Genomic DNA, 66,715 nt, shown 5'->3' on the forward strand with positions numbered 1-66,715 from the left:
TAAGTCCTCGAAGGAACTAGAAAATTAAAGCTAATACTGTACATGAATTAAAGCTCTTGAATGGCCAAGATACAATAGCAGCCTTCTCTGAAGGTAGATATCTCTGCATTAAGTTACATCTCTGACCTAGCTTGTTCCATTCAGACACTGCAAGTAGCAGAGTGGTCTCTGTGCCACATGTAATTTGATAATTAAGTAATTCCTCACAGAGAGACAATGCAGAAGTGCCCACTGAGGAGCCTCACCATTGTATCTCTGTATGAGCCAGAATGCTGACTCATGCAGAAAATTAGAAGGGGTGGTGTTCCATTTAGGGTAGATAAATTAATACCCTTGCAGGCATGAGTAAAGCTGCCTTCAGTTTTAATTCAGAAAAAAAGATGTCTCAGCTATCAGATGTTTGGGAAGCACTGCTCTGAAAGCTGCTTCCCATGTTAATTGCTCATCGTAGGTGAACTGAGAAACGTTGGCTGTAAAAATGGCCCCAACAACTACACAGCACACCTTTAGGTTAATAAGCAACATGCAATGCCCCCCTCAAAGCAAAACACTGAGATTTTAGCCTTTGGCTGCCTTAATCTATTTGGCATTGGGTGAGGAATGACTGAAACCTGGCACTGCAGACAGCCACCTGTATGAAATACAATGGGCAGAGTTAATCCATTGCCTAGTGGGCAGCTGCATCCATGAGAACATTTACACTGTGCATCTGGTGTCATTGAAAGCTGCTTTGGAGGCTTAACTGCCCTTCTCTCTCCACATGCTTTAAAGTTACAAAACATCCATGTATACTCAGGATCTCATGTATATCTTATCTGTGTTATGTACTCCAGTATGTACTTGAGCATGTACAAAAAATGAGAAGTGCCTTCCAGCATCAGACCAAGGAACCAGGTAGGAGACCACAGCCTAACATCTGCACAGCTGTTTCTGCTGCTGTCTGGTAAGTTTCGATGGAAAAGAGAAGTGAATGGGATGGGGTGGTTTTGGCAACAGCAGAGAGAGATGTCACCAGATAATAGCACCAGATTATCCCATTTTGAATCAAAACCTCATTTCAAGGCAGGGAACTGGACAAGGTTCAAAACGAGCCTTAGAGAACAGAATAAAGTTGTGTTCCAAGCCCCCGGCCTCAATAAGTCAGCATTGCACATACAGTTTAAATAGAAATCTGTTGTTTGTGTAGGACATCTCTCTCTTACCAGTGAAAACTCCCCCACTTTCCTTACAGTAAGATTATTTACCACACCTTGATCCAAATATAGATATAGCCAGATAAAGTATAATTATGGGCCAGAGAAAATTGCTCCAGTGACCACACAGTGCCAGTTGGTTATCCCTGCTGAATAATAAAAGCAACATGCTCATCAGCTATAGTCTTATCTTTCATGTTAATGAAAATTGCTTTCAGACATTCTTCCAACAACTCAGGTTAAAAGCAATCCTGCCATCTTGTCATCATTTACAGATTTATCTTTCTTATTTCCCACTAATGGAGTTGCAAAGGCTCACTTGCTTATATGCTTCAGTTGCTTCTTCTCACCTCACTGCAGTCCACAAGCTGTTTCACAATATTCACTCTGTTTCAGTTTGAAGTTTTTGCAAGTCATCCCTTTTTATTTATTTTTACTTAACGAGATTTATATACTGCTTAATCAAAAAAATCAACAGAATTTAAAAAGAAGTAGACATAATAAAATTCAGATTCAAAGACCAATATACACAATAAGATTAAATGAGCTTAGATGTGTAAATCAAAGGGGTTTGTGACTTTGACATGCATAGGAAGTACACAATCTCATTTTAATTATTTATAATAATATTGATGTGTGTCAAAGAGTGAGCCAGCAGTAAATCACACTGTTCAAAGTTGGAGTTAACTATTAGCAAAAACACAATCTTCACAGACTTGGCTGAGTATCAGGCCTAATGAGCACAGCAGCTCATCTCTGGTGGGTCTTACCCCATGAATCAGTTGCCGAGACTGAAAATCCCCTCCTCTCCAGGACTTTTTCCAAGCAATCAGAGACTGAGCCTGCATGCAGCCAGCTGCTGCTCTCCCCATTTCATCCCTCTTCTGGTTCTGGGAGACAAGGAGGGAAGAAAGCTTGTCACAGCAGGAGGGGAAGATACCTGTGACTCTTCACCAGCCTGACTCATCTCTGCCTCTTGGCCTCCCTCATCTCCTGCTACAGCTTCTGCCTCTGATTCTCAACTCCTCTCTGGCACAGACTCTCCCTGCTCACAAAGCCCCGTTAACTCTTCAGCTTCTGACATCTTCTCTTCCCAATCTTCTCCCTCTTCACACTCATCATTGTTCCACCACTACTCCCTGGGCTCTCAGCCTTCTTCCTTTGGTGGTTCCCCAACTGGTTCCTCTCCTCACCATTCCTCTATGCCAAACCAGTCCATGGCAATGTGGTGTGTAGAACCTGTGTCTGTGTTGGCCAGAGTTCAGGGGTGGAGAACCTCAAGCCTGGGCCCCAGATGTGACTATGTATCTCTGTCTGACACTTGGGACATCCCCAGCCCATGCTCCTCACCATCTCTGACTTCTACCCTCCTTGAATGTTTTTGCCTGGTTCAAACCTGTTCTGATAATGCCCCTGGCTCCCCTCAGCCTAAAAAAGTTGCCTACCCCTGATACAGGTCATTTTGAGGCATCTTTACATGTGGTGTGAAAATGAGAAGCTCTGCCAGGAAACCAGGATGACCTTGTAAAATAGGTTAATATTATTGTTCTCATAGGGACGTGGGTGGCACTGTGGGTTAAACCACAGAGCCTAGGGCTTGCTGATCAGAAAGTTGGTGGTTCGAATCCCTGCAATGGGGTGAGCTCCCATTGCTTGGTCCCTGCTCCTGCCAACCTAGCAGTTCGAAAGCACGTCAAAGTGCAAGTAGATAAATAGGTATCGCTCCGGCAGGAAGGTAAACGGCATTTCCGTGCGCTGCTCTGGTTGCCAGAAGCAGCTTAGTCATGCTGGTCACATGACCCAGAAGCTGTACGCCGGCCAATAAAGCGAGATGAGTGCCGCAACCGCAGAGTCGGCCACGACTGGACCTGATGGGCAGGGGTCCCTTTACCTATTGTTCTCATATGAGGTCTACTCCACGCACAGCACACAGGCAAGATATGAACTGAGGATTTGCAGGTTAACAGCTCAAGTATTTTGTGCTAGCCTTATTGCATTCTTGGTTTCATTTTTCTATATTGCCCTTCCTATAGGAGCCCAGAGCAGTGAACAAGGAGAAAAGTGCAATCCCGTGCATCTCATTTGTGCCAGAACCAGAATACACTCTGCTTGAGGGCTTCCCAAGAGACCCCTGGTGAATAGGATGCTGAACTAGGGGGGCTTTTTTGCTCTGATCCAGCAACTGTTACATGGGTAAGAAACCCCCCCCCCCACAAAAAGCAACAATGTAATGAACGGTTTAGGGACGTGGGTGGTGCTGTGGGTTAAACCACTGTGCCGCTTGGGCTTGCCAATCAAATGGTCGGTGGGTGAACTCCTGTTGTTCGGTCCCTGCTCCTGCCAACCTAGCAGTTCGAAAGCACGCAGTGCAAGTAGATAAATAGGTACCACACCAGTGGGAAGGTAAACAGCAGTTCCGTGCACTGCTCTGGTTTTGCCAGAAGCGTCTTAAGTCATGCTGGCCGCATGGCCCGGAAAAAAATGAGCCCTCAAATCATTGCCTTTGTCATTGTCATTGCCTTTGAAACGGTGTGCATGTGCCTTATCTTATGATCGATTATGCAGGATGGGGCTTACCTCCCCCCCCCAAAAAAAATATTTTATTGAAGTTGGCAGCCCAGTGAGGGACAAAGGCCTGGCGTGGTGCCCACAGTACTCCTTTTCTACTTGCAGGGAGGGCTAAGGAGATGGCTCTGAAGCGGGAGGCTATTCCAAAACACACCCTGCGCCTTTCGTCTAAAGCGCTACAGTGCATTCTAGCAACGCCTTAATCTGCCCATTTCCATTTCTGAAGTTGTAGCCTCCCAGCCATTGCAGAAACGCAACCCGGCGGAATTTAGGGCCTGGGAAAGGCGTCCCTAAGAAACCCCACCCTTGGCGGAAGTGTCGCCAACTGCTGCGGCGGCTGCGCCTCTCGGCTCCCCCTCCCCTCTCCGGACCAGCTTCGCCTGCCTTTCGCTTTCACGGTTGTCCCTTTGCGCCGCGCGGAGAGAAGGCTGGGGCGGTGTTGGGGTGGGGCGGGGGGTGTCCCAAGCTTCTCCCGTGCCTTTTCAATCCCTTCCCATTCGTTTGCAAACCCTCCCAGCCACATCTTTATTTTTTTATTTTTTTTAATGCAATACCAACATCTCCAAAAAAAAAAAAAAAATCAGAACTGAATGTCCACGAAAGCATATACATTCTTCTGGTTCACTTTGGAGAGCAGTGTTTGGAAACAGACGCGCGGTAGGAAGGTGCAGGTAACGTCAGATCGGTGCCTAGGAGTGGGGGGTGGCGGGGCAACGGACGGCGCGGCAGCGGCAGGATCTTAAGGGACGATTTGTTGCTGGGGCCTCGCTTGTCGTCTGTGTTTTGCAGAGCAAGGGATGTGGCTCCGGCGCTCCGGCTGTTCACTCCGTTTGTTGCGGTGGGGTGCCTGCGCTGAGAATCCAGGTGGCGGGGTGGGAGAGGAGTGGCTGGCCCTCTTCAGACTCCCGAAAAAAGCTCCTTATGCAAGGTCTTCTATTTAGCAAGATTCAGATCTTTTTTATTTTACGTTATTAAAATGTGACTGGCCAACTGATCTCCCTCTTGGATCTCTGAAGATCTGCCTGAAGCGGAGGGATGAGGGAAGCGGGCGTCAGAGGGGAAATAAACAGATGCGCATAAAGTGAAACGCTGCTCAACATTGAGGGGGAAACGCTGAACTGGTTTGCAAACACATAATGCAGCAACCGTGGGCAAGTAGAGATGTTTGTCCCTTGCACGCCAGACGATATACCTTTTTTCACCCTCTTCTTTCTTCCCCATTTATAAAGCACCTAAATAAATAAAGCGGATGTGTTTTAACTACGATTTATAAAAGAGTCCTTTGTATATTTCCCCCCTGGTAGGTCAAGAGGTTGAGGCGAAACTAGGAACCTACATTTTGCAGGACAATATATGTACTCCGTAAGCAACAAACGCCTAGCTTGGTTGGTTCTTATTTCCTTTTTTTTTAATATAGGGAAGCAAGGCATCTGGGACAAAGATTAGTGTATCTTTCATTAACCTAATAGTAACTTGGCTCAGAAGTCTCCTTTTTGTCAGATCTACCTAATCAAGCCAGAATCTCATTCTCTCTCCGAGACAAAATTAGCAAAAACTTTACCTTTGACTTTATTAACAGGTAGCCAGTCCTCTCCCCTTCCCGCTCCCCACCTCTCTTCCCCTAGCCAGGCTATTCAATTTAGAGGATTAAAAAAAAGTCACTCCACTAACAGCATTTGGTCCATTGCTAACCCATATGTCAGCCTCGGTGCTTTAAATAATTATATTTGCATGCAGGGAGTGATTCATAAATATGTCAGGCCCGTGAAATATAGGCAAGCATTTCAAACTTTCTATTTAAAAAACATGAATTATGGCCGCGAAAAATGTGTTCCCATTTAAGGGTGATACGAAGTATTTGGTGTCTAGTACGGAGGCCCATCCATCATACAGACAATAAAGAGAGTTTTTGCCTGACGCTGGAAATTTATGGTTGCCCTTCTCTGCCCTAATAATTCAAGCATTGTGTCAGCCCGTGACAGCCCTTGCAGAAAAACAGCAACCCCTGTTATCAATCAAAAAGCCCTTTTACATTTTTAGCAAAACTCTGATCATCCAGACACCCTTTTAATGTATATATTACATCATTATAGATCATTCCGCACTCTCCTTCCATTCCACCCCCCCTTACTGCAACTCAACAAAATGATCCATCATTCCTGGGACAGTCCTGATGAACGCGGATGTAAATTATTCTGCACGTCACTAAAGTACAGTCCCAAGTGACAAATGTACTTTAGGTGGAATTAATTTTTAGGGTGCACGATGAAAGCACACGGGATCTGGGGTGAGAGGAGAGAGAGGAGCAGGTAGATGTATCATCTTGGAGGAGGACTGCAAAACTGGATAAATCCCCCAGTCTAAATTATTTTCGCAAGATAAGATCAAGGAGCTGTTTTGGACCCTCACACGCGCGCAATAATTTTTATGTGTGCGTATGTATATGCATATGTGTATCAGCTCCCTGAGCAATATGCCTCATTTAGCATTTTAACCTTGGAAACAACTTTTCTCCAAGGGAAGTATCTTGTCCGGCTCTCGAGTTTCAAACATCGGGGAGAACTGCGGAGTTTCCATAGCAAACATATTCATGAGGCCAGGCACGCAGCCCAGGGCGCAGTTCTTCTGATCCCATCCTGCGGTCCTGACCGGGAACGGGGCAAGGAGCGCGTCACCCTGCGGAGCCCGCGTTCATGTCCGCGGGGCTTGCGCCGGAGAGCTTCCCGCTAGATTGTGCGCCTTATGTGGATCTGCAAGATCATCTCCCTTGCGTGCGGCATAATCGTAGGACATGCTCCCCTCTCTGTAACCAAATATGCGTTTAGCCGTCTTTTGCCTCACTCTGCCCTTAGGCTTGGAGCGGAAAATACACAGTGCTCCTTTGGAGAGATGTGCGCCATTAGCTCAAACGCTCCCTGAAACCGATAAGTCTTCCCTTGCCTTCCCTGGCTTCAACTCTCTGGGCAGAAATTCTTCATTTGTGTGTCTGAGAGCAGGCGTTGGGCATGCTTTAATTACAAATCAGCCTTCCCGACGAATATTTTTGGTGCGAACGTTAAACGCCACTTGGGTTAGCAAACTGAGAGGCGTCACATACAGCTCTGAACTCACTTTCCTCCTGCTGCCAATAAGGTGCCTACTTTTTTTTTTTTAGGTAGCAACCCAAGATCTCCCCAAAATGACGTTCTGCGCCTAAAGGAACAGGGTGCTGTTGGGGTGGGAGACGCACAGCCGGGTCCGATTAGTGAAAGGTTTCCAAAACATTGGCGCATAAATCCCGCGCTCAGGCCACCAAAGAAAAGGGACGGATATTAGCTGAATAAGCAGCTCGTCGAGTGGATTTTAAACAGAAAAGTTTCATTTTGTTAAGCGGCGCTACTAAGGGGCTTTCGGATTCCACCCCACCCCCACCTCGCGGGAAACAAAGCGAAAGGAGATTAAGCAAACCACCTTGGAACAGATTTCGACAAGAACGAAGAACGCGCCCTTGAAAGAGGGGAACCAAAGACGTGGTTCTCAGTTGCTCGGTTCAAAAGACCACAGCCGAGGATGCAATTTACCTTGCACACTGATTACTATCTAGCTGATAGGTCTCTAAAAAATAAAAAATAAAAAGTGGGGGGAATCGTGCAATGTTATCCTGTAGGTCTTTGCGTCTACGTGCATTTTAAATGCCCCTGTAAACCTTTACACTTTTTTTTTTTTTGGTCCCTCAGAGAAACTAGTTTGCATATCTAGCACGACGGCTGTGCACATGATTTCGCGATCAACGCGCGCCGCTTTAAAAACCAGAAAAGCAAAAGAAAGAGGCGGCGGCGGCGCAGGAGTGATCCAGCTCTCTTTTGAACGCACGGCCAGGCTGCGGTGGCTCCGTGTGTGTCTGCCTGCGCGTCCCCCCCCCCCGCGCGCCCCCGCCCCCGTTCGGTGGGGAGTTTCTTCCTCTTACTGTAGTACTGTATTGCATTCCTCCCGGATCTCAGATATGCTGAAGTTTTATTCCCCCCTCTCTCCCCACCCCACCCCCGCCACCATGCCAATATATTTATGCATTTCCGCATGTACTGAATATAGAACATTTGTGAAAGTCACAGCAACGCGGGCATATTTGATGGTCGATAGAGAAGAAGCGAGACATAACCATAATAAACGCCGTTAAACACAAGCAGGTAGGGAATGTTTGTTACATCTGGCTACTCCAGTGAGACCAGCCGCCTTTCCCCCTTTCCCTCTCGGTTTAAAAAGGTCTAGGAAATCAGAGAGATGCAGAGGCCCGGTGTGATGCTGGTCTATAATGATTCGAGCTTTTACTCAAAGACTGCCTACAAAATCTGACACTTAAGTGTCAAGATAGGGGAAAGCAAGACTGGAGGCAGGGAAACCAGAATCGAAGGGTTTGCACTGTCTTTTCCCGAAGGGTGGAAAAACCAGAAGTCAGTCCGGGTTGGGCTGGGGTACATATATTATTTTGTTTTTTGGGTGGTGGCGATCCTGGCCAGGTTTTGCAGCTCACCAGCCTGACCTGTCAAGCGGATTATTTTAGAAGGAGATTAATAGGGGAGGCGGGCCGCAATAATAATCGTTTTGTTTGATGTGACAACTTTGATAGGCGTTGATTTACTTACAAACTGATAGGGTTTTAATTGAGCGCCTCCATCCAGCTTGAGATGAAAGGAAAACCGCATTGAAAAGCTGCCCGATTGCCCTCCAGCCTCAATACTGATTAGCCATCTCGACAGTGAATAGTTCAAGGCATTTTCAAACTTTTCCACCACCTCCTCCTCCTCTCCTCTCCGCCCCACTCTCTCTCTCTCTCTCTCTCCTTCTCCTCCTCAAATATCTGCCAGCCCACTCCCTCCCCCCCTTCTTCTTCAGTGAAAATAAATCATTTCCATTGTGTGCAAATAAAATCGACTTGACATCTTTGCCAATAGCTGGTAGGTAAACGAAAGTGTGGACTGGCACTTGCTAATTAATCCCTTCACTCTCCCCCCCCCCGTAAAAGAATAGCAGCTCCCCCCTTCCCTTTTGTCGAAGGTTTAGCTGCTGCCCCCAACTCTTAAACTGGGGGGGGGGAGAGAACAAAAAACAAAAAGCATCCCGCGAAAAAAAAACCCACCCCAAAACGCCCCCACTCCAACAGCGACCGAAAGAAACATTAACTTTGAGCAAGACTGTACAAGTAATAATTGCCAAACAGCAAACAGGCTATCTGAGTTTTTGTCAGCGTTTTTTGCCAGTGTTTCGGTGGTGGTGTTGGGAACTGGCGCTCCAGGATTCTTTTTTTATTTTTATTAATTTTGAAAGCCGTCTTGGATGCGATCCTGTGAGGAGGAGCAGAATTTAAGGATCTGAGATTGACCCTTCCGGAGCTTATGCTTTAAATTTATTTATTTATTTATTTATTTACGCAATCTTTTTTAAAAAAAAACAAGAACAACATCAGCAACAAACTGGCTTTTGCAGACTGGGGTGTGGTTTGAAATCGCACATCAAAGGCTCTCTGCCCTTCTGAAGTTATTAATTGTCCTCGTGGAGCTGGGAATCGTCCTCCCTACAAATCCAAGGCAGCCTACCGATATTCTCTCTCTCTCTCTCTCTCTCTCTCTCTCTCTCTCTCTCTCTCTCTCTCTCTCACACACACACACACACACACACACACACACGTGTCAATACGCCGCTTGTTTTACACATGTCCGGAGAATCACCTTTGATTCCCCCGGTTTAGAACTGTAACAAGGCCCCTTTTCCCGACCCCCACCTCCACTCCCAGCTCCCGAGGGGGAGGAGAGAGGGGAGGGAAAAAACCCCTTTCCCACATCTAACTCTACCTTAAGACAATTAATCTTTTAGTCTTTTCACCCTGGGAGGCCGGACAAATAACAACGAGAAAACAGATAGAAGTCTCTCCGGTTTTGTAAGGAAAACAGCTGTTCCAAGCACTTTAATGCAAATGAACACACATGAAGAAGCGGTTGGACGGGGCTTTCTGCTTCCCTTTCTTCCCTTCCTTTCTCAATTTTACTGCTCTCCATCCATTTATCAATTGGTCTCGACAACAAAAGAAAGGACAGGGTGTGTGGGGGCTGGGGGCACCCCCTAGGACTCATTTTCAAGGCATTTCCACGCGATCCACAAATGGAAATATCCACGGAGGGAGGGTGTCCTTGGGATCAAGTGATGGACTCTTGCCCTGACTCCTTACGTTTTTCTAGATCGTGTTGTATTATATCTGCCTATCCTTTTCAAAGGCATCTAAGTTCCCCCTCCCTGCAGCACTTTACGTCTCCCAAGAGATCAGACTACTGATTTCAATAGTGGACAATGAGTACGAACGAGGTCGTTCTCGAATATTTTACTCCCGGACACACCCAGAGGGGAAAATACCCGTGTTGTTGTTGGTTTTTTTCTTTTTAAACCTGAGGAGGCGGGGATCCTGAGCGCAATTCCCTGGGAATTCCTGCGCAAGCCACATTGAAGGCATGCTCCCAGTAGGAACTCCCTGTGCCCCAAAGGAGCCTGAGATCTTAGGAACACTTATTTGGAAGTCAAGTCAGTTGAACAAAGTCGGCTTACTTCCAAGTATACGCGGATAGCCCTAGATTCCATAGTGGTCCTTGCCCAGAATCCTATAGGTGGTCTTTCTCCCATCTGAAATTTTGGGAATAGTAGTAAGTCAGTGCTGTTGTAGCGGTAGTTGAGACAAGGCATATGAAGAGCTTGAGCAACAATAAGATATGCACTGTGTTATTATTGTTGTTTATTATTATTTCAATTTTCAAAAGGAAAACACACAAGACCGGCAAGTCTGAACAGAAATCAGAAAGGGGGAACATTCCCGGGTGAAGGCGCTGGATCCCTGATGCCTCCCCCAAAATACTCCAAGCTTGCTTTCTTGGCTGCCAGCCCGCCCTGGCAAGTGAGCCAAGGGAAGGGCGCCTTTCCGGCCTCGGCCTCTGGATCTAAGGAGGATTCCAGCTCAGAAATTGGCCGCGACCCCTGAAAGCCCTCCTGCCTTGTTCTTCCCTTGTCAAACGTGTTTTATATCTCCCACTGACCTTTTTTCCCTATCGTTGCAATGTGCGCAAGGCCACCCGGGCAGACCCGGAAACAAAAGGAGACACATTTCTCTTTCGATCTTTTTATTTGGGGCCTGTGGAGATACATACTTATTTACATTATTCCTTCGAAGGACAGCTTAAGGTAAATGAGGAAGTTTGAGAATAAAATCAGAGCAGCTATTTTATTATGATGATTTTACTGCAAACTGGGAAAAAGCACGAGGAAATAGTCGACAAGAAATCTTTGAAGACAGAGAGAAAGTGGGAGACTCTTTTGATGTTCAGTCGCCTGGGCATCATCCTTAAAGCTAGCCGAGGGTAAAACGGCCAAGAAAGAAGCGCTGCTTTGCCTACAAGCGCGCAACTGACGTCTCCCCAAACGTCTGGTTTTGCAGCCCAGCCAGACTAACATTTTACTCCGAAGTAAGCGCGCGGGGGGATCGCGCTGGTTGGACTCTGTTGCAAATGAACGGCTCTTGGCTATTTATTTCGCTAGGGTGGTTTTTTTTTGCCGCAGGAGAACTTCCCCGCTGGACCTGCGCCGATTATTATTTCTGTTTTAAGAAATCTTCTTGGTGCGAGCAAGGCGTCGAGATACACACACCGCTCACGGAACCACGTGGTAGATCAATAGGGCAGCGCGGGGGCAAAACGTGAGGGGTTAGCGGGGTGTGTGAGAGTGGTGAATCCAGTAACTGTGGACAAATACTTCCAAGGCTGCAATGAATCGCCTCCGCCGAGCCTTTGATCCCGGGCCTTTCCGCCTCTCTTCCCCCGCCCCTGGCTCCTTCGTCTTCTTCTCCTTCTCCCTGCGAGCTCTTGTCAGTATTGGCATTCCGCGGGCTGCTCAAGATGTCAATCTTAATCTCATTTTAAACATTCCGCCGTGCCAGCCGATTGAGAGACGGATTGGCGATAAAATTTCAATAATGCGCCTGCCTTCTCTCTCTCTCTCTCCCGCCTCCAAATCCGGCACCAACTCGCATCTCCCTCCCTCCCGCGCCACCAGGGTCAGTCAAAGTCACCTCTCCACAACCTGAGCTCGGTACGTTTACTCGGAAGTAAACCCCGCACAGTTCCGCAAGGCTTACTCCCAAGTAAGTGCGCGCCGGGTCGGGGCCGAAGTCGTTTGGCGAGCGCGCTTACTCCAAAGTAAGCCCCACGGAGTCCAGTAGGGACTTCAAACGGGACTCGCGCCAGGGCGAGTGGATTGCCTCTGCAACGTGACGGCCTCATCCTGTTCGTGTTTACTAGGAGGTAAGTGCCCCTGAGTTCAAGGGGACTGAGTCCCAGGGTTGCAATCTTGATTAGTCAAGTGAAAATATGAAACAACAACAACAATAATAGTGACGCAGCGATCGCCGTGGGGGAAAAAAATCTGCCCGGTCACTCGGCTCTTTCTCCCCAAGGTGCGTCCGCCAAAAGAGAAGTGAGAGTCGCTCCTTGTTTTGTTGGCATACAAATTGCATTTACTCGGAGAGCGATTTACTCTTTAAATTGAATGGCTCTTTTTTCCAGGGAGCTCGTCTGCCTGTCTGCCTGTCTCTCCTTGCTCCCCTCTCCCTCTCTTCCTTCCTTCAAGTCGCACTAGGCTTGTAATCAGCAACAAAACCTGACATAAATCAAGGGAGGATTGACAGGGGCTGACAAATAACTGATTGATTGCGGTTGGGGAGCATTGACAACTGATGAAGGGGAAGAGAGAGAGAGAGAGAGAGAGAGAGGGAGGGAGGGAGGCTCCCCACCCCAAAAAAGCGGGGAGAAAGGGAGACGAGAGCGGCTTAAGGAAGGGCGGAGTGTTGCGAGCATGTGACGCTCGCCTCTCCCAATCTCCGTCCAGAGCCTCCAAGAGTCACCGAAGACCCGATTGGGCGGTTTTTGACTCGTACTTCAGGAGGCAAGAAGCCTATTAGTTCTTTAGTTTCGCGCTCCAGAAAAAGAACAAAAATGCTGCGCGATGGGCAAAGATTTAGAAAAAGGAAAGAAACCCACGAAATAATATTCCGGTGTGCGGAAGAAGGGGGCCATGGGAAGTGCGCCGTCATTAATAAGAGGGGATCAGTGTGGGGTGGGCGTAGTGGGGGGACCCTAAGAATAATTTCCCTGCCTTTTTTTTTTACGGAAGGCGAGCGCACTGCGGAGGCCTCTAAGGCACGGCACAAAGCGCGCAATTGCGCAAACCTACCTCGGGAACTTGACCACCTTGTCGTTTTTCTAGAGGTATTTACAAGCCTCTTACCCCCCCCCTCCAAAAAAAAAAAAGATCTAGCGCGGTGCGGAGGAAATACTGGAGGGGAGCGAGTGAGAAAATCAATAGCGAGTGGCTTACGTGAAACACAAAATTGATGCCCATCCATCCTGTCCTCAGGAGCAAAAACAAGAGAGGCGGGGAAGGCGAAGGGGAGGAAGGAAGAAAGAGACCATTAGAAAAAAAGCCAAAGAAAAGCGATCGCGGAAGGGGGGGGGCGAGTGGTGGAAAAGCCCCTGAAGAGGGAAGGTGACGTCACATCCCCTTGACCCTCCAATCACCTCGGGGTCCCATTTGATTGGAAGGCGGCAAAGGCTTTAATCTCCGACTAATTCAGCTGCTTTTGAAGTGAGTTCCTCTGCCAGATCCGACGCTGGATGGGCAGCGGCTCGCATCGCAGCTGAACAGGGAGGCGGAGGAAAAAAAGGAGGCGGCCGGCCGGGGAAGAGCCCGCAGCCAGCCAGCCAAGCAGCCCAGGGAAAGAAGAGAGACTGGGACAGACAGGGGGAAGCAGAGCTCCAGATTTCCCCCCCATACCTCTCCACCCCCGTCGTCGTCAGCAGCAGCAGCAAAAAAACACACACGAGGATTATTTCTGTTTTGTAGCATTCTTCCGTTTTGAATTCTCACGCACCCCTCCATCAAAGGACTTTCTTTTTAAAAAATATTATTATTATTATTGTTTTGGACGAGTCTTCCATTATTATTTTTTTAATTAAATAAAGTGCGCGCACCTATGTGTGATCCCTCCTTCCCGTAGAGATTGGAAGCAGACGCCCTGCTGGGGCTCCTGATCCGCGCGCCGGGCGCCCCCCCACCCCGCCAGTTTTCATGCGAGGCTTTGGGTCATGATTACATCCCCCTTGCTTTCTGCCGTAAGAAGTAGTCAGCACGGAGGAGGAGGAGGTGGTGGTGGTGGAGCAGCGGCGGCGGCGGCGGGAGGAGGAGGCGCGAGAGATCTCGGAAGCAGCAACAGCAGCAGCAGCAGCTCCGGCTCTGATCTTCCCTGGCAAAGCGGACACACTGGGATTTCTACCAGCGGCGGCAACTGCAACAGCAGCAGCAACAGCAGCAAACCTTTCTTCCACTCTGTCCCACCCTCGGACCCTTTGCGCCAGGCGAACCGACTCCCCATCAAAGTCCTGAAAATGCTTACGGCACGGACTGGACACATTTTGCACCCCGAATACCTTCAGCCTTTGCCTTCCACCCCAGTCAGCCCCATCGAGGTAAGGGCGCCGCGATCTTGGGCGGACGGGTGCCTGTGTTGAGTGAGCGTGTGTGTGTGTGTGTGTGTGAGAGAGAGAGAGAGACAGAGACAGAGACAGAGACAGAGACAGAGAGACAGAGGAGCACCGCGAGAGACTGACCACCTTCCCGGACGGGAATCCTTTGTAAAAAGGCGCTTTCCGATTTCCAACCAGCGCACCAGCCCAGCCCCCACCCCAACCGCGGGCTTCCCCCGCGTCCGGGCAGCGGAATTCTGCGCGCGTTTACTCGGAAGTAAGCCCCGCTTCATGTTTAATGGAGGTTTGCTAATTTAAACAACCCTCGTAATGGTTATGTGCCCATTGCTTTGGTGGCCTCCCCCATAAAGGTGAATCTGCTGCAATTATTGGGCTCCACTTTTCTCCAGCGGAACGTGCAGTGTAATGCAGAGTCGCGCCCACTCTCGGGTCTTGTCTCATGGCCCCCCCACATCAACTGCCCTCGTCTCCCCGCTTCATTTCGTGTGCCTTATCTTTGGAGCAAAAAGCGTCTGTAATGTAGATCTAGCGAGCATTTCGCTGGTTCACAACGCGCTGCAGTTTGAAAGAAGCAGTTTACCGATCATTTATTTGTGTGTGTGTGTGAAAAAAGGGGGGAAAAACAAGACATGTTGGCGTGACTTGTAGGTTGGGAGGAGAATTGCAAGGGAAGCAGATCAGATCTTCGGGATGATAACGTTGTGGGGTGATACTGAGAAGCACTGCAGTGGGGCGGCGGCAAAGGGAAGCGGGTGGAAAGCGGAATGTACGGAAGGAATAGGATTTCTTGGCTATTTCACCGAAACGGCTTGAATCTCTTTGACTTGGGATCTGTTTATAAATAGTATCACTGAGGGATCCACTCAGCTGGGACAAGCATTGCTTGGGGAGAGCTAAAAAGCTTGACTTCTTACCAACAACGGCGCGGGGAGGGGGTTGCAGCGTTGGGGGAAGGACTGTGGGGAAGCGGGGGGCAAAGTTACTCCCGGGTGACCCGCCGGAAAGCGAGTCTGCTTCCTCATAAAGACGCCGAAGACTTTCACATTTTTAAAAAATGCAAAAGTATTGCCATAAGTACTATGTAATTATAAAGTAATTTGCCTTGATAAAACAAAGAAAGCATGCTTGTGTAAGCCCAGAAAAAGTGTCCGGGCTGCTGATTGCGCCTCTCGGTAATTGCCAGGGGCTTCCGGATACTTTTGCAACTTTTTTTTGTTTCCTTTAAACTGGCACTCCGCCTTTTATCTCTCTCCCCTCACCCCACCTCCCAGCAAGACCCCCATACTAAACGTTTGCGTTTCTCCCTCTTTCTCCCCTCGCCCCCACCCCTGGCCTTCTGCAGTTAGACGCGAAGAAGAGCCCGCTGGCTCTCCTGGCTCAGACTTGCTCGCAGATCGGCAAGCCCGACCCGTCGCCGTCGTCCAAGCTTTCGTCTGTCACGTCGAACGGCAGTGACAAGGACTCTTCCAAGTCGGGCCCGCTGAAGCTCAGCGACATCGGCGTAGAGGACAAGTCCAGCTTCAAGCCTTACTCCAAGCCCGGCGCGGACAAAAAAGAGGGGTCGGCGGGCGTCGGGGGCTCGGCGGCCGCCTCGGGGGGAGGCTCGGGCGGCGGCGGCGGCGGCGGCAACGAGAAGTCGGGCTTCCGTGTGCCGAGCGCCACCTGCCAGCCGTTCACGCCAAGGACAGGCAGCCCCACGTCCAGCGCCTCGGCCTGCTCGCCCGGCCTGCTGCCCGGCGCCGACGGCAAGGGCGGCGACGCGGACAAGAAGGACTCTTCCGACGGCTGCGGCGCCAAGGCGGGCTCGGAGCCGTCCGGGGGCCACGGCCGGCTGGGCGCAGGCTGTGGCGGGATTACGGCGGAGCTGAGCCAAGCGGCCCACGAGAGCGCCAAGGGCCTCCTGGCGTCGTCGTCGTCCTCCTCCTCGTCGTCGTCCGCGTCGTCGGACTCATCCTCCTGCGGCGGCAGCAACACGGTCACGTCCTCGTCGTCGGCCGCGGCGGTGCTGAGTTCGGGCCTGGTGGCCCCGGTGTCTCCCTACAAGCCCGGCCAGACGGTGTTTCCGCTGCCGCCGGCCGGCATGAGCTACCCGGGCTCCCTCGCTGGCGCGTACGCGGGCTACCCGCCGCAGTTCCTGCCGCACGGCGTGGCGCTCGACCCCACCAAGTCCGGCAGCCTGCAGCTGGCCGGTAGTCTGGGCTGCAGCAAAGCGGGCTCCAGCCCGCTGGCCGGCGCGTCCCCGCCGTCGGTGATGACGGCCAGCCTGTGCCGAGACCCCTATTGCCTGAGCTACCACTGCGCCAGCCACTTGGCCGGCGCCGCCAGCGCTTCGTGCGCGCACGACCAGGCGCTCAAGTCCGGCTACCCGCTGATGTACCCGACGCACCCGCTGCACACGGTGCACTCGTCGCTGAGCGGAGCCACGCCGCCCTCGCTGGCCGGCCACCCCTTGTACCCTTACGGCTTCATGCTCCCCAACGACCCCCAGCCGCACATCTGCAACTGGGTGTCGGCCAACGGACCGTGCGACAAGCGCTTCGCCACCTCGGAAGAGCTGCTCAGCCACTTGCGGACTCACACGGCCTTCCCGGGCACGGACAAGCTGCTGTCCAGCTACCCGAGCTCCACCTCCTTAGCCAGCGCGGCGGCAGCGGCCATGGCTTGCCACATGCACATCCCCACCACCGTTGCCCCCGGGAGCCCCGGCACCCTGGCTTTGCGCAGCCCGCACCACGCCTTGGGACTCAGCAGCCGCTACCACCCTTATTCAAAGAGCCCCTTGCCCACCCCGGGAGCCCCCGTGCCTGTCCCGGCGGCCACGGGACCGTATTACTCCCCTTACGCACTCTATGGGCAAAGACTGACGACAGCGTCCGCTTTGGGATATCAGTGAGTTTTTTGGGGGCTTCTTTTGAATTTTTTTTGTTTTTGTTTTGGTGGTCGAAAGGGTGTGGGGTGGGGCGCGAGGAATTTCAAGCAACGGTTCTCGTTGGGCGGGGGAGAGACGGGGAGAAGAACACAAAGCAACCCTTCAAAACTTTCTTTTAAAAAATCCCACAAAAGAACAGAAAATTGAAATTTGACTTTTTTATATATATATAAAGATAGTGTTCATCTTGAGGACTGGATCCATGGGCACTGTATTTATTTATGTTAGCTTCAAGCGGGACAATGAATCAATAAAAGTGCATTACATAACTTCAGCTCGATAGGCTTAAAGGAGGAAAAAAAGAGAAAAAATTAAAGTGGAAACACCCGTTGTAGAATATAAATAAATAAAACGAAAACGAAAATAGAGGTCTTCTCTTTAATGTTACTTTAAAATTGCTATGATTGTATTGTACCTTCTTATTTAATGTCTCATTGGGGGTGGGTGGGGGGAAAACCCTAAATGCATGTCTCTTTTTAAAAATCAAAATCAAACAAACAGAAAACCCCTTTACCACTTAACTTGCAATTTGTCGACTCGAATTTCAAATTGCATTTATTTTTTAAGATGTATGCCATCGCAGAAAGAGAATTGGTATTTTTTTGTACTTATTCTGGAAGAAAGGAAACCCAACAACGATTCCAAAAACCTCCATTTGCCTTATTTTTGTTCTTTAAAAGGAACACTGGACTATTTTTTAATTTTTAAGTCCACCCTGTAGAAGGGGCAGAAGCAAGGATGACGTCATGTATTTAAAATAATAGACAATGTATCGCTTTAAAAGATTAAAATTCCGTATATTTGATGTATTAAAAAGGTTTTACTTTTCTTTTGCAATTACCTTCTGGAGTCTGTTATAAATACACCTAAGTGTGCGGTGGACGGAAAGTAACTAGGGGAGAAAAACTAACAAACCCCTAAGCGTTGATTTAATTTAATAATTATTATATAAAGTTTTATTTGTTAACTAACGTTTTTCCTCTTCTAACTCAGAACAGCGTGTTCCTAAGAGTTCCCCCCTGCAATACCACAACTGGCAATTAAATTAGAAAACCCAGGAGTCAATTTAAACCGCTCCCCGCTTCTTCCCAAGGAAAAGCAAGGCTTTTGATTCTAACTAGGGAACTGCTATCCAGGTTTACCAAGGGGGGGGGGAGCGAACCTCTGTGGCTGGGAAGAGGGAGAAGGAGAACGGCAGTTTCTCGTCTGTAGTAACTTTCTGTGACTTTACCAAAAAGTTTAAACCAATAAATGGAGCGCGCGGTGGGGGGAATATCCAGGAAAACTTCGGGCACAATTCGAGGAGGAGTTCTCCTGTGGAAGCCCAGTAAAAGTCGGGGGAATTGCGTAAAGGCGCATAATGCTCCTGCGTTTCAGTAGGGCTGGCGGAGGAGAAACACCCGCTGGACTGTTTCCTTTACGACTTAGACCTCAATCCACCATTCGGCGATTGGGACAATTCTCTATGGAAGAACCCCTGTTTCAGGTCGCTTCTCAAGCCTCCTAAAGGGGTCCGTGTTATTTCTTTCTCGGTTTTCCGAACTAACACTCTGTCCCCCAACTGGCTTACGGCAGTTAAAAAAATCAGCGCCATTCAGTCGACTTCAGCTGGAATGGCGCAGACTTCTCCCTTCCCTTTCTAAACCCCCGTTTAGTTTTGGGGGGTGGGGGCACTATTTATGGATTTCAGTTGTCTGAAACGCAAGCATTTTGGTTTCTCCGGGCTCCGTCGCCGGAACCCAGCTGTGAATGTGTCTCCTCTACCCACTCTTTCCGCGTTTCCTCGACGGCATAGATAGCAAAAGGGCGACAAACGGGCTTTTAGCTTAAGGAAACAGCCTGCACTCATCGCTGTTTACCTGTGCCTCTGAAGGGTCCTGCTTCCTGCATTGAGTTCAATGGGACTTACTCTCGGGGAAGGTTGCATAGGACTGCAGACCTCCTCCGGATCTGCAAGGGACGGACTTCGCTTCCATTTAAGGGGCGTCTAAAAACAAAAAACAAAATTGCCACATACAAGGAAACAGTGTATTGTATTCAGCTGCCTCTTACCCCCAAGTTCCCGTGGGGAGGGTGGCCAAACCAGGCGCGCTCTCATCCAAGCAGGCGGTGCAGAGGATGGCTGTTCAAGGGTGCGATCCTAAGAACATTGGCTATGGAAAGCGGGGGGACTTTGTGTGAGTAAAAATGGGCTGTCAGTGTTTGGAAACAGCTATTCCACCCCAAGAGGGTGGTGTGGAGGCGTGAAGTCTTATCCCCTTTATCTCCTTTTAAGCAGGGGGGGGGGGTGAGAGCCGAGAGCCACATAGGCCGAAAACCAGCCCAATGGCAGCTACGGCGGAGGGGGAAAAGCAACTTCATAACGCGATGGCCTCTAGGTAGCCTGTTTGGCGTTCTTCTGAATATGCTAACGCATAGATTGCCTCCAGTAATTAGAAGTTAGCTTCGCCGTAACCCCCCCCCCAAAAAAAAAAGGAGGGAGAGAGAAAAAGAGAGAGGAGCTATGTCAAAGAAGCGACGCCAGCAAACGCCCAGTTCTTGCCCAGGCATTTATGCCAAGCGATTAGGAGCAGTAAATGTGCAGAGGGTAGCAAACGAGAGACCCCGTGGTTGGAGTTTCCGGCGCTGCAGAACGTCAGGCTGTTTTTCCTGCTGCGGGGGAGGGGGGATGACAGTGACTTGACTCTACGCGGTGCCTTGAGACGCACCGACGGGCAAGGGCGATCTCCCTCTTTCTCGACATTTGCTGTTGCTTATATTTATCCGTTTTATTTTACCACCAAGGAATTTTAACTGGGCTCTTTTGGTAATGGGAGGCAAGGAAGGAACTGGAGGTCTTTTTCAAGCCAAGAACAATTACCAAACGCAGGAGTAGGAGATCCAGAGATGTGTACAAGTAACTAGAAGTACGTGCACATTTGGAAACGAGGAGTCGTGTTTCTCTAACTATGGAGGAACCCAAACTGTTCGTTGCGTGTTGCAATTTATTTGTAGTGTAATGGGGCTGGGGTTTGTTTTGGGTTTTTTTGCCTTTGTTTTGGTTTTAGAAAACGGAATGAACCCAAATCTCCCTGGTGTGGCGATTTCCTATTTTCAGGGAGGGGAAAATCCTCCTTGGAAGAATTAAAAGGGAGCGTTAAGTTAAAAGCAGCAACAGTCAAGCAAACAGGGGCGCATGAGATGAAAGGTGACCTTTCTTACAAAAGAAGCGCCTGCCCTGCCCTCAACAAAGGACCCGCTCCGGCGGAAAGTTCTCCTGCGCAAGCCTTACTGAAATGAATGGGAGCCAGGAAAGACTGTCTGATTGAGGGCGCCCCATTCATTTCAATGGAGCTGGCGCAGAATAACTTTCCGCCGGAGAGGTTCCTTTGTTATTGCTGCGTTATATAAATATAAATATATATACACATTCACCCGGCAATAGGCTCCATTGTACTTAAAAGAATGCATGGGCATATATAGGATTCCGGAGTGTGATCCTAGAGCGTGTATTTTATTTTATTTATTTATTTACGGCTATTAGCCCATAAAATATGTAGAGCGTGTTTACTCAGCAGTCTGTCCCATTGTGCGCCATTGGGCTCAGCCTCTGCTAAGCCTGCGTGAAAATGGCAAGAAAGCTGGAAGTTAGTGATCTGTCTCTCACAGCTCGGCTAAGCCCAAATACCTTGGCTAAAGCCAATTAAACAGAATGTTAATTTCTCGATGCAGCGTCTTTGAAGTCAATGGCTCTCCTAATCGCGTCTAAATCTAAGTAAATCGGCTTAACAGAGTTGTGGATGAGGCTGGAGTCCGAGCAAGCGACTCTGCCGGCGCTGTTCACGCTAGCCTGTATAACTCAAACTTTCAGTAGCTTTTTAAAAACTTCCTGAGCTGTTCAAACATTTGCTCTGGCCCAGTGTCGCCTACATTATTATTTTTTAAATATTAAAAGCCAATAAATGGGCGGAGGAGACGAGTGGGCGACAGAGCTGACACACTCACACACAAGCAATATGCGGATAAGGTCCCGAGTCCATTTCTGTCTTGCTAAACTGGCTGTATTGTGGAGTTGATAGCAAGCCGCTAGTCCCTACGACGTCCGTCGGAGAATTTCCACGTCAAAACCGCCTTCAAGAGGACAGGCAACAGAAGGGCAGCCTCCTAGCCCTCCCCAAATCAAGAGCTCTGCCTCGTCTGCATCAGACAAACGCTCAAGTCTCTCGGCTTCTCTCTGGGTGTGGAGCGCGGGGAGAACACGGACCTACCTCTTTGTATTTATTTCCGTATATATTTTGTATTTGCATTGCCATCTAAAAAAGATCCGCCTAAAACCATTATTTTGTACCTTTCTATGGCAAAGGTGCACAGACGGCAATGCCTTTATTAGGCCCAGCAAAACATGTCGCGAAAATAGAGAGGGAGCTTTGGAGGGAACTGTGTATCCGGCCATTTGTGAACTAAAGTTAGGGTGCGCTCGGAGAGAGAAAAAGGTGGTTTGATATTGGTTAGCTTCTTCTCTAAGCTCTTCGGGCAGAGAATTTGCCTTCCTCTGTAAACTGTGCGCTGGTTCCTGTAGCAGTCCTAACAGCATGACTACTACTAATTATTTAGTTGTCCTTTCTGGTTTGCAAGGGGTTGGTCTGGATGACCCTGGGGTCCCTTTCAGCTCAACAATGCTATGGTTCTGATTCGAATACTGAGTGCACAGAATGGCTGGGGGAAAAATGTGCATAGGTATCTTCCCCACTGTTTATTTTCTCCACGGGGAAACGTAATGGAACCTGGTTTTGGTGAAGCACAGCAACCCATAGAGAGGCCAAGACTGCGCGCTGCCTTTTGCGCGCTGCCTTCTTTCAGGAGAATGAGGTCAACCCGCTTACCAGTGCACGGCGCGGAGAGCAAATGGGCAGGTGAGGTCCGGAGAGGAGAGGAGGACTTGGGTGCTGGTGGTGAGGATGACCGCATGTGTGTGCAGGATGTCGTCGAAAGCCTGGTGTGGACACCGGGATTGGAGGTCTTCAGCTTGGACTGTGTTTCCTGACTCTGGGGGAACGTGGAAGATTGGGAGAAGGTCCGACGAAACGCGCACGGGATCGGTTGCGTGTCGTTCATAAGCCCCAAATGAGACCCAAGGAACAGATGTGTTGCGTGTTGGGTGGGGCAGCGTGGGAGCAGAGGGCTGGACAAAGGGCACGAATGGTCGCCTGGAGAAATGCATGTAGTTTCATACAAAAGCGGTTTTTAAAATTTCCCTTCAATATGGGAAGCCGGGGAGCATTCTATTTAATAATAATAAACGACCCAACGTGGGTTTCCCCCTCGCCAATGTCACGAGTCTGGAATTTAAAATTCCCTTCCCACACAGTGGAGAGAAAGAAAAAAACGTTAATTATATATAAAGGGTAGTAGTCGTAGTACTAGGTGTGGGGTGTCGCAATAATGCCTTTTATTCGACGCCTGGCGTGCAACCTGTTAACTCAGTAACGTCCCAGTCTTCACCGCGTGTGCTGCGTTTTCCAGTCCGAAGCAACTTTAAGTGGTCCTTAGTGATTAGATCCTGACTGCATTATTATTATTGTTATTGTTATTATTATTATTATTATTATTATTATTATTATTATTATTATTATTATTATTATTATTATTATTATTATTATTCTGCCACATCCCTCCAGGGCATGGCGGTCTCTCCCTCCGCGCCTTTTGATGGATAAAGAGACAAGTGGCGCTGATGGGAAGCTCTTTAATCCCTGTGAAAGCAGGTATTTGCAGTTTATGTCCCAGAAAGGTAAGCTTACATGGTCCAGGAGGAGCAGTCTATTCCTCCTGAAATGGCGAATTAAGGGACGGTGATCAAGGAACAGGCACAAATTCATCAGGAAACCCCACCACCCCAAGTTGACAGACCGTGGGGGGGGGGGTGGACTGAGAGACTTTATGGTTTAGAATATTACATAGCCCAGCATATTTTCCAGAATTTCCAGGGTCCTCGCTACAAAGCTGTAGCGGAGCCGAAGAAAGGTCTCGTTTCTAGAGTTAAATACTAGGTGAGTTGCATGTGTCTTGGTGCTTAAAATGCAGCTATTTTTGCTTGTCTTCAGTTATGTTCAGCTCTTTCTGCGTATCTTCAGCCGCTCTTGTGGAAAAAGAAAAAGGGTAAATCCATTTTGGCTGGCTGGGAGATCACCCTGAAAACCTGATGTGTACCCCCCTTCCCCCCTTCCCCAAATGAATTAAAGACAACCAGACAATACTGGCCTCTGCCTTCAGCGTCACGTCGAGGCACGCAAGAATGGTAACCCAGCAGCAGGAAGACGCCCATTGGGACCTGGAAGATCGCGAAGGTTGGGCTGGAGGAACGGCTGGAGAGGTCGCACGTCGAGGCCAAGCCTTCTAGGCCTGCGCACCACCAGCCTTGGCAGGTTTGCTCAGAAATCAGTCCCACTGAGTCCAAATGGGGCTTCCTTTTAGATAAGAGGTCACAGGAGCTCTCTCCTTCCTTGTCCTGTCCTCCTGGATTGCACCGCAACCGTGGTCCCTCACCCCCACCGCCCTTGTTTCTTTGCCGCAAACTTTTCGAAGGACGAGGAAGAAGCCAATGATTTGGCCAAATAAAATACAATTAAAAACTATTAAACGCAGTGACTCCGCTTAGATGCTATCCTGTGCGTCCCAATCGGTTCATGTTCGACTTTTATGCCGTACTGGGATGCTATACAAGGGTGCCCGAAGATGGGGGAAATGAGACGGACCCTTAATTCTCTTATTATTTTCCTTAATTCTCCGGCTTTGTTTTCCCTGGGTGCCCCCTCCCGGCGGAGTTCAAGCCGCTGAACACCGCCAGGCGGCGCTGTCCATTCCCTCCATAGCAAGACAGTGAAAGCAAAGGAATGAACTGCCACCTCTATCCAAATGTGGACTTTTGCTCTTTTTTTGTTGCGCGCGGGGGCGGGGGAAATTGAGAACTAGTTGTTTCTGTCTCTCTCCTTCCTTCCTTCTGTGTTTTGCATTGCTTTAGCTCCGTTTAAAGGGAGAAGCAACGGCATGACCTCTCACACTTCGGAAACAAGAGAAGTCTGGAACCAGATAAAAATCACATTTTGTTATTTTTAAATGGAGGGTAGGAATAGGAGTAATCCTTGATGTAATCGGAAGGGAACGAGTGCAGTATAAAAGGAGGGGAGGAAGATAAGAGTAGATAAGACTGAGGGACGGGGAGGAGGAAGAGGGGTTCCTCCCCTTCTTTCTATTCGAAATCTTCCGGGGAATCTCACTCCGAGGGGGCAGATAAAGCTGAATTTTCTATCCGAAGCAATTTAGGACTACAGGTGTTCAGAACAGATGTCATCTTATCAGAGATTCCTTGTAACAGATTTCCTTTCCACCACTTTTTGGAGATAGTGGATTTTTGTCTCGCCTTTTCAAAACAAGTTGCAAAAGTTTTGGGGAAGTACAAAGGTTTTGCAAATCCTAGTGAAGCAATGCAATGAAACCTAGAATTTATGTTCTATTTTTTATTTTTGGAGAGTGTGGTGTTGCGAAAATTCAGGCCAGAAAGGCGAAGATTGACATGAAATTACATAATTCCCCTCCTGGGGGGGGGGGACGGGGGACCGCCACCATAAACACTACAAACTAAGCAGCTACTTGTAGCAAGCTGAATTTGAGCAAAACTTCCAGAGGAAAAACGCTTCCCAATTTTTGTCTCACTCCACCCCTCCGCCAAAGAATAAAAGAATCCAGCCAGCCAATGGAGAAGCCCAGAGTGAGATCAACCCGGCTGTGCGCCAGATCTCCTAATTAAAACAATAGAAGTAAACCACTGAAAGATTCAATACGTTTCCTGCGTGTGCCCACCCAGGTCGTTGGGGCTGATTTGCTCCACATTTCACCTCTCTCCTTCCAAACTGTGCGGTCATATTCTCGAGATAAATAATTGCAAAGGTATTCCATTTCCACGCAACAGCTCACCCTCGCTCCCCAGACTCAATCTTCGTTCAGCGCTTTTGAGAGCTTTCATTTAATCCAACGGTCTCAGCGGTGAAGCGCATTTCTAGAGCTGAAGAAGTCGGCGAAACCGAGCGGACCTGCTTGCGTTTCACTTCGCCCCTAAATTTCGCCATGTAACGCAACACCTTTCTAGTGACCTATAAATGGTTTTATTTTTTTTAAAAAAGGGAGGTTGGAATTAAAACCAAAATAGGAGTTTAGGCGGGCGATAAAAAAGTTATACAAGTCGATTCTCCGGCACCCACGCACCAGTAAAACACAGAAGAGTTGTATCCATTTTAAGGCAAGCTCATTTAATGTATCGGGCTGTAATATTAGTGTTTTTAGAGAGCTGCGGAAGAGCGAGGAAGGCGGAACGAAATGAGACTAGAAAGCGTAGCTGTGTGGATGTTCTGTAATTGTTGCAGGATCTGCTCAACGCGAACCCACTTTTGAATCCCCTTTGCTCTTGACAGGCGAGAACTAAGCGCAGGTTTAATCGTCCTATTGAAACGAATGGGACAGGATCGTGCCCTTCCTAGTAAATTTTTTTGTTCAGCGATTCAGGCCTTGGCCTGCCGATACTTCCTTGGGGTGAATGGGTACCAAATCAAGTGAGTAGCCCTCCTCCATCCATAGTAATGGTGCTGTCCAGACTTACCGCACCAGCTTCACTATGTCTACTTGGAAGTAAGTCCTGTTGACTTCAGTGGGGCTTACTCCCAGGTAAGTGGGGTTAGGAGTGCAGCCCAAGTACTTAGCCCACCGAGCAGCTAAAATAGCCACTGAGATTCAAAGCAAACATGGGGTGGTCATTTTAAAAATCATAGGCGTAAAAGAGAGCCCAGCTATGGTGATGTTGCGTTGAGGAAAGCCTTTGGGTTTTTAAACCTTGACTGTTGATTTCTCTAGCCCTAAGCGTAAAGGCTCAATGCACCAGGAAGTTCTCCGGCGCAAAAGAGGATGCAGCTGAACGAAAGCCGTGCGTCCACACCCTTCTCCTTCAGCTCAGGCCTCATACATCTAAATGGAGTTAGGAGACGTTCCCGTCGGACAGAGTCCTTCAGACCCCCGACCCTCAATGGAAAAGCGGGCTCTGAGAGCACCTTTCTTGGAGATTTCTGCTACTGGTCAGTGTAGACAATCTGAACGGGACGGACCAATGGTCTAACGCGGTACAAAGCCGCTTCCTCTGTGTGTGTACACCTGTCCTTTCCAAGCAGTTTAGCTCCGTTCTGACGCGAGCGTGCCAATACGTTTCGTTCGAGTCATCCCTGACGAGTCAAATCATTCCTAGCTCGGCAGGTCTGACAGCCTTGAACAGGCCGACCATTGCGCTATAGAGAGCAATAAAGAATCCCTGCTCTGAGGTCTGAGGACCCCTCTCAGATCTGAGGGGCAGGTAAAGGAAGGGAGCTTTTCCTAGCACCAGAAGTCCGAACCCTCAGTGTGTATTCAAGGACAGACCCGCCAAATCTCCAAGGAGGGGCAGTCCCGGATTTACAGAAGGCGTCCTGGTTTCTGATTTGATCCCGGAATGTCCGACTTTACCAGGGTGTCCCTGTTTACATCGCAGAAATGTTGGAGGCGGGTATGGTAGGATGTCCCTCTTTTCATCAGAGAAATCTTGGAGGGTTTGGAGTTATGCGACTCCAGAGCTATGAAGATAAATAACTATATATACAAACTTTAGAAGACATCTGAAGGCAACCCTGCAGAGGGAAGTTTTTAAAAAAGTCAAATATTTTATTATGTTTTTATAGATGTTTGAAGCTGCCCAGAGGCATTGGGGCAACCCAGTCAGATGGGTGGAGTATAAATAATAATAATAATAATAATAATAATAATAATAATAATAATAATTAGGATGTCCCTATTTTCATTGGAGAAATGTTGGAGGCTATGTCATTTTTCAGGTCAATGTGCTGGGAATGGCAGCCTTAAGAATGAAGGGCATGATCTAACAGGAAGTTCTCCTGCTCATGTCTCACTTTGCCAAGAGCCAGCTCTCTCTCGTGACTCCCATTTATTTCAGTGGGAAGATGTCTGGGCAACATGCACTCCAGCTTGAGAAACAGTGCAATGAAATTGCAACTGGCAATTCTGCAAGGTAGTTGTTTTTAAACACGGAAATGACACACTTTCCACAAAATGCACCATTTTTTCTCACCTGCTGCCCAGAGTCCCACTGACTTTCCCCAAGGAACCCTCTGCTGCGAGGTATCCCGTTTTCCCCAGCTGCAATATTTTGTGCTGGAAAATGCTCTCTTTTTCCTTCCTCCAGCTAGCGGCACGTACAGCTGAGTGAGCGTTAAACATTTATTCATCCATTTATTCATTCATTTAAAACATTTGTAGCTAAGTGCTGGGAAACGGTTATTTTTCTCACCATGGAAGTGCTACTTTGAGGAGGGTGTGTGTGTGGATCACTTGGCAATAATCGTGCAAGCAGTGGTGAATTATGCTGTACGCATCATCTGGAAACACCCTTAGGGTCTTTCTCTGCACAATGACCGCCTTCCCTTTTGAAAGCACGTTTCTCAGTTTGTACCACTCAGCTTTCATGCCTTCCCTCAGGAAGGCCCTATTGCTTGAGGGGTATTGAATCTGCCTGTCAGGAATTCCAGGAACTGAACCACTAAGCTCAGGGGAGGGCCCAGCTTGCTGAGGCGCCAGGGTTTGCATCTGTGGTCAGTCCCTGCAATTGTCAGGCAGTATAATGCCTCTGGATTGGCTGGGCCTAGTGCTGAGGTAGCCCCTGCCCTGCCCAGCAAAAACCTACCATAATTGGTTTAGCAAATGGTGAAAATGCAGGCAATTAGAGCTGGCCCAAGACATTTTGGCACCCGAGGCGAACCACAAAATGACAACGTCCCTCCCTACCAGGGAAGAAGGAGCGAGTGACGATCTACATTGGGAACAAGGGGAGGGTGAAGATCTACATCAGGATGTGCTGCCCCTGGAGATCCTGCCACCTGAGGGAGTCACCTCATTTTGCCTCAAGGTTGGGCTGGCCCTGGGGAGGATTTTGCACATTGTGTGTGTGTAGGGAAGCAAAATTTCCTGCATGTATCAAGCTTCCCCTATACCTTTGGCAGTGGCAATTGTAGCAGTCCCTCTTATCCTTTCTTAAAACTTCTGTGGCAATGGTAGTGGCTGATGGTCCTTGGCTACCATTGTTTCCTTCCAGAATGCTCCTGGAGTATGACATAGCATCATAACATAGCATTAGTCTGAAAGGGTGGGAAATGGAACCCACGCTCCCCTTGGTTCAGCTAGAGGCTGGTCCATTAGGGCAAACAGCCCCCACCTACCTGTCTTCTTATTTACAACCAATCAAGGGGACTCTGCCTGCCATTGGCTCTAGCTGTACCTACTGTGGGTCTCCCTGACTTTTGCCCAACCAGTCCCACTCCTGCTCAGCTTTAATAAATACTAGCTGCCTGACTTTCTGCCCTGCCCTCTTCAATGACACTGTGCTTCCTGCGCTTCATTGTCCAGCTTCCTGACAAAATAATCCATTCGGGTAAGGCCTGCTATTGCCCCTACACTGCCACTATTGCACGCTTAAAGACAAAAAGGACAACTCTTCCAGAATTCACATTTACTTATATTGTGATTAAAAGGGGAAATTTGGCATCATAGATATGGCGTTTGTACAGCTGGTGCCAAGGGTGGCAGGATGGGTAAATAACCACCCCCAAAACTGCTGGCTCCCTCTGTCTGAATTAGAAATACGGAAAGGTTTGTGTCTGCGAAGGTTGGAACAACATAAGAACACAAGCCAACCACAGCACTGCCATGAGAATCTGCCTCAACCCTTCCTTGCCCTTTTCTTTTCTTTCTAGACCTTTTTCTTTGTAGAGCTTCTCTGAGATTGAGATGCAATTGGAGGCCACAGGCAGAGTTCCTCCACCCTTGCTCCATCACATTCAGTTAGCAACCAGCAGCACTGACGCCTAGAGACACTGGCATGTGCCAATGACACCATCATTGCTAGTCAGGGCCTAGGGGCCTCTCGGCATCGACAGGGATGCCCAGAATCAGACAGACCCGACAGGGGAATCCAGTCACATTAAAAAAGAAGAAGCTAAGAATTCATGAAATCGTCCTTGTTTCCTGAATGGTAACAGCCTTGTTTGTTCCAGCTCTGATGAGCACCTGTAACTTATAGCCGCAGGCATATTTGAGGGTGCACTCCTGCTGAAAGCCCTATCGGAGTCCAAAACCTTGTCATTTCTATGGATTTCCCTAGAATGCCAGAATTTGACGACAACCAGGAAGACCTTCCACCAGCTCCATCTGTCGAGGACTGCACCCTTTTCACTCAGATTCTAATGTGACCGAATCACTCAGTAATTTGTAATGCAAGGAGCTCTCCGTGGGATTGTCCAGAAGGTGCGGCTGTTGTAGAACTTTGCAGTATTGGTGGGCATGGCCCCTGCTTATGTTGAAATGAGATAAACAGTGCCGCTGTGCATGTACAATGTTGGGGGTCCTCAGTGGGTCGCCTTGGGCCAGTCATTGTTGTGGTCTCTCACCTCAGAGGGTTGTTTTTGAGGATAGAACGGGGAGGCAGAAAACCATGCACACCTTGAGCTCCTTGGAGGGAAGTTGGGCTATAAATTTATAGGGACAAAGAAAGTGGATTTTAGATAAGCTGGGTTCTGATCCCTCTCTTGTTCAAAGGCTTTGGCTTTGCAAACCGTGTTGCTCACACTGCAGTCACTTGCATGCTTGCTGAGATACATGTCTCACTAAGTTCAGTGAGACTTATTTACCCCATAGTAAGTATGTTTAGGATTGCAGTCTTTCTTCAAAGACTTTGAAGGACAGCTTTCTGCAGGGTTTCCTTTGCCCTGGAAAGGGCTCTCTGCAAGTGGACTGTGTGAAAACCACTGTTCTGAACAAAACATGCACGGATTGCCTTGGTACCTTTGCCCTTGCTATGTTCTCTGTGACTCAGATAGAACCCGTTTCCCACCTTTGAAATCCCCAGTGTCTGTTCTCTGATTATGTATATGGAGAATGGGAGCTGCTGGATCCTGGCCCCTCTAGAAAACTTGCTCTCAGTAATGTTCTGAGGCAGGGAGCCATGCGCTCTCTTTTTGTGCAAGCTCCTGCATTTCACTCTTACAATAGCTGCCTTTCAATGATGGGTGAAGTGATTCATATGTATTTTTGTGTGTGTGAGTAAGTAACCGAGCCCTTAGAGCACTGCTGAGTGATTTATCATCAATATAAACCATCATTTAGGAAGTCACTAGGAAGACTGGGGTGGGTGGGAGGTGGGTAGAGAGAAGACCTTCCAGCTTGAAACCATATAAGTAAAACAAACAGGAAAGAAGGAAGGGGAGAAAATATTTGGGCACATGTAGCTCCTCTGAGAGGAAAAGCAAAAATGACTTTGAAACAAATAAATATTTCCAACATCAAATACCAGTCCATTTGAATAAAACACCTAAAAGCTAATAGATAGGGCTCTATCATACAACTTGCATCACACAAAGGAACAGAACCCAGAATGGAGCTGTGTAGATCAGAGGTTCCAAAAGCAAGGCAATAAACTTGTACTGTAAGTTAACTACAGTATACAGAGGATTCTTAAAAATTGCCTGGTCTTTCCTACTGAACACAAGGAGACATGCCTAAGCCTCTTTCCCAAGTTTTCACATTTTGCAATTGCCATTTGGTAGTGGTGGTGGATACTTCAACATCTATCCACAGTTGGTTGTGGTTGCAGAAAAATAACTTCCAGTGACTACCTGATATCAGATGAACTCATGATGGGTAAGATGCATCCTGGTTACTATGGGGGGAAGGAGGGGCAAACTAGAGATTCCAAGGACTCATTATCAAGGTGGATGTCAGCATCGCCCTAGAGCCAGTGTGCCAACTGGACTCATGTACCTCAACCCCGACTGGGCTAGGCGAGCTGGGAAGCACCGCCAGAGACCTCCTTCTCACAGGAACAGGTCACAGTGCTGTGGACTCACAGCTCAGAGCTGAGAGCACCGGATTCACTGTCTCAATAATACAGTCGTTGCGCAGCAGAGTTTTGCAGAGTCTTGCAGAGTATAAACCACTCGGAGAGCAGCTCTGTAGAATATCTTCCTTTTATTCTGTAACTACAACTATGATACAAAACTATATACAGAGCTGAATATTCTAAGCATAAATCAATGCTACACTGAGAGTCTGCAGCTGCACTTAGCAGCAATCTTATCTCTAGAATCTCTGACACTCTCACTTTCTCCGATACACTGACTGACTGACTCTCACTCACACACACACAGATATGTTGCTGGGCAGAATAAGTAGATAGGCAGGACACGCCTCCTCCTCTCTGGAGAGTCAGCAGAGACCATCAGGAGATCATCAGGAGATTCTTGGGTATGGGAGGGGTGAAATCTCCTCATCGGAAGCAGGAAAAGGGGACAACAGCTGCCCTTTAAGACCCCAGGGATTCCTATTGCCTGGTGTCCCAACAATTAACTCCTCTATCTCAGTTCTGATTTCACTCTTTGGCTAAAAACACTGTCAGGCAGGATAATTGCTTAGAAGGTGCCTGCACACTTTGTTTCATAATTTCCTTTCTAGGAGGGATAGATTCTATTTTATAGCAAAAGTCAGAGGCCCCTGTTGGCTGTGGCTCTGGTACCCTGTTTTCCCACTGAAAGTGGCAGCCTTCTGCAGCTGCCATTCTTTTTTTAAAACAACAACAACAACAACAACAACAACAACAACAACAACAACATGGTAGACTAGTCTTCAGCATATTGCTTAGTTTGGCCTTACAGTGCAGGGATCTGCAGACTGAGGTTGCTGGTTTAGGCACTTAAATGAAGCCCAGGCTGCAGACAGGCTAAAAAAAGGGATGTGGTGTTATGCTGATGGGGACCTGCTGAGCTTAATGGAACAAGGTAAAAAGGTAAAGGTAAAGGACCCCTGACCGTTAAGTCCAGTTGTGAACGACTCTGGGGTTGCGGCGCTCATCTTGCTTTACTGGCCGAGGGAGCCATCATACAGCTTCTGGGTCATGTGGCCAGCATGACTAAGCTGCTTCTGGCAAACCAGAGCAGTGCACAGAAACGCCGTTTACCTTCCCGCCGGAGTGGTACCTATTTATGTACTTGCATTTTGACATGCTTTCAAACTGCTAGGTTGGTAGGAGCTGGGACTGAGCAACGGGAGCTCACCCTGTCATTGGGATTCGAACCGCTGACCTTCCGATCGGCAAGCCCTAGGCTCAGTGGTTTAGACCACAGTGCCACATGGGCTATTAGCTGCAAAGAACATGATAAAGGGGAAAATATGCTTCTTGCTCTGGGAACATCATGATCAGGGGACAGGTTGGGTCCCAAAGGGCTCCTTTATTTTCTTCCACATGGCTGCCATCATTGGCATGGGTTCAAATCCAGGCACTATAATCCCTCATACTGGGCTGAGTGATCTCCACAAAAAGAGTGTGCTAGGCAAAGAGACAAACTGCACCTCCATGTCTGTGCAAGCAACAGGTCCTAATGACAGGCGTTTTGCTAGTTCTTGTGAAACTAGAAGTAGCATTATGGTATAATAACTCAGTCTCTGGTGTATGTGCACACAATTTAGGATAGACCAAAAATGAGAACAATCGTCATACAAAATCAGACTGAAAGGAGGGAGCTGTGCTACTTGCAAGATGGGAAACAATTACTGCATCATAACATTAAAGTCTATTGTCTCTTAAATGCTGTAGTCATTTGTCTAACACTATCCAAGCCTTATTGTAGCACTCATCTTTGATGAGGGACTTCTCTCTTCTTTTCAAATGTGTAATTCTCTAATATGTTCCCCTCCCCCGGCCCTTGTTGCTGTCTGTTAAATTTGTAAATCAGAGGGAGGAAAGAGGGATTAAATTGCTGAGGTGTACAAAAACAGAGGAAGAAAAATGTATTTTTCACATGACAGAAACTGGCTCCAAGGCCCGTTGAAATGACTGGTAGCTGCACCAATGGCCCATTCATTTCAGCGGTTTGGGTTTGTGCAGGAGAACTTATTGGAGGATTGTGCCCTCATTAATCCATGCTTTTGTGTCCATGCAGCAGGGCAGGACCTTCTCTGGAATAATGAGATGGTATTCTTCTTTCATCTGCAACAGAAAAGGATGGCATTTGGAGTTTAACTGCATCAGCAGAAGTTTGAACCGAACACTGAATTCCTGCTGGAGAAGCACACTCTATTTTTGGATGTAATCACATTGAGTTTAGGGGGGTATAATAATAATAATAATAATAATAATAATAATAATAATAATAATAATAATAATAATTTGTATACCGCTCTATATCCATAGATCTTAGGGTGGTTCAAAACATAAAATTACAGTATAAAAACAAAATACGTATATGATAAGAACAAAAACAAGTCAATAATTCCCCCTTCCACAAGACATTTAAAAGGGCACCAGATGTCAATCAGCCAAAGGCTAAGTTTATTAAAGGAATACAGTGGTACCTTGGGTTAAGAACTTAATTCATTCTGGAGGTCTGTTCTTAACCTGAATCTGTTCTTAACCTGAGGTACCACTTTAGCTAATGGGGCCTCCTGCTGCCGTGCCGCTGCCGCTGCACAATTTCTGTTCTCATCCTGAAGTAAAGTTCTTAACCTGAGGTACTATTTCCAGGTTAGCAGAGTCTGTAACCTGAAGCGTCTGTAACCTGAAGCGTCTGTAACCCGAGGTACCACTATACATGCTTGATAGAACAGATCCTAGTTCTAACTACGTTGGAGAGACAAAGTTCTGTGCTCTCAGCAGCAGACATACAAACATGTCCCCAAGGTAAGGATGAAGGAGGAACAGGAAATGAGGTCAGCAAGAGTATAACCTTAGGGAAGGTTAGCACAGGTTACATCAGAAAGGGCAGTCTGGGAAACTTGGAGGTTCCTTTCTCTATCTACTCTTTCCCATTGCAAGTAGAGTTGCGTCCCAACACTTCCATAAGAAACAGGGGAAGGAGGATATTTATTTATTAGTAGTTAGACTTATACCCCAACCTTTCTTACAAGATGGAGCTTAAGGAAGCTTATGAAAAACAGAAACAGGTATGCGTGACACACACACATACCCCACCATAGGATAATATCCTGTTAGGATATGCCCCATTTTAGGAGAAAAGCCAACACAAAAATGAGTAACTCAAAGGCAACACAATATATAAAAATGTATGAAATATCAGCTGAATGATAACAACACCACTCTGGAATTCCAAAAAGACAGAGATGAAATCCAATACAAGACAGCGATGAAAATCCAATACCAAACTGAAACAGTGAACTTCAAAAGTCACGTTGGAAAATGTCGATACAAAAGATGCCCAAAGGAGAATATAATCTACTTCAGCGATTGTGGCCGGCTCTTTGGACTTTCACGCTCTTCCTTCTCCCACACCATTGCCCTGTGGCCTTTCCTGGCCATTCCCACTTGGGACATGGGTGACACTGTTGTGTTCATTTCTTTTTTCTTTCTCTTCCTTCTTTTATTTTCCTTCTACCCGACTGTTCTGCTCCTTTGATGTTCTCTTTTGTTGTGTGCGTACATGTGTGTGGCTGGATGGATAAAGGACTCAACTAGAGACAATGTGCATTTTTTTCCTCTAAAGCAGGGGGTCAATTTTGGAGTAGGACAAAATTGTTGTGGCAATACTGGAAGGGAAGAGTGTGGGATCAAGGAAGATTTTTTTTTTTAATAATACAATGAAACTGTTTAAAGCAACTTTTATGGATCAATACTTTTGCATTAAAATTTAAATTTAATTCTGAGGGACTTTCTCTTTGCCACATCTGGTGGTCCTGTGGAGAACCTAGCTGTCTTCTGAAATGGAGCAAAGATCTAGGTGGTCGAAATGGTCTAGGCTACACCTCTCCTGTCTGCAAGAGCCTGATGAGCAACCTGTTTTGTTGTTGTCGTTTGAGAGCTTGAAGCAATGCAATAGCAAGGATGGTTGATGGAACATCAATGGAGAAAGACTAGCGATGAATCTACTGGCTGGACTTCAGCAGTCCTGAAGAAGACAAGATAAGATGTACCGAAAAATCTTTAATTAAATCCTGAAAAAGCTTTAATTAAAGTTTGTCCTAGTATGAACTGATTCTTTCTGTTTCTGCTAGTTGGTATGCCACCCACTTTTGATTTTTGTTTAGTGGTTTTTTAAAAAGATAGTGAATTATCATTCTGTGTGGGTGGAAAGGTGGGCTAAACACATTACAAATAATCATTTAATATTATTTAACTGTTCCTTCTTCACCTTCTATTCCTACAGCTCAACCATGCCACCCTGCTGCCTTTTGGGAGGTTCATAGACCTAAGCCAACACAAACAACTGTACACCCTGAGGAATGCTGTTTTTCCAGAGTTTCCAAATGCTTGGAGAGGAGTTGTGTAGACATCCATGCAACTGTATGTGCAGGGGTCTTTTCAGACAGTGCAATGAATGTATACATGTCCGGGACACAGACTGCCAATGTGATGGCTCCCTGCATTCATAGTAAAGGTAAAGGTAAAGGGACCCCTGACTGTTAGGTCCAGTTGTGAATGACTCTGGGGTTGCGGCACTCATCTCACTTTATTGGCCGAGGAAGCCAGCGTACAGCTTCCAGGTCATGTGGCCAGCATGACTAAGCCGCTTCTGGCGAACCAGAGCAGCGCATGGAAACGCCGTTTACCTTCCTGCCGTAGCGGTACCTATTTATCTACTTGCACTTTGACGTGCTTTCGAACTGCTAGGTTGGCAGGAGCAGGGACCGAGCAACGGGAGCTCACCCCGTCACAGGGATTCGAACCGCCGACCTTCTGATCAGCAAGTCCTAGGCTCTGTGGTTTAACCCACAGCGCCACCTGCGTCCCTCCAGGACACAGACTGCCAATGTGATGGCTCCCTGCATTCATAGTATATTCAGTAAAAATGTCCTGAAAGGACTTAGCCTTGCCTGTTGGCCCCCACGTAGCTAAGAGGCCAGCTTCTCCCCCCAACCCCAGTTGAGCTGGCAAAGCTAGGACTGCTGTTTCTCTCTAACAGTCTGAGGGACAGTGCATGGATGTTTTGCTTTTATTTATATAGGGGTCTCACATATAAAGTACAAAGCGGCTGCTTTGCTTTGCTTCATTTATTTTTCAAAAGAATCACAGTGACCGAAACTAGCAAAAAAAGGTTGGATGACGGAAATGTAACAGCTGTAACCTCACCACCTTAGGAGCAAAAGGTTTATGCGGTATGGACAGGAAAATACAAATGTCAAGCCAAGGTGGTTAAGCTGGGAGGGGAGAAACAAGCCTTTATGTTTAAAAGACCTCCGTTTTGTCTTTCTTGTATGAAAAATGAAGAACTAGAAAGAGATTCTTCTTTCCTTCTTTTTGAAATGGCAGGCTCTTTTTCTCCTGTGGACTAGCCCTCCCCCCCTTTTTTTGCAGACTGTGCTGGAGTGCATGATGGAGTGCTGTCAAACCAAACAACTATCTGTCTTGTCTGTTCAGTGCTTTTTCCTGTCTCTAATATTGAACCTGCCAGTGATCCTGAACACACAACATATCAAAGACACTGCTTTTTATTTTTTTAGAGCTCATCTTCCTCCAAGGGATAGGAAGCTCTGAGCAGTCTGTACAGGGGCACTTTCACCCGGAGGTGAGGAAGCTTGGGAGATCTATTGCATGGAAATCTGTTTACATGAGGCTAAGCCTGGTCCCCTGTGAGGCTGAAGACTCTCCTCCAGACTGCCAGGCGAAAGAAGCTTTTGCCAAACCAGGAGGGGGGGGGGGGAGACGGTTCTTTCCTTTTCCTTTCACATTATGTATGTGGCCACAGAGAGGTTAGGCTGGCCTCAAGCAGAGCCAGGGCTTTTTCGGCTGTGGCTCCGATCTGGTGGAACGCTCTGCCATAAGAGATTAGGGCCCTGCGGGACTTGACATCTTTCTGCAGGGCCTGCAAGACAGAGCTGTTCCACCAAGCCTTTGGCCAGGGCACAGCCTGACTCCCTCCTTTGGCAATCTTCACAGAACTCTAGCCCAATGGTTGCCATCAATTTGATTTGAAGTAATTTTTTAATGAAATGATTTTAGAATCATTTCTCAGCTGGGGAGGGCGGGATATAAATAAAAATTTATTATTATTATTATTATGAATGTGGGCACAAAAAGGCAACGTTGAGCAAATAGACCCAACTCTGTGATCTGCTCAATTACTGTCTATCATGCAGATGTGGATGGTTATTTGGGCACAGAAAGTCAAGGCAGTTATACCTGAAAAGGAGCACTGTTCAAATTCCAAAACCTGCCCACTATTAGAACTAGAAAAGCATGGACCAAGGCATCAGATTATCCATGAGAGGAAGTGGAATGAGGGTGGAGGAAGGCATATTCAACTTTGCTGAATTGACCAGCCATTATGAGTGACAGGTGGATTGATAAAAGGAAGCTACTGCAGGCCTGGACTAGAAGTATTGCAAGTGGCTTGTTCTATAAAACGTCTTGGAAGCCAAATGTTCCTTCTGTGCATTTGAAGCAAATGATATTTCCTAATCCACTTCGAGTGTGCTTTGTCCTGAAAGGAGGCACATAAGCCTTATAAGCAAACAAAACATTTTAATGGACTAGAAACTTCTGTTGATTGGTATGCAGGAAACTCTTCCAGAATACATTTTTTCCTTTTGTTAAAATGAAACTGGTGTGACTCAGCCTGACTGTCTGAAACCCACTTCGTTTGTACATTTCTTGACATGGTTGTGGCAGTCTCTGCTTTGGATAGGCACGAAAACATCTGCCCATGTGGTTTCGCTTCCTGACATATGCATCATCTTGTAAGCTTTCTAGGAAACCAAACTGTGTGGGTAGAAGCCTCTCTCTCTCTCTCTCTCTCTCCCTCCCCCCCCCTCTCTCTGCAAAGGTGCTATCCTTGTGTGCACACACTCATAAATACAAAATCTACTGGTGGGAGGAACATGAGGGTATGTTGGGGGTGTGACTACAGCCAAGGTCAGGCTGGATTCTAATACAGTGGTACCTCAGGTTAAGTACTTAATTTGTTCTGGAGGTCCATACTTAACCTGAAACTGTTCTTAACCTGAAGCACCACTTTAGCTAATGGGGCCTCCTGCTGCTGCTGCCGCGCCGCCAGAGCACAATTTCTGTTCTCATCCTGAAGCAAAGTTCTTAACCTGAACCACTATTTCTGGGTTAGCAGAGTCTGTAACCTGAAGCGTATGTAACCTGAAGCGTATGTAACATGAGGTACCACTGTACCTCAAAAAGTCATGCTATGCTTTAGAAAGCAAGATGGGCTTTTCAGTGAGCTCTTGGGGGCAGTGGTGGAGCTTCATGCTCTGGCACCAGGGGTGGTGGTGGAGAGCAGGCGGGGGAGGGGCTGGCACGCATCCTGGGGGCGGGGTGCCCAGCGCGGGCAGGGGGGCAGCCGCGATGGCACCCTGGGGATTGCACTGCCGGGGGCGGTGCGCTCCCCCCTCACTCCTCTTCCTCCACCAGTGCTTGGGGGCGGTGTAAAAGGTGTGATTCCATCCACTGTGCTATAATACAGTTGCCATTCATTTTATAGAGGCCTGACAAGTAACTCTCTGATGCACTGCGGTCTCCATTTCTGCTAGGGAAGGAACTGGCCTTGCACTGACTGTTGCCTTATTATATAAAAGATATATATATGAGAGAAACTACTTCAGTTCCCAAGAAAACATCCCACTTAACAGGGAATCCATAATGCTAAACATGTTTGTTTAAAGAACTACATTACTGCTACATATTATAAGTGAGCGGCTTGAGTCACACATTGCAATTAGCAGATTGGTCATAAGTAATCTATCGAGCACATTGGAATGCCAACAATTGATCGCTTACTGGTATTTCCTTTAATCATTAGTTTGCATTGAGTACCGTAAATAGAATTTTAACATCATAAAGCAGGCCAAAATTTACCCCTCTCTATGTATTGCAGTAATATGTGGCGGTAACAAATATCCATGTAATCAACTGCTTTCAGATCCAAAAATGGAAGCACACAAATGTTTTCCTGAAATGCAGACAGACTCAGTGAGGTGAACTGCTTGCTAATCAGCTACAAAGAAGCATTATATTTACTTTTTTAAACTTCCACCATTCTTCCTAGGGAACTCCAGATCGAGAATATCCAATGTTTTTTTGCATTTAGTCTTCACGGCATTCCTGGGAGGTAGGTTAGACAGTGACTTACCAAAGGCCATTTGGTAATTTCATAGCTGAGCAAGGAAGTAACTCCCCAGCCCAACCAAGAACGGATAACTCTTTAGACCAGTGGACATTCTTACAGCACACTTAATATTGCAAATCCAGGTTCTTTTTTTTATGGATCTGTCAGGTGCTGGTGTGGTTGCTCGAAAGCACACAGGCAAGACTCCAACCTGTCTTTTCCAGGCTTTATTATCTGTACAAAACTATTTACAGTGCAGAGCGTCGCAAGTCCATGTCTGCTCAGTCGCTAGCAGAATCTGGGAGTGGGCGGTCCTTATACCTTCCCCAGCATAACAGTCGTGTGACCCCCATCCTTCTCCTCCCCTCTCTGCGCGCAAACCTACTGCGCAGAGTGGGTGTTGGCAAAGGGGGACTTGCCTCCCCTCCGCTTTGCTCAGGCTCGGTGTTGAGGCTCTCCCTAGCATCTTCTGATTCCTGTGCCCCTTCCCCACTGGAGGTGGGGCTTCCCTCCTCGCCAGAGGAAGAACTGCTTCGCAAGAACTTCGGAGGCTCCCTGTAACACAACTGCCCTTCCACCTCTGAGCTGATGGCAGTTCCCTGACAGGATCATTTTGAGAGATGTCACCAGAACTACTTCTGTATTATCACCCACCCTAAACATTTAGGATGGAATGAAGAAACAAATAAAATGAAATAAATATTGGAAGAATTTATGTTAGGCTGGCTTCTTGCTTAGGTGTCGTTTTATTTATTTATTTATTTATTTATTTATTTATTTATTTATTTATTTATTTATTAAAGTTTTCTTGGTTGACAAAGGTATGTGCAATGTCTCTTTTTTCAAGTTACATTTTCCATAGGTCAATTTAATTTGTTGAGATGTTAGGGTTACATTAGGAAGAAAAGAAGGGAAGAGGTGGAGGGGGGGGGAAAGGCGAGTGGGGGTGGGGGTGGGAGGCGATGTGTCTAATTTGCTTAATGTATGTGTGGGGTTTTGTGTCAGCGTCGTTTGTGCGGGTTCTCTTTGCTATTCGCTTGTGTTCCTTTGGTGGTGAGAGAGGTTGGGGTTGGCCTTGGGTGTGGTTGTTTGTTTGTGATTGGCTGTGTTGAACTTTGTTTTCGTGTGTGAGTGGGGTGTGTGTGTGTTTTTGAATCAGGTTAGCCATATTGATTCATATGTTGTTGGTGGATTCTTGTCATTGTCTTGTTGGGCTGTGTATGTGATAAAGGGGAGCCATACCAGGGCGAAGGCGTCTTCTATTTATCCCCGTGTCAGTTTCAGTTTATTGGTTAATTTTTCTAGTAAGGCTGTTTCCCATACTATTTGGTACCATTGGTCCATGCTTACTCCTGACAGGTCTCTCCAGTGTCTGGCTATGATGTTTCTGGTTGCTGAGAGTAGGCGGGTTATGAGTTCTTTGTGTTGTTCTAGAATGTTGGCACTGAGTTGAAAGCAATTTCTCTCCCCCACATGTGGTGTTGGCAATGTCAAAAGCTCTCTCCTTTTCTTAGGAACTTTTTGGCATGCCTTGCAAAAATGGTTCACCAAACACCAGAATTGCCCTCGCTTGCCACCACTCTCAATAATCTTCACTTGCTGTCTGTAGCATCATCACACACGTAGTATTAAAACACACTCTCCGATTGTGTGGAACTATCACACATGACTAATCCAAGAAGCAAAAAGGAGCGTCAGCCAAAGGAAAAACCAGTTGCAGTAGTAGTAGCTTGGGAAAACAACAGCACTGAACAGGATTGAAAATAAAGTTGAGCATTCTCACATTCTAGATAGTTTGGGGAGAAAGTGCTAGTGTTGACCCCAAAGTTAAAAATGGCAAATAGTCAGTGCCGCGCTAGTAGTTATATACCTTTAATTATATCCATCTAATACTGACCTCAATAAAATACCAGTGAGATCTTTGTCCTTAGTTGAAATTCACTTAAAAATTGCCCAAGCCCTAATCTTTTGCTCTGGATCTCTGCTTTTCTTTCATATAGGATCCAACTCTTGACTGATGTGTCCGGGCAATTATCTGAAAATAGTGATGAATGTTACTGCGAGAGTGTGCAAATGACTGTTTGGAGAGTTTAAGCTTGGATCTATATTAAAGGTCAGTTATCAAAGGAAAAAGGAGGCAAGAATGGATTATTTGCTGCTTGCAGTGAGTAGAATTTTAATGTCACTAATGTTGGTTATTAAGCGCAAATACACAAAGGTTTAAGGAAATCAAAGGATGAATGCAGTCCAGGCTTCTGGCAGTGTCCCCAAGGAGTGCTTGTGCTCAAGGAAGAGCTAAAAATACAAAATGAAGCTTTTTAAGGCAATTGGGTTTTAAAATATACCCTCTTTGTGAATGGCCCAATTCATTCTGCAAAGCATTCTCCTAGGGTTCAGAGACCCCTGGCGCACAGGAAGCCAGGCCAAATCTATCCTTGCGAGTTCCTAAGAATCAAGAGCTCGACAGGTTTGATGTTTAAAGAAAACCACTTATAAGTCAATTAGCTTTTTAAAAGACTTTGGAACACCCTTGTGAGCTTGACCAATGATTCAGAAGATAAAAGACAAAGCAAGCCTCTCAGCAGAGTTCAGTTCCTCTGTTTCAAATTTCTGATGTGTAAACTTAAAGAGAACGAGAGAAATTGTTTATAAAGCAAAGCATTCATTGTTCAGTAGCTAATGATACTGGGTAACTCTTGTATTAACAAATGCAACACGTTACAATTAGAGACTCTGGAATCTTCAAAAGACAAAACCAAACTCAATGTCTTGATATGCTTTTATATATTGAGTGGACAACTGCAGAGAATTCCAGTTTTAAAAGAGAGAAATAATCACCAGTTTGTCTGAAAATTAGGTCTCACTGCGGTGGTTAACCTGTATCAAGGCCACACCACTTCAGACTGCAGATGGGGAAAGTGGTCAAAAAATGCATAACCTATCATGAAAACTAGGTACTGTGGAAACGAGTTTTAGCCTAGTCTTCTCCCAGACATGCTAGTTTTTTATGTGCAGGGAGGGCTTGCCTGGAGGAACAATCAATTATCTGATTCTGCCCCGCTACAGTTTGAACTGGTACATGCCAGACAGAGGTTTACCAACTCTGTCAAAATGAAGCCATTTCTGCTCATTACCAGGTGAGTTTCCTTTATAGAAAGTTACTGTGATAATACACAAGAACAAATAATTAGAGGGTGAATACAGACAACCAATGGATGTGGTTAATGTGGTGAAGTTTGCCTGCTTAAATGGGCAGAACATGCAGCAAAACAACAGCGGCTGGCTTTTGTGGTATTCTGTGACTACTGTTGACTGGCTTTGTTGCTAAAGAGTGAAGACCCATACCTCCATGCATGGCTGCAATGCTTTCACTATTCTCTGGTTCTTTGTTTAGGGCAGGGTATTTCAACCAGAGGTCCATTGATTCTTGAGTTCCATATTCCCCCAGAGGTTCTGTGAAATGTTACAAACTCTTACCTTAAGCACTTCGCTTTCTTCTCTTGCCTGTTCCCTCACCTCTGAGAGTCAGAGTGCCCACAATTAACATGTCATCTCATGGCATAGTTTGCCAAAGTAACCACGTTTCATGCTGGGAACTCTCAGAATAGTGTTGCTTCAAAGAGGTCAATAACAGATTTCTTCATCTTTCCAGAGTTGTCCTCCCACCCACTTACTCTTAGGGGGGGTGAAAAAGGCTTTTAAATTTTGAGCTTGTGAAGGCATCTATTGCATGGTAATTTCACACTTTCAAATCAAGAATTAAACACGTACAACCCCACCCAGCCCTTGCGGTATACAACACACCCAGAACTGTAACTTGAGAGATATGGCAATCTCATCAACAAACAGACAGTTTGCGTAATCTGGAATAAAGCACATATGAATTTTATTTATATATTTCATATATAAAGATGTATTAATATTACAAGGTGTTCCTCTCAAGCCAAGCCAAACCTTAACAGAATATTAAAAATAAATCACAAAAATAAATATTTCATGATATACAGGACCGGCTCTACCATTAGGTAAGTAGAGAGCCCTGCCTCAGGTGGCAGATCAAGGGGGATGTAGACAAGTGACCCTGACACATTTGCTGCTGCCTTTAGCCACTTGCAGGGCTTCAACCACCATTTTGCTAGCTTACATTTCAAGTTGCTGCCTCCTTCCTCAGCTCAGCTGCTGCTGCCTAAACCCCTTGGAATCCATTTTCAGTGCATTTCCACGACACTTTCCAAACTCGCAAAAGTCTGTTGTTGTCAAGTGGTTTTGTTGTGATAGGGGGACAGGGAACTTTAATCTGCTTCAGTTGTGCAAACCTAAAATTCCGAGATGCACCTCAATCCCTCTTACGTCTTAAAGAAGACATTTAGACGAGTTTAGTTTCTTTTATTGTATTATGAAAAAGCTTTAACAAAATCTTATTTTTTAAAGAGCAAGGTTGCAGAGCAAGGTGGGACAAGAGAGGGAGGGAGGGCGGAGAGGGGCAGCAGGGGAACCTGACCTGACTTCAGTTCCCACCATACCTTGTTCTGAACAGGAAAACAAATAAACAACACTTGGAACAGGAATCTTGAACTTAAAATCTGAAAACTATGATGTAGAAGCATGGAAGACAACATATCCTCCAACATTTCTCCGATGAAACCAGGGACGTTCCATTCCATAAGGATAATTTTACTATTTATACCTCACCCATCTGACTGGGTTGCCCCAGCCACTCTGAGTAGCTTCCAATATATATAAAACACAATAAAACATTAAACTTTTTTTTAAAAAAACTTCCCTATACAAGACTGCCTTCAGATGGCAGATAACACCATATACCCTCCAACATTTTCCCAATGAAAATAGGGACATTCTACCAAACCCTCCAATTAAAATAGGGACTTACTAAGGGAAAGTGGGACATTCTGGGATCAAATCAGAAACTGGGATGGCTTGTATACATTAGGGATGTCCCTGGAAAATAGGGTAACTTGGAGGGTCTGAGACAAGCTGCTCCTTAAAAAAGCAGCTCTAGCTGCAAGGACTTTCCTATTGGAGGTCACCTGCCACAGATTATTTTATACAGATGGTGAACTTGCCAAGTGGTTAAGGCAGAAAAGACTTAGCACTCAATAACATAGGAAAAAGGATATATTGTTTTGCCTGCAGCACATAATTTGCTGAGAGAGAAATTCCTCTTCATACTATAACCTGCATTACAAAAGATCTGTTCCATTACAGAAAACAATCACATTTCCTTCCTTTGGCCATTTAATTATTACAATATTTATTCTGCCCACCCTCCAAGCTGCTCAAAGTTGTTTATGAGGTGTTTCCTGCCCCCCAACCCCCTTCTCCTTACAGTTTCACAATGTGTCCTCAAAATAACTGTGAGGTGAGTTTGGCTGAGGGAAACTGACTGGGCCAAAGTCACCTCAGCTGAGCTTCATGGCTGAGAAGATACTTGAATCTCTGGGTCTCTATAGGTCTAGTGCAGCTTTCTGTTGACTTGAGTTAACCACTCTGACTTCCATGTCAACCATTTTATTGGTGTACAAAAGAAACAAAGCTTTCACTTGCTATTCTCTGCCCTTTTGTTTCCTCTCTTTGGATCCCACAAACAAGGAAATATAGCTATCCATTTCACATGTTTTTGCAGAAAGGCATCTTGAACTCATCAAGGAAGCAGCAGCAAATAACGGCTCTTTAAGGTGTGGAATCTGTATAAAGCCCATGTTTTTGTCATACTCACTTTTTAAAGAAGTATGCTTATGTTTTAAGGTGTGCGCCAAAAACATAATGCGTGAAGCGACTCGCAGTCTCTTGCTCTGTTTTCACCAAGAAAGAGGGGCGGACAATCGTTACTGCTTCTCTATAGCTATTTCTTCTAGCTGTGTTGAAAATTGCATTAAAAAACTAGTTAAAATGAAGCCTAAGATGTCGAGGTGATTTTTTCCTTGCTCTCGTTTTTAGCAGTGATTTCAATGACTGTGATAAAGCAGATTAAAACCAGAGAAACTGAGTGTGGTTCTGGACCTTTGCATGCAAATTTGCTTCATGTGAACAACAACCAATATTTATCTCCAGTCTTTTCATTTCCGACGAAAAAGGGGGTAGGCATTATAATGGAAATATTCAAACAGTCTTAACTACAGTGTCATTAGCATGGGCTAATTACCAGCGCCTTGTGATTTACGTGGTTTTGGATTCATCGAAAGCATTTGGAGCTGTCCCCCCCTTTGTTAAAAAAACTTTAAACAATGGAGGGCATAAGAGAGGCTGAGAGAATCATGAATGCTGTGGAGAAAATGATCAGTGATTCCCCCCCCCCACATCCATTTCTCATTTAATACTAGAATGGGCTCCTCTAGTGAAATTGATTGGGAGAAGGATCAGCACAGATAAAAAGAAGTACTATTCGACACAATGCAAGGATATACAATGATGTTTTCCACTGCCACAATGACAGTTGAGTTCTCTCCCCTCTGCTCACAGTGTTCAGGCACAGTTATTTGTACTGCGATGACATCCTGTCCCATGTTTCATTGCCTTTGCTCCTCATCGATGGCTGTCACCAGAGAACTGCTCAGTGCGATGACATCACAATACTGGGAAGAATATGCAAATGTTGCAATGGGGTGGGGAGGGTGGGGAACAACCTGACATGCAAATATAACATCCAGTGGCATTTGTAAGTAGCTTGGAGAACAGGCCTAACCGTAGGTAACAGCAATCATAGCAAAATGAAATATCTCTATATGAATATATCTCTGAACACCAGCAGATCAGGGCAAATAGCAAGAGATGGACAAGGGACTTGTCAGATCATTGGTCCATCTATGGTCCACATGGACTGGTAGAGGCTCTCCGGGGATTCAGGCAGGAATCCCCCCCCCCACTTTATTAAGGATTGGATCTGGGATCTTCTGCATGCAAAACATTTGCTCTAGCACTGAGCTATGGGCTTATTCCAACATCTTCAGATATCCTCCTCATAAGCTCCTGAACACTGAGTGCGAGAACTGACCTGTGGTTTGAGTCCGTCTGATAGGTTTTCAAACGTTTATGTCGTTTTCACTGTGTGTATTTATTTAATTGTTGTTAACCGCTTTGATACTTTTTAATGAAATTGTAGTATGTGAGTCCTCCCCCCCCCCAGCAAATCCATAAATTGGGGCTGTTCTCATACTGCAATGCTCTTATATATATTACTGTTATTTGACCCAGTGGTTTCCAGTGGCACTGTGGGCATTCCCACAACCTCCAGCCTCTGGGGAGAAAGCACTCTACTCTTTTTAAAGTGGGCTTCTGATACTTTTTACTGAAATGCAAAAAGTAAGTAGGCAGAAAATATACTTTGCTTGCAAGCCTCCTTCATCGTAGTTCGGCTGTCACTTTTGCATTGATTTATGATAATAATTCTTGCCACACATGGAATTTTTTTTAAATAAAAAAACACAACCGTTTATTTTGCTGTCTAAATAATAAGGCAATTTGTTACAGCTAATTACTCAAATGCTTCCTTAATCTCAATTAAAAGATAGAGGGCTGATTCCCCACAGCCCCCGCAATGCTACTACCTTTCTAAAGCCGTATGCTCCCCAAAAATCTTTTTTTAATGTGTTCCCAATTACATATTCATTAAGGAATGTGCGGCCTATGGAAAACTGAACTGCTAAATGCATAGCTGCAATCTTAAACAATGATTTATTGTGACATGGGATGTGGGACATTTCCACAGCTTTTGTGATTGCCGTGATGAAGCTGTAAAGCAAATAGCATGAAATGAAGCAAGGCCTCACAATTTAATCAGCTCGTAAACAGATCTACCGCATCAAGCAAATGACATTATTATCCATCTGAAGTAAATCTTGCTAATCTCAGGAGATAAAATCAACATCATTAATGGTCACATGTCATATTCATCAACACTAAACCATCCCTTTTGACAGATTAATCCTAACTACAGCTCCCACGATGTATGGTAATCGAGCCTGGAGCCTGCAATTCATTCCGCGGCAAGGCTAACCAGTACTCTTAGCGCAGCTATTACAAATAATTTTTTTATTGATTTACATATTTTAAAATGCATTTAAGGTGAGGCGCCATTAAAAATCCTGTCACTATTGCAGATTTCTCCCCCACCCTGTGCACAGTCTGCATTCACAGAAAAAGGGAAGCGAAACGCACTTTTGGGTACGGCCCAGCACAAACCCCATTGAAAGGAATGCAAGCCAAGCTACAACAGCTCTTGCACGGTTCCTGTTCATTTCAATGTAGCTTTTAAAACATCTCAGTTATTAGAAGTTACGTCTCCATCCTGCCCCTCCTCCAAGGAGATCAGGGCAGCATTACAAGGTTCTCGCCACCTCTTCATTGTATTCACACAACAACCCTGTGAAGTAGGTTAGACTGAAAGCTTGCGAGTGGCCCAATGTCAACCAGTGAGCTTCTTAGCTGAGTGGGGATTAAACTAGCATGATCAATCTGCTCCTAGTCCAATGCTTTGGAGGTTTTTAAGCAGAGGTTGGGTGGCCAACCTGTCATGGACGCTTTAGCTGAGATTCCTGCAATGCAGGGGGTTGGTCTTGATGACCCATGGGGTCTCTTCCAGCTCTATGATACTAAGATTCTATATGGGTTGGGGAGCCTTCCGGACACCCCCCCCCCCGTGATGTTGCTGGACTACAACTCCCACCATTCTGAAACCATTGGCTAAGCTGACTGGGGATGATGGCACTTGGAGGCCAACCATAACTGGCGGGGCACAGACTCTAACCACTATACCGTATTTTTTGCTCTATAAGACTCACTTTTTCCCTCCTAAAAAGTAAGGGGAAATGTGTGTGCGTCTTATGGAGCAAATGCAGGCTGTGCAGCTATCCCAGAAGCCAGAACAGCAAGAGGGATCGCTGTGCAGCTATCCCTCTTGTTGTTCTGGCTTCTGAGATTCAGAATTTTTTTTCTCTTGTTTTCCTCCTCCAAAAACCAGGTGCGTCTTATGGTCTGGTGCGTCTTATAGAGCGAAAAATACGGAACTTTGCTGTCTTCTGCAGAATAACTTTCTGCTTGACTGTGCTCCCACTGTCTTTTGCTTATCATGCTGATGAGCTGGAGGGTAGTTAAAGGAAGTATTTGGCACACGGTATCCTATTTGCAGATTTAGGGTGCTTCCAGAACAGACAATCTGTTTATTGGCCATTTGTCCTGATTTGTGTGCAGGGAGATTAGATGACATTGGCTACTCAATGAGCACTTGTTCTGATTTACTTGCGGTAAGTGAGGGAGATGTTGCACCAAACCAAGTGTTATCCCAGTGCATCTACCCATGACTTTCCTTATGGCAAAAAGTCAGATCTTTTGAGGAAGTGGGCTTGTTCTGCAGGAGGACCTCCCAGTCAACTATAATTGCACAGCCAGAATTTGCTGGCATGTGATTGAATCCCCCCCCCCCCCAAATAGCAACAGTCTGGAAGCACCCTTAGTTTGCAACCCTATATGCACTTACCTGGGAGTAAGCCTTATTGAAGTCAATGGGAATTTCTTCTGTATAGAGACATGCAGGATTGTACTGTTAGTTATTCTGAGGGGGGAAGTCAACCCACTCAATGTGTTGAGTACTGAGCCACAAAGATTCTGGAAATTGGAAGCTACTGGAGAGCTTGAGTTGCATGGGATCTAAACGCCCCCTGGTGTCCTCTTCTGGCTGGGCTGTGAGCTTGCTGGGCCTTAAAGTTCCTAGAGGAGACTAGGAGTTGCCCTGCAGCAAGCAAGAGGTAGCCACAATCACGTAAGAAAGGCAGACTCTGTAAAACCAGCTCCCAGGCAAGGCAGATGTTGCTTTGACAGATGCTTGAGTTCAACTGCACTCCTAAATAGCAGGCATGAATATTCCCTGGCAAGAAACAAGAAGGGATTTGTACACTGAATTAGACCATAGTTCCATCTAGCCCAATTTTGTCCACTTTGACTAGCAGTGTGGCTCTCTGAGGCCAAAAGCAGAGAGATCTTTCCCAACCCCAGTATCTGAGTGGCTGCCTAATGGGCCTGGAGATACAATGACCGCAAACCAGAGCATTTGAAGAAGCTGACACAAAACAGCCCAGTGATCAGCATGCCACTGAAGCATATTTTCAGGAAAATGTAGATTTTCAGCCACTTGGCAAAGAGCCACCTCCCTGCCTTAGTTTCCCCTGATGAAAATGACCATAGGATTGTTAAGAGGCTAGGCTAAACAAATTCTTGTAGAACTACAATCTTGTACAAAATGAGCAACAAGAGCTGCATAGTCCTTCTGCAGCTTTGCTCTTTTCCTGGCAGTCTACAACAGTTCTGTCTCTGTTGACCAATCAGGACTTCCAAAGTTGAATACAGAGGAGCAACAGACTCTCTGGCAGCCTTTGGGGATAAGTTTTCCATGAAGGCACGAAGGTTGCCATATTCCTGGGCTTACCGCTCACTGCCCAAAGCTGTGGACAAGGGAATAAGCAAGGTGGATGTGCACCCTATAGCCAAGGGACGAGTACAGTTACTGCCTGAGCACATGAAAGAATGATCAAGCTCAGAAATAGACAAATGCCGCATTGATTCAGGCAGTTGATCAACAATGGGTAGCCAAGCAAGAGACAGTAGGCTCACCACGGACTGGCAGTTACTTAAAATGAATGTGTGAATCATCTCTCTAGAGTCTGGGCTGGAACACACACAACTATCTTCCTGGGGAGGCCACTGAAAATGACAGCCTTCAGTTATTTGATATGCCTTGCACACTACCTTTCTACCAGTTGGTTCTCAGGGCAGAAAGAGAAAGAGCAAAGGAAACATGTGCTTTCATTGTGACTTGTTTCCATTATGCATTGTGCTAAGCAGTGTGCCCTTTCGCCTGCCCTTAAAGGTGGCTATCAGCAGGGCTGCAAAATTGGAACTGCAACCCACAAACTACAGAAGCCTCAGCAAAAAAAGGCTTGACTGCTGATAAGGTGGGGGGTGACAAGATGAGTGTGCTGATGCAGGGAAAGGCTCTCAATTCACCAGACAAATCCCCTAAATGCTGACCTTGTTTGCATGGCCTGTTACCGCGTAACATCTTTATAGATCTGGTTGAGTAGTCAGAAGAAACTCTGTAGTTCTAACAAATACGTATCACTTGTTGGTGCACACAAATCACTAGATTGGTTCAGGTTGTGATGATTTGATCCTGGTGGTTTCTTCAAGCCCACCCCCCATCCTGCCAAACAATCTGGGCTTGGTTGAGGACGCTTTTTCTTGCAGAATGCCATGGGCCAACAGCATCCCACCACTGTAGTCTTCCCACCTTCAGGTCTCCTTCCATCTTTTCTTTCATAGCAAGGCTTTGCCTGTGATGTCAGCATGATGCAACAATGGCACTCACTGTGAAACGACTCCATCCTCACCTGCTGTTATGCTAATGATACTGGCGTATACAGTTCCTGGTTATGGATATGCTGTTTCATGATGATTTCTGCTTCTCTGGGCAGGTAGGACCAGCTTGAAGCCATTCCATTTCTACATTCATTGGTCCGTGGTCCAGAAATGTACCTGTTAAGCCAACTGCCAGGCTCTGTAGCAGTATCCCACATGACCTGATGCCCTGCAGATACTTTGGAGCCCACCCCCCAATTTCCCTGGCTAAATACTGGCTAAAGCCAATGGGAGATATAGTCTGAAACACCTGCAGTAGTGGGTAGAGTGCTAGACTAGGACTTGGGAGACCAGGGTTCAAATCCCCATTCAGCCATTAAACCTACAGGGAGATGTTGAGCCAGTCACTGCCTCTTAGCCTAACCTACATCACTGGATTGTGGTGGGGATTAAATGTGGAGGAGAAAGAACCATGTATGCCACCATGAGCTCCTTGAAGAAAAAGGTGAGATATAAATGCAATAAATAAAATAATACTCTAGAGTTTGCCACTTGTATGTGTTAAGGCACAGAATGCATACCAAACCCCAAGAGAGATGCTGCATTAAAAGGTGTTTTTTATATAAAAATATATATATTCTGAAATGTGAAGTATTCTATATTACAATGAGACATGATGAGCTATAATGAGATTATGATGAGATATTGTAATTAATTACACCCACCCTTGCCAGGGGTGAAAATAGATTGCTGGAGTGGGTCAAACCAGTTGGACAAGTTTAGCCTGGCATATATTCCCTTTCATTAGGAGGCTTGAACTACACATAGGATTTATTCTTTCTGGCGTGTGGAGTTATGGGCTAACTTTCTTATTGGCTGTGCTGTTGGGGAACAGATAAAATTGCTTTGTGGGCTGGATCCAGCATGTGGCCTGCCAGTTGGCTATCCTTGTGCGAGAGGATTGTGAACTTGATTGCTGTTAAATGTAGTAGTAGCTTTGAGTGTTTACTTACCGTATTTTTCACTCTATAAGACACACCCGACCTGTTAGAGGAGGAAAACAAGAAAAAAAAATATTCTGAATCAAATGTTGTTGAAGAGGCTTTGCGCGGCTATCCCTGAAGCCAGAACAACAAGAGGGATTGCTGCACAGCGATCCCTCTCGCTGTTCTGGCTTCAGCAATAGCTGTGCAGCCTGCATTCGCTCCATAAGACGCACACACATTTCCCCTTACTTTTTAGGAGGGAAAAAGTGCGTCTTATAGAGCGAAAAATACGGTATATGCACAAAGCACTAATGTAAGTGCTGCGTGATTGGGATCCCATCCTATATGTATATGTATATGTATGTCATTAAAAGCATTGATTTCTTAGAATTATGTTTATTTATTAAATTTGTACCCCACCCTTCCTCCCAAAGGAGCCCAGGGCAGCAACCAACAAGTGATAAAATAATAAAAAAGTCTTTAAAATAATTCCAGGACACATGCGGACTGGGTCAGATCTCAAGGCTTGTTGAAAGAGGAAGGCTTTCAGCAGGAGTCCAGAAGACAACAGACTTGGACAGAATAACTTTGGAATAACATTTTTTTTAAAAAAAACCAGAAGCGTTTCTGCTAAGTATTGTTGGTAAAGATATCCCGAAAAACTTAAGAGAAATATTTTTATACGCCACGGCAGCGGTCCGAACACTAGTAGCAAAAAAATGGAAAGGGGAAAATGTTCCAACTTTAATGGAGTGGCAGAATAAGCTATAAGAATAAGCTTCTTGAAGAAACCAGAGGCCTTTCTCCTGGGCATAGTCAGCCAATCGGTGTTAAAGAAGGACAGAATTTTCTTTATGTATGCTACAACAGCAGCAAGAATACTCATCGCAAAGTATTGGAAGAAACAAGATTTACCCACTCTGGAAGAATGGCAGATGAAAGTGATGGACTACATGGAATTGGCGGAAATGACTGGTAGAATCCGAGACCAGGGAGAAAAGTCGGTGGAAGAAGATTGGAAGAAATTTAAAGACTATTTACAGAAGTATTGCAAAATTAATGAATGTTAGAATGATGTTTGATTGAAGTTAAGCGGTTTCTAGCTGTAATGATATAAAAGAATATGGAAAAATTGGATTTCTAAATAGGTAAAAATTTAATGTTATAATATATTAAGATCAAAGATCAGGATAATAAGGAGGGAAAGAAATTGCTGAATTAATTAATTGAATTGGAACACAAAAAAGGGAGGTATGAGGAGGTCAGGGAAACAAGGATATGAATGTAAGATATAGAAAGGTTGATTTTTTATTTTTATTTTTTTCCCTTTTTTCTGTAAGTGTACTTATATATTTTTTTTATTCTGTATTTTTCTTGTATTTTTATTTTTGTCTTTTACTTTTGTATTTCTTGTTTTTATGTAATTCCTTTTTCTGAAACTTTAATAAATATTTTATAAAAAACAACAACAGAATAAGCTATAAGAATATGTGGAAACAGCACAATTGACCAACAGTTTAAGGGGTAATTCAAGACAAGAATTTGGGAAAAAATGGGACAAATATAAGAGATATGTGCGAAAATATGCCAGTGGTTTATTGTCTATGGCAGCACTGACCTTGGATAAAGAAACATATGACAAATAAGAACAATGGTACGAATTGTTGTAAGAATGTATTAGAGATTATATAAAGAATAGAGTAATAATGGTAGGTACATTCACTATCAAAATAAAATTATACAATGGGAATTGACAGTCCAAAGTCCTTAGGATATTTTTGTTAATAATTTTTAATAAGGACTTTTGTTAATAATTGCATAAAAGGTAACATATATACAGCAGAAGTTCAAGGTTTATATACAGTATAGGTAAGAAAAGATAAAGTATATGTTTTTCTTTTCTTTTTGTGTGTATATGATTGAAACTTCAATTTACTTTATGAGATGTATCATATATTTATGTAATGTATTGTAAGACTATTAATAAAAGAAGAGAAGAAGACAGCAGACTTGGCAGTGGTCTAATATTCAAGGGGAGGGAACTCCAAAAGTGCCACAACACTAAAGACCTCATTCCTACATTGTGCAAAATGCAGCTCCTGTTATGATGGCACCTGCAGGAGGCCCTCCCTTGCAGAATAAACATTTTCTCCAGTTCCTCCAGTCCAAGGCAGTGTACATGGTCTCCTCCATTTTGTCATCACAATAACCTGTACGGTAGGTAAGGCTGAAAGAAGGTGTGTGGTTTAAGGTTGCTTTTGAGCTTCACAACTGAGTGGGGATTTGAACCTGAGTCTTCCCAGCTCTAATCACTTTATCACGCTGTTTCTGTATGTATTTGCAGAGATACCTGGCCAGTTGTCTAGGGAGAAGGATGTTTAGCCTGATCACAGCATCATCCATTGTACTAAATTTAAAGAAAAGCTGGATAAACCACATTTGTATGTTACATAGTGTGCTGTCCATACAACCGCCTTCTGCGTATGTCTGTATGCATATAGATAAATTCACTCACATGCAAGCTACTTTGAGACCATGGGCCAGAAAAGTGCAAATTTCTGCAGCAATAAAGCATTAGGGTACGATAGGACTTGCACAGAGAACTTCTTTAATTAGTTGGCAGCCATAACGTATGTTGGTTTGGGTATTGCCTTGTTGCTGCACAATGAAAAACTTATTTATCAGAAAGCTGACCTTATTGGGGGCAGGGAGGGTCTATTATCTGGAACACTACATCCTCTAAACAAGCGCAGAATTTCATTGGCAAGCACATTAACAAGGGCTTCTGAATGACAACGTGAATGACTGCAGCGGCCACAGTTGTGTTGCCAGTCATTGACTAAGTGTGTGCAAAAAAGAGAGAAAAAAAGTCTACAACCTTTGCAAATTGCAAGTGGTCTGAGCCGAGACAAGGAAAGATAGATCGGAGTGATTTATGGAGACAGCATTTATCAACTTAGTGCAAACATTACCCTTGCTAATGTACTAATTCATTAATGGCTTATTCTTCTCTCCTGAGACTTAGTGATTTTTTATTTTTATTTTTATTTTAAAAAAACACCTTTCCTTTATAGAAACAGTAGCCATCGTTAATATTGTGTCTATCATAATCTATATTTCTGTTTTGCTGGGGGAATAGGTGATACACACATGAAACAGGAGGGGGTGGGGAGAACAGACATAATGCTTCTAAGAACGAGAGCATTTGGTTAAATTCCTCCCTGCCATGATGTGCAAAGGTAGATGACTACATGGCTCATGTGAGAACCAGGCTATGCATCTGGCAGGGGGGCATTTTCAGGGGTGGAGGCAAACTTGCAGTAGAGGGATGGCTAGGCCGTCTTGCCCAATCACCCCCTCCAATCATGTGCTGGTTCTGGCAGAAATGATGCACAGAGTGCGAGTTTCTAGCTGTAGATTCTGGGACCAGTAGTCCTAGTCACTGGGAAGAAAATACGTCCCACCCGGACTCTGGGAGTACCAGCACATGCTTTGCCACCATTGCAGTTGGAGGTCAACCATAACTGGAGGGGCACAGGCTCTAACCACTATACATTGCTGTCTTTTGCAGGAGAACTTTCTTCTTGACTTTGCTCCCACTGTCTTTTGCCTTTTGCTTATCATGCTGATGAGCTGGAGGGTAGTTAAAGGAGGTATTTGGCACACTGTATTTCCTCCTATTTGCAGATTTAGGGTGCTTCCAGACCAGACAATCTGTTTATTGGCCATTTGTCCTGATTTGTGTGCAGGGAGATTAGATGACATTGGCTACCCAATGAGCACTTGTTCTGATTTGCTTTCGGGAAGTGCAGACGATGTTGCACTAAACCAAGTGTTATCCCAGTGCATTTACCCATGACTTTTCTTATAGCAAAAACTCAGATCTTTTGAGGAAGTGGACTTGTTCTGCAGGAGGACCTCCCAGTCAACTATAACTGCACAGCCTGAATTTGCTGGCATGTGATCAAAAGTGTGATCTTTCATGATCTCACACATGAAAGTGTGAGCAGGCTGTTTTGGGCTCATGGCTGCCGCTCCCCTGGCAGCTGTGTTCATGAAGGTCATTGCCAGCTTTTCATGTTTGCAGCGCTGTTCATGCTAAGCATTCTCCATATGATCGTGCACTCGCATGACTGATTAGAGTGATTTGATACAACAGTGTGAATTAACCCTAAGGCTGTGGAGAGAGAAAAATGGAATGCTGTTGTTGTCATCTGGAAAGACCATCAGATGCCATTTCTGAATTCTGTAGAGCTGAGGCCTATTTCTCATGAAGGTGTTCATGTGACGGTGTTGTACCACTGAAGATGGTGGCACAATTGATTCAATGCTCTCCTGCACATAGAAAGCTGGGAGAAGGATTCTGTTCTGTTCTGTTCTGTTCTGTTCCGTTCCGTTCCGTTCCGTTCCGTTCCGTTCCATTCCATTCCATTCCATTCCATTCTATTCTATTCTATTCTATTCTATTCTATTCTATTCTATTCTATTCTATTCTATTCTATTCTAACCTTCTTCCTAACATTGTAGGGAACTGTTTGAAGCCTGAACAATGAACTTTCAGTGGTTCATATGAGCAGAAGAATTGCCTTGGATCAGACCAAAGCCTATCCAATCCTGCACTCTGCCAGCCATATGCCTCTTCATGCTCATATGCAAAGGATGAAGATGGTGGCCAACCCATTGGACTTTATGTGTTCTGCCAACACAAGGATTTCTGCTTTTGCAATGGAGCTCCCCCCTCCCCAACTCTCCACTTCCCATATGCACCACCGCAAAATCTACTCTGGAAATCTCAGAATAGATAATTGGGGGGGGGAGCGCGTGAGAGCAGGAGGGGGAGAAGTTCCGTTGCACAAGCAGAAATCCTTGCACTGACAGAATGTGTTACCCGATGCTACATTGGCTACAACCCATTGATTGTCCACCAGCATTGGACATTCAAATATATCTGCTCCTGGACATAGAGGATCCAATTAACTGTTATAGTAAATGGTCATTGAAAGACACAACCTCTTTCAGTTTGTTTTATTGTCCTAAGCTAGTAACCATCACCAAACCACATGGTCGTGAATTCCATATGTTAATTCACAATAATTTCTTATTAGTTTTCAATTACAATCCCATAATAGCCTCATTATAACAATACCAGTTTATAATACAATTATTAATACCAATCGTTCAAATATCAGATTATATAATTTAGATAAAGTGGCATGCTAGATTTGATGCTTTGGTGCTTTCTGCATTCCAAAATCTTATTAATTTCCATTACATTCTGGTCACAATAATAATCCCTTATACAACAACTGCAAGATTAATAAGTTCTGTTCTCGTTGACGCATTAAATGGTTTATAAAACTACAAGTGAGGAACTCAAATCATATCCTTGTTCTTCCTGTGTGGGGCAATTATTCTGTCCATGGTATTTCTTCCTGTCTGTATGTCTTTCTTTACCCTGGTTGGTGCTGTTATATGTCATGCCTTGGGTGGAGCTCATATCCCATGAAATTCTTCCATTTCTGCGCCCCGTGTTTCATTGCTTTGCAACTTGAACAACAGCTGCAAAAGTCACTCAAAATTCCATATGTTAATTCAGTGCTGTGTTGTGTAGAACCTCCTGTTGTCTGTCCCAAGCCACTGGCCAATCAGCTACATTAGATGAACTCTTGCCTATTATGATGAGAGAGGAAAAGGAAAAAAAATATCCTCTTTCGACACCTTTCATATCCTCTATCATGCCTTCCTTCCTTGAAGGCATTCAGTTTAATTCAGTTTAAAGGTGTTTCAGCTTCTTCTCATTGGGGAAGCTTCTCCAACCCCTTAATCATGTCGCCTGCCCTTTTCTGCAACTTTCCTGGCTCTTTTATATCCTTTCCAAGATGAGATGACCTGAACTATATGTCATGTACCAAATGTGGCTGCGCCATAGACTTAAATGCAGCACGACGATGCTTGCTGTATCCTCAGTCCCTTTCCTAATAATTCCTATCATTAACTTTCCTCCTTTCCTTGCTCCAACACGATGGTTTTATATGTCCAGTGAGCTGTTTGCCACAACCAAAAATTTATTCTGGGGTAGTCATACCTCCCTATCTGCTCCCAACAGGCCACAAACCTCATACAAAAGCTCTTAAATAGTAAAAGGTACAAGGGGTGGGGAACTGCAGGCTCAGGGGTGAAATGTGACCCTCCATACATCTCTATCTGACCTTTGAGTATTTCCCAAAGCCACAGCCCTCACTGGTCCTGCCTTGCAACCTTTCAGAGTATATCTGTCTGTCTAGAATGTTTCCTTGAGCTCTGATAATGGGCAACTGCCCGATACATTAAAGGCAGTACCATGCCACTTTAAACAATCATGGCACCCCCCAAGTAATCATGGGAAGTGAAGTTTGTTAAAAATGCTTAAAGGTGTTAGGATACCCTTTCCTCCTCACAGAGCTACAGTTCTCAGAGCTCCCTGAGAAGAGGCATTGTATCTGTATCTGTGTATGTGTGTATCTGTTTCTGTTTCTGTATCTGTAATGCTGGCCCAAACCATTTAATGCAAAATGATGCCTGAGCTAGGAAGATTGTGGCCTCCTCTGCCCCGGTGGGCAGGATAGGGGTGGATCCACTGGTGCCCAATTGCAGTCACAGTAAAATCCTGGATTTCTCTCCAGATTTCTAATATTTGTAAACGACCGCCCTGAGATCTGGTGATGAAGGGTGGAAAATAATAATAATAATAATAATAATAATAATAATAATAATAATAATAATAATAATAATAATAATTTATTTATACCCCACCCATCTGGCTGGGCTCCCCCAGCCACTCTGGGCGGCTTCCAAAAAAATATTAAAATACTGTAATACATCAAACATTAAAAGCTTCCCTAAACAGGGCTGCCTTCAGATGTCTTCTAAAAGTCTGGTAGTTGTTGTTCTCTTTGACATCTGGTGGGAGGGCGTTCCACAGGGCGGGCGCCACTACCGAGAAGGCCCTCTGCCTGGTTCCCTGTAACTTGACTTCTCGCAGTTAGGGAACCGCCAGAAGGCCCTCGGCGCTGGACCTCAGTGTCCGGGTAGAACGATGGAGGTGGAGATGCTCCTTCAGATATACTGGACCGATATAAATCTAATAAAAATAACTAAATAGATAAATTCAGTATTACACTTCATTTACATGCATTCTTAACAAGAATGGCTATGCTGGAGTCTGCCCACCCCCACCCCCAAAATCCAATTTCTTCCTCTAATCCAGTAGGAAATTGGTTAGAGCAATAACATTTTGTCTGAGTGGCAACTCTAATTTTCAAAGCGTTGTTAGTTTTCAAAACTTTTGGGGGGTATAAGGAAAGAAAGAAAGGACTTTCTAGCGGGGTTCTTTCTCTTTTTTGGTAAAAATAGGAGGTGTCTTGGTAAAGGGGCCATGGGTGCCAGCACAAGATGGCTGTCATGGGCAGCAAAAAAGAGGAGGTATCAGTACTCTGCACACACAAAAACCACCGGGTCTTTCCCCATCAAGCCTTTTCTGCTGCATTTTGATTTAATCCTACAAGGCACACTGGGCTTGACCCCAGGAGCTCCTGCTCCTGGTAGAAAGGGCTCTGCCATACCCTTCTGTTCCACCGAAAGTGTCATCTCAAGCCGTTAGTTGTCGAAAAAGGGCTTCTGGCTATATTTTTATGCGGAAGGTATCTTTCACTTGAAGTAAATGCTAAGGCTCCAGCGAGTGCACTCTCTCTTAATTGGTGCCACATAAAAGCTTTTTCATTTACTGTAAATTTGTTTCATGTACATAAAATGAAGTATGCCATTAACGTGGGCAAAGTACAGTACCTGGAGACTCAGCACATTTTATTTAGATTATTATGTGAATATTAAGACGTAATATTGTGTGCTCCTGTCATTCTCCCTGAAAGTTGTTTGATGATGGAGGGGGAGAAACAGAACCCAGGGTTAGGAAACAAATGAGCGGAGAATTGGCAGAACACCGGCGTGAATTTATTGGATGCGGTGAAGGAGGGAAGGAAAGTGAGAAAGAGAGGGAGAAATGTGTTACAGGGCTCGGTTTGTTTAAACTAGAACATGCTTTATGCAATCAACATAACCATGTTACAATTATCTATGAATGGTACTACTTCAGGCTGTGGGGGAGGGGAGAGAATCAGAATTGCACGTTTAGTGATTCCTCCACAAATCAAGATGCAAAAATAGCCAGAGCAAATTGTTCTCCTTGGTGTGCTACCATTCTATGCCCTGGGACTGCTATTTGTTTTGCAGACCCTCCAAGTGTCCCTATTTTCCAGGGACAGCCCCAGATTTACAGAAACCTTCCCGGTTTCTGATTTGATCCCAGAATGTCCCGCTTTTCCTCAGGATGTCCCTATTTTCATCAGAGAAATGTTGGAGGGTCTGGAGTTATGTGACCCCCCCCCCAAGTCAAGGAGGTAAGTAACTATACAACCTTTAGAAGACATCTGAAGGCATAGGGAAGTTTTTAGATGTTTCATGTTTTGCTATGTTTTTATATATGTTGGAAGCCGCCGAGAGTGACTGGGGCAACCCAGTCAGACGGGTGGGGTATAAATAATAAAATTATTCTGGTTATGATTATATGATGGAATAGGATGTCCCTATTTTCATGGGAGAAGTGTTGGAGGATATGGTTTTGTTGGGGGAGCATTCAAAGATACCAGTTCTCAACATGCAGCCACAAGTAATTTTACTAATTGAACTGCTGGTTTTCAAAGTTGGCCAAAATGTGTTAGAAGCTGTGGAAGGAGACCTTTCAAATCCCCTGAAAAAGTACTCACCTGGCTGACATAATAAAGTCAAAGAAGCAGCAGGCTTATTACAAGGGACTGAAAAAGAAAATCAATGAATGCAGCGTAAGAGCATATTCTGTTCTATGAACTCACACGAGGAGAACATTCTTAGTGTCTGTCTGCTTCCCAAGTATTGAACCATCTTCCTTCCAGACCTGACTAAGGTTGTGATTCTATAGGGTGGGATTTGTGAATGTCAGGTGCACAGAATAAGTGTACCTGATCCCTGCAATCTGTGCTAAACCCATGCCGATTGCATGCTAAAGAGTGGGGTAACAGAGGCAATAAATAAAATAATAATAATAAATGCCATTATTTGTGTCTTGCCTTTGGCGGTCTCAAAGTTGCTGAAGAGACACTCAGATTCTCTGTGTTGCTAACTGGCAACCTTAATCATGATGTGCTTTGACATTCTTTGTGATTTGGCATTCTTTGTGAGTGCATCAATAGGCTAACCAAGGTCATTTCCTAAGCTTTATCAATTATTCCTGATTGCTTTAATCCTGTAATTGCTGCAATGGGGAATGACAGCCTGCATACTATTCCCTCTGACTTAGGTCATTTCCACACACGAGGCTTAAATTGGCTTTGTTTTAAATAAGTTCCTAAAGCAAATGCAAAGACCACCGTTGGCTGGGATGCACATTTGATTTTTCTTCCAGGTTCTCACAGCATCACATGTGACACAAAAATCAATAAGGAATGCAGATGTGTTTCTCGGTGCAATGTATGAAAAAATCCTTAGCCACACCGGAATCTCTGTAAAGCACGTGAAGTACAGATTAGACAAGACATGAAGCCATTGCCAGATATGGCAACGCCATGCCAAATTCTCTTCCTCACACCCTGACGCAGAGTGTCACTCAATGAGCTCTGTGGTTCCATCACACCATCCATTTCTCCAATCCACCCTTGCCCCAAAGCAGCCATTTATGGGCAGGGAAACACACAAGGCGCTGATGTTGAAAAACCTTATGCCTGACATGAGAGAGGGGAGGACTTAGCATGGTGATGTCATTTCTTTTCTTTTTTTTAGAGATATTTATTGAAAAAAGATTTTTTGAATAAAAAATAAACATACAAAATAATAAGCAGTTAAAAACACACATTAATTTTCAATAACATAACTTCCATACCCTTATTTCCTCCGACCTCCTCATACTTCCCTTCTTTGTATTCCAGTTCAGTTTGTTAGTTCAGCAAATCCTTACCATTAAACTTTTTCCCATTTATGATCCTTTTTCTCATATCTCCTAAAGCATTACAGCCGGAAACCGCTTAGTTTCTATCCAACATCTTTCTAACATTCATTAATTTTACAATATTTCTTTAAATAGTCTTTAAATTTCTTCCAGTCTTCTTTCACCGACTCTTCTTCCTGGTCTCGGATTCTGCCAGTCATCTCGGCCAGTTCCATGTAGTCGATCACCTTCACCTGCCATTCTTCCAGAGTGGGTAGATCCTGTGTCTTCCAATACTTAGCAATTAGTATTCTTGCTGCTGTTGTAGCATACATAAAAAACGTTCTGTCCTTCTTTTGCACCAATTGGCCGACAATGCCCAGGAGAAAGGCCTCTGGTTTCTTCAGGAAGGTATATTTAAATACCTTTTTCAATTCATTATATATCATTTCCCAGAAAGCCTTAATCCTAGGGCACGTCCACCAAAGGTGAAAGAATGTACCTTCAGTTTCCTTACATTTCCAGCATTTATTATCGGGCAAATGATAGATTTTTGCAAGCTTGACTGGGGTCATGTACCACCTGTATATCATTTTCATAATATTCTCTCTTAAGGCATTACATGCCTTAAACTTCATACCTGTGGTCCATAACTGTTCCCAGTCAGCAAACATGATATTATGTCCAACATCTTGTGCCCAGCATGGTGATGCCATTTCAATGACGGCTCTGTTTCATGTGCAAGAAGCCATCATGCAAAAGGTAGCATGAGGGGGAAGGGCTTTTTCAGAGAGAGAGAGAGAGAGAGAGAGAGAGAGAGAGAGAGAGAGAGAGAGAGAGAGAGAGAATAGAAGAAGTAGAAGTTGGCAGCATAGGCCATAAGCTCAAGTCCCAGATTCGAGATCCAGCATCTCTAGGCAGGGCTAAGAAAGACCCTGGACACAATGTACAGAACAGAACTAAATGGGTCCATGAACTGACTCTGCTTATGACAGCTTCATATGCTCCTCAATCAGGGCTGGACCATACATGAGGCATGGTGAGGTGACTGCCTCATGCGGCAGGGTCCCCAGAGGCAGCAGATCCTGATGTCAACCTTTCTTCTCCCCTTGTTCCTTACCCCTTCTTCCTTGGTGGGGAGGGGGGGGACACCATTTTGGGTTTTGCCGCAGCTGCCAAAATGCAGGAGGTGTCCTCAATACATCTTCAACGGCCTAACTTCTGCTGGCGAGAGAATGCCATTTTCTGAATTCATGCCGATTCCTCCTTCTACAGAGTGCTGTGGAGCACACGCTAATCTTCACCAGAACAAGCTCCTTACTTGTTCATGCTCTGGAACTGACACAATGACCTCCTGATGTGCCAAAGTGGGGCTCTTGAAGCCCAGGCTCCAGCACCAGTCCTCCTATACCTCCATACTGATGGAAGAACTTGCAGGTCGATTGGTGCCTTTTAGGCAGCATTGCAAGACCCATCAATAGACTGAGCACTGGGGCCACCTCCTCAGGCTAAGGAACCAGGCTGATTTATTTGCTGGGCTGAGCTCTTACTTGCCACCACAGTAGCTGACACTTTGAAACCTGAATGGCTGCTTGCCTGGACTACGGTTCTTTCCTCTGGCCAAATGTCACCCTAACAGACCCTCCAAGTGTCCCTGTTTTCCAGGGACAGTCCTGGATTTACAGAAGCCATATCAGTTTCTGATTTGATCCCAGAATGTCCCACTTTTCCTTAGGAAGTCCCTGTTTTCATCAGAGAAATGTTGGAGGGTATGGCATTATAAGACCTCCAAGCCAAGGAGGTAAATACAACCTTTAGAAGACATCTGAGGGCAGCCCTGTATAGGGAAGTTGTTCAATGTTTATATATATATAGGTTGTAAGCTACCCAGAGCAGCTGGGGCAACACAGTCAGATGGGGGGGGGGAAATAATGAAATTATTATTACTAATTTTATGATGGAATAAGGTAAAGGTAAAGGGACCCCTGACCATTAGGTCCAGTCGTGACCGACTCTGGGGTTGTGGCGCTCATCTCGCTTTATTGGCCGAGGGAGCCGGCGTACAGCTTCTGGGTCATGTGGCCAGCATGACTAAGCCGCTTCTGGCAAACCAGAGCAGCGCACGGAAACACCGTTTACCTTCCTGCCAGAGCGGTACCTATTTATCTACTTGCACTTTGACATGCTTTCGAACTGCTAGGTTGGCAGATGCAGGGACCGAGCAACGGGAGCTCACCCCGTCATGGGGATTCGAACCGCCGACCTTCTGATTGGCAAGCCCTAGGCTCTGTGGTTTAACCCACAGCGTCGCCCACATCCCGTATGATGGAAGAGGACACCCCTATTTTCATTGGAGAAATGTTTTTTGGGGGTATGCCCTGATTGTCACTCTGACAACCGAACCATTGACTGTTTTCAATGACACCATATGAATCCAGCCTCCCACATGGCTGTCAGCTTGCTTACTCCTGACCTTGAGGGTCCTGATCCTGACATTACTAGAGAAGCCATTTTCCATGGGAAAACTCTGCTATCACTGTATCAAGTTCAGCCACGGATCCTAGAGCCAGTTCCTCTTTCAAACCCTTCCTGTCATCTAAAAGTAGCCTGTCAAGGAGCATTTTCAGGCCATCCTTCCAAACTATTCTAGTCACAAGATAGGCTATTGTATGGAATTTTAGAGCAAAGTTTGCTAAGTAAGGGTTGTGTGGCCATGGAGATTTGTCGCTCTGGGACGTAGGTCAAAAGCTAATTTTAGTACTCTCAATGCTTCTCCTTATAGTAGCAAGGCAGCATATCAAAGAAGCTCTTTAGCTCCATGCTTGCATTGGTTACAGGGCTCGTTTTCATGATTCCTGAAATGCCTGGCCTTCATCCCAGCATGAAATTGAGCCTTATGCCACATCTCCAGTGTGTTACTCAAAAAAAAAGGGAAAAAAGAATGAAAAAGCCCTTCCTCTGCATTGTGAGTATTCATTTGCTTTAGCCAACTGAAAGCCCCCCACCCCCCAAACAGAAACCAAGATGACACTACTGATTTACTGTAAATAGGTGCCACAGGCAATTTGCTGCATGGTATGGTTTTCTTGAGAGTGCTAGACCACATTTGAACAAAGACACACACACACACACAAAAAAAAAATCAATGATCCCCGTTGCAGCCTAAATGCTTTGTTAGCCTTTTACTACAACATTACATTTTACATGGAAATAATGGGAGAAATTTAATGCTACCAGTCTTGCCAGGCAATTCCTTTGGATCTTTAATATATATATATATATATATATATATATATATATATATATATATATATATATATGTAGGTTTTGGTGTCTTCGGGTGTCTTCCCGTGTAAGAGTTGGGGTGTCTAGGCGACGTTTCGACGAGGTCTCACTCGTCATCTTCAGGCTGGTGCTTTCGGCTTCTTGTTACTAGAACAGAGTTACTAGAACAGAGCTACGAAAGCAAATATATATATATATATATATATATACAGATCTTGAACAGTAACATTTTTCTTTTTAGCGTGAAGTTGCTCAAGGTTCACTGGAGACTTTGAAATTGCTGCTTTCAGAAAAATAACAATGTAAAATGACATTATGATATATAGCACCTTCCTGTGGGCTTGAACCAGTGCAAGTGCCAGCTGCTAATGCCTTTGGGAATGAAGCAATCTCCAGGGCACCATTGTCCAATTGTCCTTCTAACTGTATCCTGTTTAATTAGTTGCAATTAATTTCAAGCAGCAGCCTCCTGGAACATCACATCAGGAAGCATTGGGAGTGTATATGTGGAAATGCTGGATATTCAAAATTACGGAGATTGGAGAGTGCGTGTGTTAAGAGGAGAGAAGTGAACAGGCAGCAAAACGTTTTTGGCTTAACCAATCTGGAAGCGAACAATACAAAACTTCCTGAGCTAGATATTATGGAGGGAAACAAACAAACAAACAAACAAACAAACAAACAAACAAACAAACGAATACGACACAATGCCACTAAATAAAAAAAGAAATATTCTGTGTGTTTACTCAGAAGTAAGTCCTGCCCATGCTGAAAAACCAGGCCCATTAAATGGCCTGATTCTCATGCCACCTTAAACCATAGTTAAGCTTAACTATGGTCTGAAGGTGAATTTGCAGCGTGCCGACGCAGAGGTCAAAACTGCAGGTGCTTTGCTCCTTTTCTGCAGTGGTAGACTTTCTACAGCATTATTGCAGCTGCACCGGTTGAATTACCCTCAAACCGCCTCTGCTCCTTTGCTCTTGCTGCTGTCGTGCTGCTAGGAGCTAAGCCATAGTGTGGCTTAGTTTCCTATCGAAACCTGAGGTCACGGTTTGTTTCAGGGGGAAATTAGGCACATGTTTGAAATGTTGGATGAATAATCAGATACCAGCTTGCTCAGAGTCGAAGAAAAGGTCTCAGGTCAGGCACACTCATGCTGCTGTGGTTTTGCACACTGAACCCCTGCATACTGCTGGTGGGAGACAGGGAAACGGGGCGGGGGGGGGGAGAGATTTGGTGTGCAGCATTGGAGAGCAGCAACACTTTTGCACCACACCTTCAAGCAACAACAGTAGCCTTCCTGAACAGTGAGAACTTGTCATTTCAGCCGCAGTAACCTTTCACATCAACAGCCATTCTTAATTCACCCTTAGGGGTTCCCAGGGGTGGAGTGGGGGCATATTATTTGAACCAGAACTGTCTAGTTATGGCACTCCATGTTCCCTGTTAAATTACAGTTGCTAACATGACTTCTTTGTGGGGAAGGTTTGGCTTGAGTTATAGCATCAACAAATCCACCATTTACACTCAATAAGACATTCTTGTTGGCAAACAGTATTAATTAAAGACATGCAGAGCCTTTAATTAAAACTCCCATGTTTTTGTGTTCTGTAGCTTTCAACAACAAAATGTCTAGCCTTTGTTATTGATTAAAATGAGCTC

The 66,715-nt window shown here is 45.4% G+C and overlaps 1 protein-coding gene and 4 long non-coding RNA genes across 9 annotated transcripts in view; 3 read left to right on the forward strand and 2 right to left on the reverse strand.

The window, feature by feature from the left end:
• The window catches only part of LOC308585831, an 11,015-nt gene extending 5,994 nt beyond the window's left edge, over positions 1 to 5,021 (forward strand). Inside the window, exons 2-4 of one of the 2 annotated variants that reach the window (XR_014007604.1) lie at positions 846 to 943; positions 3,227 to 3,386; positions 3,867 to 5,021. This is a non-coding gene — a long non-coding RNA (uncharacterized lncRNA). Of the gene's footprint in view, positions 1 to 845; positions 944 to 3,226 lie in introns of both variants that reach the window. The other variant, XR_014007603.1, reaches the window with a different exon arrangement.
• A 6,443-nt stretch (positions 5,022 to 11,464) lies between these two features.
• Positions 11,465 to 18,080, forward strand: ZNF503 (zinc finger protein 503). Of its 2 annotated transcripts, XM_081191666.1 has the most exons (3): positions 11,465 to 12,076; positions 13,828 to 14,296; positions 15,657 to 18,080. In XM_081191666.1, exons 2-3 carry the CDS (start codon positions 13,916 to 13,918, stop codon positions 17,205 to 17,207), a joined length of 1,932 nt encoding a protein of 643 aa, XP_081047792.1. In that variant the 5' UTR covers positions 11,465 to 12,076; positions 13,828 to 13,915; the 3' UTR covers positions 17,208 to 18,080. The 2 variants fall into 2 exon arrangements, with proteins under 2 accessions (XP_081047792.1, XP_081047791.1); XM_081191665.1 differs by lacking the exon at positions 11,465 to 12,076 and having other exon boundaries at positions 12,149 to 14,296.
• Positions 18,081 to 19,120: 1,040 nt separating this feature from the next.
• LOC308585883 lies at positions 19,121 to 33,393 on the forward strand. The gene is made up of 3 exons (XR_014007665.1): positions 19,121 to 19,420; positions 29,470 to 29,612; positions 33,299 to 33,393. It is a non-coding gene; the product is annotated as an uncharacterized lncRNA (long non-coding RNA).
• On the reverse strand, positions 33,122 to 39,568 carry LOC308585859. 2 transcript variants are annotated; one of them, XR_014007640.1, is made up of 3 exons: positions 39,446 to 39,568; positions 34,082 to 34,188; positions 33,122 to 33,345 (listed from the first exon to the last, which is right to left on the reverse strand). It is a non-coding gene; the product is annotated as an uncharacterized lncRNA (long non-coding RNA). The 2 variants fall into 2 exon arrangements; XR_014007641.1 differs by having other exon boundaries at positions 33,122 to 34,188.
• A 7,526-nt stretch (positions 39,569 to 47,094) lies between these two features.
• Positions 47,095 to 51,381, reverse strand: LOC308585862. 2 transcript variants are annotated; one of them, XR_014007644.1, is made up of 3 exons: positions 50,462 to 51,381; positions 48,915 to 49,301; positions 47,095 to 47,170 (listed from the first exon to the last, which is right to left on the reverse strand). It is a non-coding gene; the product is annotated as an uncharacterized lncRNA (long non-coding RNA). The 2 variants fall into 2 exon arrangements; XR_014007645.1 differs by having other exon boundaries at positions 48,915 to 51,381.
• Between the last annotated feature and the right edge of the window lie 15,334 nt (positions 51,382 to 66,715).

This window comes from Podarcis bocagei (genome assembly GCF_964188305.1).
Source record: "Podarcis bocagei genome assembly, chromosome: 4".
In the NCBI taxonomy this organism is placed as follows: Eukaryota; Metazoa; Chordata; class Lepidosauria; order Squamata; family Lacertidae; genus Podarcis; species Podarcis bocagei.

Bases quoted from the DNA above. Each gene is read 5' to 3' on its own strand.
- ZNF503 (XM_081191666.1), top strand. From the start codon at position 13,916: ATGATTACATCCCCCTTGCTTTCTGCCGTAAGAAGTAGTCAGCACGGA. The intron at 14,297-15,656 runs GTAAGGGCGCCG...GGCCTTCTGCAG, and splicing joins CCCCAGTCAGCCCCATCGAG to TTAGACGCGAAGAAGAGCCC.